Source organism: Corvus cornix, chromosome 4, assembly GCF_000738735.6.
Source record: "Corvus cornix cornix isolate S_Up_H32 chromosome 4, ASM73873v5, whole genome shotgun sequence".
Classification (NCBI taxonomy): domain Eukaryota; kingdom Metazoa; phylum Chordata; class Aves; order Passeriformes; family Corvidae; genus Corvus; species Corvus cornix.
The window spans coordinates 5931281-6003369 of NC_046334.1; the positions used below are offsets into that span (position 1 = coordinate 5931281).

General features: G+C 42.6%; 2 protein-coding genes across 2 annotated transcripts; both read left to right on the forward strand.

The window, feature by feature from the left end:
* Nucleotides 1-25660: 25660 nt before the first annotated feature.
* LOC120409889 (class E vacuolar protein-sorting machinery protein hse1-like) lies at nucleotides 25661-26717 on the forward strand. Its single transcript, XM_039550877.1, has 2 exons — nucleotides 25661-25780; nucleotides 25915-26717. Exons 1-2 carry the CDS (start codon nucleotides 25732-25734, stop codon nucleotides 26715-26717), a joined length of 852 nt encoding a protein of 283 aa, XP_039406811.1. The 5' UTR covers nucleotides 25661-25731.
* Nucleotides 26718-35226: 8509 nt separating this feature from the next.
* On the forward strand, nucleotides 35227-36385 carry LOC120409890 (serine/arginine repetitive matrix protein 1-like). The gene is made up of 2 exons (XM_039550878.1): nucleotides 35227-35448; nucleotides 35583-36385. Exons 1-2 carry the CDS (start codon nucleotides 35400-35402, stop codon nucleotides 36383-36385), a joined length of 852 nt encoding a protein of 283 aa, XP_039406812.1. The 5' UTR covers nucleotides 35227-35399.
* The last annotated feature ends 35704 nt before the right edge of the window (nucleotides 36386-72089 follow it).

A 72089-nucleotide genomic window follows, 5' to 3' on the forward strand; every position in this document is an offset into this window, starting at 1 on the left:
CAACATGTTGAAAAAGAGACAAATCAAAGACAAGAGGCTGATAATTTGTTTTGCAATATAAACAAACCAAGAGCCAATCTTTCATTTCTAGATGTGTATTTCCCCTCTCAAGCTCTGTCTACTCTTATTAAACATCAGGGCATGCTCCAAATAAACCCTTTGGCACTGTTTTTTGGACCAAAGTTCTAGATTAAAAAAAGAAATAATTTCTTCATTGTATCAAATCTAGAGGTCAACAACAGATAAGGTTTTTCAAAATCTTACCCATGTTTACTCTTTGAAGTTCTCATTTTCAGGAATCCCTCATTTAGAAAAAAGTTGAGATTAAAATGCCTTAGCAAACCAGAATGAGAACAATGGAAGTTAAAGAAGGAAAAGATCTGCGTTGAGCCATATAGCCTGCCCCTGCAGATGTAGGATTGTTCCCTACAGAGCTTTTTTAGTTAAAAGGGGAAAAACTGCAACTTTCCGGTTGAGTCCAAAAGGGAAATGTTCAACAGCTCTTTAGGAGGAGCTTGAGCCGCATCAGTTTCCAACTCTGTGTTGCAGGGAGGGTTAAAAATAAAAACAAACTGCATTTCAAATGTTGGAGGAAAACACGGGGCCCATCGGGCGACACAGCTGCCGTTGGGCCAGAAGGAGAAAGGAATGTTGAGCAAAAAGGGTGGATTTTATGCTGCTGGTGGCTAAATACGTAGCCCCACGCTGAAATTCCTACCGCTGCCTGTGTCCTGGAAGGGAGGATGGGAATGTGGCTGTAGCTGGTTCAACCCAAGGCAGTTGGCACTATACCTCTAGCACCAGCACAAGTAAAACATGACAAAAGGCAGAGAATTGAGCTGAAACACACTGAGCCTGAGCATTTCCTTCATTCCCCTTCATGGGCAAAGTCTGCTGGGATGTGATCATAATATTTACAGAGAGAGAGTAATACAGACATAGCTTTAGATGTTAAATCAATTGTGTTACCGTGCTGTGCCTCTAAGCTTCATTAACTCCTGTTATTCTCGAGGCTTCAATTAGCCTTGAAGGAAGACATAGTCAGTTCCTGAAAGATTTCTTCCCTCTGTGTGCTGTGCACAGTGGCAGGAAAAATCAAATCATGATATTTCAATAGGAAGCAGATATTATAAAAGATTATAATACATAGAGAAAAAATAGGAATAAAATCAATGTATCCACCTTGTATCTGATGTGTCCGTTGTATCTATAGAGGGAGGTTTATTATTCTTTATCTCTGTGGTAATGCCCAATGTTCTTAATGAGAAATTAGAGCTCTGCTCTGTTAGGTGCTCTACAAACACAGAGAAGGATCTGGACCCCACTGCAAAATGTTACACTTCAATTAAAACTATTCTCAAACCCCAGCGAATCCATGTCATGGTTGAAATTTGTGAACTGTGCAAAACTTCCACATAACAAAAATATATTTTTTTTTTCTTTAATCAAAAAGAAAAATATCAGAATTTTAATTCACTTAAGGGCTGATAAGTTGCTCTGTACCCAAATGACAGCTGAACTCATTGGAAAAAATCCTAAGCAGTACTCTTTCTTGAGCCACCTATACCTGTAATGCACCCACTTAGAAGAGTCATTCAGTCACTTAAAAACAGTTCAGATTTTTCTGACTCAACAGCTCAATCAAAATTATTTCAGTACAATCAATTATTTGAGCCTGCTTACCAAAGATATAAATAAACACATCTAGACCAACATGAAATGCACACTTTGAACATGAACATGAAATCAGTTCTTTATCTGCTATGCATGGAAAAGCCATTTATGTTACTTATCCATCTCTTTCAGGTTTCTTGCAAACTTCCCGTAAGTCTGTTCTCCCACTGTGCCAATCTCTTGCTATCATTCTCTGATGCTTATCCTGCACATTCCCTTAATTCTATCAGATAGCATTAAACATTCTGTACATGATTTTTAAGTGCATTTGATATATAAAATCACATATCACTGGAGTTTAAATACAGAACAGAAATAGTTTATACTTATAAATTCAGGATATGTATATAAAACACCTCCCTAAGGACTTGTGCATGTATGATGATACCAGTTCATCCCTTTGGGTAAAATAAGCAAGATAAAAGAAAAAAACAACCATAATTTAGGAAGGATAAAACTACCCTTTTGCAATCTAAGTGAAAAATTGGGATTTAAGAGATGTAAGATCATTGCACTGTAGTTGCGGAGAACTAGAGTGGCTTTTCCTGCATATTACCCTAAGAGGAAATAAGATTGAATGTTAAACAAATTATTCACTACAACAGTAAAATAAACTTTCAATATTTAATGAAAGCAATAAATAATAGATTGTAGCTGTCAACCTAAAACAATTTGAAAAGCAGAATAATACTTATCCAAACACACTCAACTAGGTTCACAAGCTAAATCAGGGTTTTTTGGTTTTAAAATACAATAAAAAACTTCAGATTTTTTTTTCTCTATTCTAGAGCCCACTGTAGGCAGACGAAACCTATCACGATTATCATTATATTCTGAACCAGTTTAGTTGAAAATAATTTTGAAGTCAAGGTCTTGAGATACTTTATGACCTCCTTTACTCTTCCTTTGAAATATTCTTGGATGGACTTAAAAGAGAGCTGCACATATGGTCTACCGGATTAAACAAGGAGGTAGGAAGGTCAGATTATTACCGGAATAATTTATATTTCCTTTTGCATCGGCTGTATATTACCCGAGCTGTAAGCAAATGAGACTCACTGAAATCTACAGTCAGCTACACTTTGGATTGAAAATCGGACTAGGAAAAGAAGTTTTACATTAACCAGAGAATAGAAATTAGGACAAAAAACTGGAGATGAGGGGATGGCAATTAGAAAGATCTTACCATGTGCCTGGAATGCAGTTCTTCCTACAGCATATTCATCACCTATTGTACTTACTTAAGTTAGTATTTCAGAATTCGAAATTTGTAATCACTTTATCAGGGAAAAGAGATCTTTTTCTTTAGCCTCTCTCTTCACAGCAGTAAAGACAACCATGCAGTGGTCATTATACTGTACTCCTGCAACTGAAGGCAACACTCCATTAAAGGAAGCTGCACTGTTCATTTGGTGACGGCCTCTTTTAAAAGTTGCTTCCTCTTTAAGAAGTTTCTCACTAAAATTTACTGGAAAGATCCTGTTACCTAGGATGGTCTGTGATATAGTGGAAACAGAAGCATTTTAAAAGGTGCATGTTCTGCAATAACCCTAGCAAAGCTGATCTTTCAGAAATAATCTATGCAGAATAAGGACATCTTTTCACAGAATTTTTAAACAAAACATACACACACACACACACACACACAAAAAAAAGAGGAACTTTCTATTCTGCATTCTCCAGTCATCTCTAAGAAATGAGGATTCATAACTAGTTGCCTGTAGGCAAGTTATTATAGAATTACCTACTAAAGGACTTCTTCACCTTGCAATAACCCAGTTCTGCCTTGAGACAAGGTGTCAGCTTGTGTTTTAGAAGGATATTTAAAAGTCCATCCAAAGTGGTCACCGTGATAAACGCAAAGAAAATCAACTGAAATTGGTTCACGGAAGGGTTTTCTTTGCATAGTAGAAAGAAAACTTCAGGAAGTGCTTTTGTCAATCCCAGTAAGACTTTGACAGTAACGTGTAACCTCAGTCCTTGACCCAGCAAGTCTGAGCTGCATTTAATTGGTCTGTCTGCAAAGCTATGAAAAATTTCTCTTTGTGTACTGTAAAATAAAATGTATATATTTCATACAGCTGGGAAACAATATCTACTATTCAGAGCTGCTGGCAGCACAACAGAGCACTTTCCTAGTTAAACTCTCTGAAACCATCCCCTTTTTTCCAGCCCTGCTTTTAGGTGCACTGAAGAAGCCAAAAATATAAAAGTCAACAAGTGTAAAGCATAATCACTGGAAAACTCAAAGGATATAAATTATTCTTAGGAGAAACACAACGTTTGGTGAAAATCCTGAGAACTTTACAGATTTGTTGTGTTGGTCTGTGGAGCTGGGGAAGGACCCATCAGAAAAAAAAACCACTGAACAACCACACTGAAAACAAATCCTCATCTCTGTCCTGTCCATTTCCTTTTTAACTTGACTTACTGGTGTTCCTCAGTATCAAGCTACTCCCCATAAATCCACAACTAGCAACCATGTGGACTTTTATGAGGTAAATCTCAGTATAACTGGGAACACAGTTTATTTTTAAAAAACTAAGCTTTTCAATACATGACCAAATAAACATTCAAAGACGAGGAATTTAAAGAGGAAGAGACAGCAGCTTTCTAATCTCTAATTCTCAGTCTGTCAGTGTGAGTCACCACGGCAGTTCTAACACACACTGAACTTGTGGCCATTCTTAAGGCTGGAAACAGGAGGGGTTGAGGTGTATCAACGTTACAGAATGAGTCAGCCAACAAATCCTTGCCAGGAGACTCCCTCGTGGAGACGCTGGAGTAGCTACACTAGTCACATAAAGATGTAAACAAAGGTAGCAACAGGACTTATTTCACTGCTGAGATGTAGCTACCCAGGGCGTTTTGCTGGCAAGAAGATCCTAGTAAGGGGGGAGGATGTGGTCTTCCCAGTTTCCATGTAATATGCCCAAAACTAGTAAAATTTATAGCCCAGGCTGAGCCTGAGCTGTATAAAAACACAGTCGCTGAAAATCTGCAAAACACGGGTTAAAAGGAGAAAAATGGTTATTTAAAGGATGTCAGTAATGATAAGAAATGTAGACTTTTCATTGATCCCATACTGATCCAACAATAAAATGTCTGTTACAAACACCAGCACCTCATAGGACTGAAAACAGTAACACAACTTCAACTTCTTCTAAGCCTTCATTTGCAATCAAATGACAAAGAGACAGGTAAATTAGGTGTGTCCTGTACAGAAAACACATGTGGAAGTGACACACATCACGTGTAAATTAGATCTATTTTTATTCTTCCAAATAGCTTCAGATGCAGCGATAACTAACAGGAGAAAAGGGTATTCCTGCATGCAAGCACTGCCAAAATGCAAGACCATTTTGAATCTTTAAAGTGGCTCACAATTTTAAAGATCCTGGCAGCAGAAAGGCAGAAAAAACCAAAAGTAGGAGTGTCTTACTGCTAAGTGACCTGGACAACATTCTGACACAAGTTTCCTTATTGCTTTTAATTTAAGCACAGGGAAATTAAATGGTAACAATAATGATCAGTAAGCATTAGGCCCATTTTTCTTTAAACCTGGGCAGGAAAAGAACATTCCCTTAAGTATTCTTTGGGTGGGCACTGAACAATTGCTAAAACCACCCACTCCTGTTTCTCCCTGGATGCTGTTTGGTGCTGCTCAGAGTTAAATGGTAAAGTACTAGCATTTATACAGACTTGTATCTTCAAGCATTGATATGAATTGAAGGGATTTTTTTTCAGCCTTTTGTAGGTGTGTGATAGCTACACAATGGAGAAATACAGGCTGCTGAACACTAATTAAAAACAAACCCTTAAAATACATATTCCATTTGCTTTAGAACATCAATTATAAAACCAGATGTCAGAGCCAGATGTCAAAGAGTTATTTTTCATGAGCTACAGCTTATAGCCATGTAGCCTCCATTCATCATCTCAGATGGGAACATTTAATTTGACAGCACACATTTTGGTTAATAGCCAGTTTCAACATTAGCACTTGTTTTTGCAATTTTATGTAAAGGGATGTGATAAAACTGGCCATAATGAAAATTCTGTTATTTCAGTAACTCAGCATTTACAAATCATGTCTATCTATGCACAAGCTGAAAATGTTTTACACACTTGTGAACGTCTGCAGCATGTCTCAAAGGCATAGTTCTTTCTACATGCCAGCTTATTTAATATACGTCTGCAGATAGAGGTTGCTGCCTAGAAGCCGTGCTCCTCCTTCAAGATATTTATCTTAAGAGAATAGAAAATAAAACATCTTTGCTCCTGTGTTTCTTGAAGATTACAAACTTTGTTGATTTCAATGTGTAATTTTGGTAAAAAAAATAAAAAGGCATTCTGTTACCTTTGGTGCATGGTCTAAACAGAAATTTGGGCCTAGAACTCTGAGGGCAGCCTATATTTAGCAACACAAATCCTGTCTTCTTGTATTCTTCTTGCATTCCTAAGTAAAATCTATGCCAGGTCTTCAGCTGCTGCCAGGCTGGCACAGATCCAGTGACTTCAGCACTGTATTGAAGTTTCTTTGACATTTGACAGAAAAAAATCTATCTGTTCTGGAGCCAGAAATACCTGACATACCTTAAAAATCTGCCAATAGATACCAATCTGCCCTGATTTTAGCCCTGAAGGTGAACAGTCGCACTGCAAGACTTCTACTGAGAAAAACTGAGTAATCATATCAAATTATGTGGCAAATTTGTGAAAAAAGCAAATTAATTTTCCTTCTGACTAAAGCCAGGATTTGACTCTCCAGATAGTGAGAAGACACAAGTACATTATTTCAAGTGTGACATTTCAGGTTTGAATTATTTTGTCCAGACTGCAAAACAGATTTTTTGGCTGCCGATCACACGCTTTCGAACCCAGACGTTAATTTTAGAATAAAATCCTCAAGAAGTAAAATCAAGATGTTTAACACAGCCCTATCAGAAAGACATACTGTATGTGCTGCCTATAGCTGTGAAAAATTAGGGAATGGGCATTTTGATTGCTCTTGTTCATAAATCAAAGAATGTAATGAACTAATACAGAAAGGTATACATACAGTATCATTTATCAAGTAACACCTACGAAAGGGAAATGGAGTTGAATCATAACACACCTTTTATTCTTCAGTAGGAGGCATGGCCAGATCACAGGCTCCAACTGCTAATAAGAAAAACAGTCTCTTAACTGCAGATTAACATAGAAATCACGGCCAACATCCTTCCTTTCATGCTGACATAGAAGAAACCATACATGCCGCCTTTACTTTGCTGCTAAAAAGGTCTTCAGAACGTTTCTAAGAGAAAAAAAAAAAAGCACAACTGAATTGGTTTTTTCTCTAGTTTTACCTTACCAGCCATAATCATTTTGTTCTAAAAAAAAAAAAAGAAGAAAGAGAGAAAGAGAGAAGGAGAGAAAAGGAGAGAAAGAGAGAGAGAGAGAAAGAGAGAGAAAGAGATAAAGAGAAAAGAGAAACAAACAAACAATAAGTGGGGGAATAAGAATAGCTCACCTGGTTGCCTGCTAGTTTCCTTAGTAAGCCAGAAACAGGAATTCCTAAGCTTCTTTCTGTTTCACAGCTCTAAGTCAGCACCACCACTCAGAGGACCTGGGAATCAAAGGGCCCTGGACTCTTGGGGTCCTCAGCCTAGGATGGCTTTGCCATACCGGCTGCATTGAGGGAGGCAGCTTCAGGTCAGAAACAGCCAGAGATCCCAAAGGCCAGGTGCACCCTAACAGGAGTGCTGAACACCTGTGTTAACCTCTCCACACAGTTCAGAGGCAGAAAGGCAGAAGCCCTGGATGTAACCATGCTCAAAGAGCCTTCCAGATTCTGAGCTGATGAGGCTAGGAATGTTAAGATTTCTCCTGTGAAATAAATGTTTTCATTGGTTTTTTTTTTTTGTTTTTCTTAATTTTTTTTCCTGTGTCAGAGATTGGCAGTTCCACCTTTTAGAACTGGTGGAATGTCTGTCTTACTCCTGCTGGGCAGTGTGGAAGCAAAACAAAAACAAATATATTATTTCAGTAAGTTAGCAGGTCAAACTTACTCTTGACTTCTCTTTCCAGTTCCTGAAGAAAACCAGTATTGAAACATCAGAGTTATTCACACACTGAAAATTCTGATTTTTCAATACCCTGTAGCAGTAAAGCCAGCTCAAGGCTTTTGAGCAAGTCTCAGCTCCTTTCACGATTCTGGATATTTGTACACAAATATAAGACAAAGAAACTGAATTCAATACTGAACTTTTGATACACACTAAATATTGTTCTGACACAGGAAAATGCCTGCATACAGTAATTGTAACTACTGGCTTCAGTTGTTATGATCTGGCAAAAGGCTTTCCGTGCCTTGTATCTGCTAATGTTACAGGAGAAGGGCATTGCAGCTTAATTAACTTGTAAACAATGCAGAGGCAATGCGAAACTAACATTCTGCCTTTTCACATAGATCGTGCATGTTCAACAGCTCCAACATTCAGATCCTTAGCCCCAAAAAAGGTTGTTTTTCCAGTCACCGACATCCATGTTTTTCTTTCAGCAGCCATAACACTCTAATGGCTAAATGGGTTTGCTTTCTCAGAGTGTCAGCTAAATGATCTTGCTAATCTTGGTTCACAAACTCATTACCAAACTGCATTCCAGCATCTTTTTCTTTTCTAGTGTCTAGCCAGAATATCAAGTTTCAGGCACCTTTCACTACTCCTTATTTATGTAATTCTTTATTAAACTTGCATTTTACAGCCTTGTTTTACAACTTGGGCATATTAAGTAACAAGGTTCTGGATAACTGGAAAAAATTCTGCTGCAGCTTGAGTGGTACCATGGATTTGGGATGGAAGTGTAAAATAATTTACAGAGCAGCAATATACACAATGCTGGCAGTGGAGCTATTTGATGTTGATGCAATTCACGTGGCTGCTGCTGCATGCTTTCCATTTTACACAAGAAGGTGCATTACATTCCTTCCCACCTCACTTTAGTCCAGGAATTTATTTCTGAGGAATAACTGTTTCAAGAGTACTATCAAATTTCCACAGCAAGATGACCGGCACCAGCAGCTAAATAATCTGCATTAATGAAGCACTGCAGATGTTTGAAACACTGTGCAGACATCGACTCACTGAACCTTCACCATCCTTTCCAAGGCAGGCCAGGCAAAAGGGAATGCAGTACAAGCACAGTCACGTGGCAGCCAAAGGAGTGCACCACATATGATGCAACAGGGACAAACTCCTCTCAGAGGACAAGGGACAAGAGCACAATCAGTACAAGAGGCAAGTGGAAAATCACTATTAGGGATCACGGAAAAAAAACCAGCTCTAACAGAAAGGGTGGTCACACAACGGAACAAGTTGCTTTGCCATGGAATCTTCACCCTTGGAGTGATTCAAGAATTGCTTGGGAAAGGCCCCAGCAACCTCAACTGACTTCTAAACTGCATTTACAACGAAGAAAGCTCTGCTGTGACTGGCTTGGACCAGACAACTTCCCCTCCCAGCCTAATTTATGCCACGAGTTGATCTCACACTCCACCCCATGTTCAGGACTCCAAAATTTGGGAACAGAAAAGGGAAGCCTGTGCTGTGGAAAGCAGAGACATCTTTTCTGCCACAGACCACAGAAGAAGGGCTTTGGGCTGAGCAAGGCAGAAACAGCTTCAGCAGCACACCCAAATTCTTTTTCCTTTTTAATGCTTGCCCTTAGAGAAAGACTGAAATCATAAACTTCATCACTCTAATTTCATCTCCTCAAACAGCATTTTTCTGGAAAGTGCTACAACATGCTCAGTTTCCCATGGACCTCCCTGCAAACTGAAGAATGTCTACAGCTGGAGGTACACTGGATTCAGGCAGCCTATCATATTCTTACCCTAAATCCATCACAGTGGAGATAGCATTTTAAAAATTTGCTAACTTTTGAAAATAGACTTTTGCCAGTTAAATGTCTGGCCTGTGCAACAGCTGTAAGCTGAAGACTTCTGCATTTTCTTTTTGGTTCTTCAGAATCTCAGTTTGATATATTCTTTTTTAAAAATTCAAGTTATCTACTGAAATAATGAAAAAATTCAAGTGTCCTAAAGAACAATCTAATTTCAATTTTACTGCTGCAGTAAAATTAATAATTCCAATCAAGCATTTTCCCTACAGTTCACAAAAAAGTTAGAATTGCATTTACACTGAACAAAAAGTTTTCGTCTTATCAACTAATCTTATTAAACTAAGTAATAAAGGTTTCCATCACATCAATGCCTATTTACATCTCACAAAAACGGAAAATACTTAAATATTTAAAAATGGAAAAAAACCATATGACTTTGCTTTCATCCTCCCCAGCTTCTACAAGAAACTACACAATTAACTTCAAGATACTTCAGCTTGATTCATTTTGGTTCTACCAGTGTTTCATGAGTTGCTGGTGTGCTTGCTCAAGTGTAAGTTTCAGAAAATTAAATCAAATACAGTAACGCAAACTGATAAGCCGCAGAGTAAAAAAAAACCACAAATTCTCACTTGCACACAGAGATGGTGTTCAGAAAGCAATTACCATTTTTAATTATCACAAGCAAACAGCTGGCATGTAAAATTGTTAGTTAGTGACCAAAAGTATACACTGATCTGTTATTTAAATTTATTTCAGCCTGGAAATGGGCTCTTGGAATGAAGCAAACCTATAACTAATTGATTTATACACTCTAATTTGTTTATTTCAGTTAGAACATAAACATTTCATACATTTCTGAAAGACCTGGCAAGGAAATTAACTGAGAAATTATGATGTTTCTTGCTTGAATATTTTATCATTGTTCATTTTATTACTGCTTTTTTTTCCTACTGGATATATGAAATATGCAAAAGTTCCTGTTACTGTAATACTGATATGTAAACAAAGGAATTTGGCTTTTCCCTGACTCCACTGCAAAGGAAAATAAAACAGAATTTCACCTAGTGTCAGAGTTATGCACGGCTGTATTTTTTCAAAACTACATTTACTGCAGACCATATATGTGGGAATTCAGGTCAAATCACATTCTGCCCATCCACTTTCCTTCTGTCACACAGACTCCCTTTATTTCCTCCGGCCATTTCCCAGGCTTTCTTGATACTTGGAGCAGCACCTCTGAGGAGCTGGGAGGGATTATCCCAACTATAACTGTATCCCAACTAGTACTCCATCACAAAAATGGGCATTGGTCTGAGAACCACTTAATGAGTAACTAACAATGTATCACCTGCAACTTGAAATAATTATTTCCCAACATTTTAAGTTGAATTTTTAAAAAAATTGTTTAGGTTTCTTAATACCAAGAGGGCTCATTTTGAATAACTACCACTCTCTTTAGTTCCACTTCATTTTAGTTTTTTTTTTTACTTTCATTTTTCCGGTATTGGAAAAAATCCGAACATTTTGAAGCTTATAAAGCAAAAGGTGATGGTATGCCAACATCATTCACAAAGCAACCCTACTGCAAGGCTGGTCTCACTGTCTGTCTAAAGGTTAGAGAGCAAATAAACATTTTAAACTGCAATCCAACTGTAAATATAAGTCTTTCGCAGTGCAGCCTCACAGCAGGTTTTTCTCTTCATGTGTATCTGCATTAACATTCATATAAAACTCAGAGGGAAAAGCACTAGAAACAGCACTGGGAAGATTCAGCAAGCCTAGAGAGAACCACATAAATCTTCTTTTAATGTCTTGAAGTTCAGAAGTCAGACAAAACTGGAAACTGTCATGTTCGATTTTTGCATAATCCTTATTTCATATTAAGAGTATAAATTAGAGTCTAATCATTAATCTGGATCTCTCAAGAATGTACTGAGCCTAAGTACAGAAATAAAATCATGCTGAGGGAATGGCCTGAAGCTGTGTCAGGGGATGTTTAGGGTGGATATTAAAAAAAGGTTCTTCCCCCAAAGGGTGGCTGGGCACTGAACAGGCTCCCCAGGGAAGTGGTCACAGCACAAGCCTGACAGAGCTCCAGATGCATTTGGACAACGCTCTCAGGCCCAGGGTGGGATTCTTGGGGTGTCCTGCACAGGGCCAGGAGTTGGACTTGATGATCCTTGTGGGTCCCTTCTAACCCTGGATATTCTGTGATTCTGTGCAGCCCTTGGGATGAAGGGCTTCAGCAAGTTCCCATATCCCTTCGTGGAGCATTGTGACTGAACACAAAATCTGAGTGCATTGCACCTATTCCACAGGCCAGAAGGGACAATCCAACCCCCTTGGATTATAAGGAGTTCAGCCTCCTTACACCACAGATCCTGATTTTCACCCAGGTACACAAACACTGAATTTTGCATCTTGTTACTAACAAAAGGGAAGGTTGGTGCTGGTGTGTGCAATGCCGGATGCTGCTGGCAACAGAAGGATGCTGATGAGCTGAATAGGGAATGAAAATCTGTATCCTTCAAGAAGAACACGATCCTGAATATTTAAAATTGGTTCAGAAGCTTCATTTGAGACTGCAGGTAATACTCTGATTTTCCTTTAAGGAGGCTGACCCAAGCAATATACCCGATGCATCATGGAACAACTTTTGATTATTTAAAAGTATATATGAATCAATTCACTGGGCTCTTAGAGCTGCCTAAAGAATGAATTAGGACCAGTTAGTACGACTTAATGCTCAATTTTTAAATGATTTTAATAAAATATATTACAACAGAGAAAGAGCAAGTAAAATTCTGCCTTTAAAAATGTATGTTTCTTATGCAGACCACAACCAAAGCAAACACCCAGATCCAGCCTCGAGTGCCCCCGGTTTTAAGAGATCAAAAGCACACCCTGAATCCTGCTGGTCCCACGACAATCCCAATTCAGACCTCCCCAAGGAGCGAAGTGAGACACTTGAAGCCCCCAGTCTCCAACAATACCTTTTACAAATTGCAGCTTCACTTTATAATGATTCTGAGCAGACATGCCACTAACCATGGCCATTTCCAAAATTTCTGAGCACCTACAGAAAACTGGACTACCTTTTCCTACAGCACTGGGCTCTCCTCATCCAGCTGCAACCCATTCCTGACTTCCACACAGAGTTTGGTTCTCTCTCCCTGCATGTGAAGAGACCCACCCGCTTTCTGATGGGGATGCATTTCAAATGCTGGCATGAAGAGTATGTTGGGAGCTGCTGGCTGAGAGGAGCTTGGAAGCAAAGATGGACAGAGCTGCAGGAAGGGAGCTGGGCTCATGCATGACTTTTCCACACATTTTGGTAAGAATTTTAGGCTATCCCAGACAGCTGGGAAATCCTGAATGACAAATGATCCATTTTTATTATCCTTACATTTCCATTGTGAATATAACTCATATTGAACTTGTTGCAAAAAAGCACCACGCTCAAAGCCAAAGAAGATGTAGCACATTTCAAAATAGTCTTTTCCACATCTCTATGGTTATTCTAGGAGAAGTTAATGTAGAAAGTAGCCAGGATGACATCTGCATTAATATATACATGCAGCACCTATGGGTTTACTCGTTAATTAAAGCAAGAGCCTTTATGTCATTTGTACAGCGTGAGGTAAAGAACATTTTTCCTGTCTGTATAAGCTTTGGTACACCACTTTCCTCCCTAAAGAGCATATAATAGCTACATTTAAGTAAATCAGGTCAACATGTCCTCCTTTATTTTATGTTAAGGTAAACTAGCCTTCCTGTCCCACTGCAGCCTAATTTTTCTTTATAGCTATTTAAAACCTATTATAGGTTAACATTAACATTCAGACTGCTTCCTGCACTGTCTGATTTTGCTAGATGATAAACTTAATAGCACTTAGTGACAGACAGCAACCGAGAAGTTGGGGGAAGGGGGAATTTCATCTCCACCAGCAGCCTACAGCATTTATAGCAGTTTAATAACAACATCAATAAAAGGGCAGATCTACTGTAAAATGCCTGCGGTGGCAATTACTCCCGTTTGTTTACTTTGGCTGCAGCCACCAGAGAGCAGGATCCATACTGCTCACCAAGCACCACCTCTTCTCTTCCAGTCAGTCATATCCCACATCTGGACAGGGAGAAGCGTAACTCGGGGTGGGGATCAGGAAAGTTTAGAGGACGGATACCATAGTGCACCTGGCACAGACCACGTTTCTCTAACACACAGACATTCATTCCGCTGTTGTGGCAGGATGCATTAGCATTCAATGGTCCGCACACAAACTGTAACCTTGGAAAAGACATTACCTCACAAGAAAAAAATCTTGCACTGTATTCATTTTTCAAGATTGAATTAAGCCCGTTTTGGTTAAATGTGAATATCAGTAGTTTCGAAACCCAAATCTGATGCATATGTCGCTCTATAATGCCTCAGAGGTTCAATCAGGGGATGTTTAAAAGCTTTCTGCTGGTAGCAGGCAGCAAAAGTCACTCAAGAGACTAGAGGAATGATTTGTCAAGAGGTTTCTGATTCCCAAAGCTGGTATTCAGGAGCAGTTTTGTTCTCAGGATCAGTGTGGCTTCCAGAGACAGCAATTCTGCACTTACGCTCTGAGGCTGCTTTGGAAATATCTTCATCAGCCAAAAGCAATATTTATAGTATGAAAGGCCATGTAAGTTACTTCTGCAGCACTCAATTTCTAAAGACATTCACACTTAGCTGATACCTTACTCTTATCTTTCAGGAAAAAAATAAAAAAAAATAGGAAAAAACCTTTGTGTTAACAATGCCAACTGAAAAACTGGCTGTTCTCTTAGAACAACAAAAATGGTGCTAAAATGATTCTAAGATGGTTGTGGGCCTTCCTGTCCTCAGGTCTACTTGGTACAGAGTAAAATGCATGGAATAAAGAGAAGAAGTTTCAACACTGTAAGAAATTATGGACTCTGGGATTTTGCTGTGGCTGACAGTTTCCATATGGTCATGGAAAAACAGAAGAATTTTTAAAAGATGTCTATGTGCCTCCTTGTACAGATTTAGCTACTTTGCTTGGGCACATAAGGAGGTGTCACAGAAGATATTGCTATCTCCTTGCCAAGGAAACCAGACAGGTATCAATCCGTACTCCCTAATGAGCAGCACGAAGCAACCAGTCCTTCCAGATCTGATCAACTTCCTCCTGGAGTTGGACTCAATTATTCTCACGGGTCCCTTCCAAATCAGGATATTCTATTGCATGATAATTCAAACAGCTACGAGTATCAACTTTCCTCCATGTGAAAAAAAAATGTTGTGCATTTGTCTTAAAGTCCCGAAAAATATCTCCAGCAAAATGAATGCCCATCACAATTCCAGATATCTGCTTATCTTTCAACATATCATGACTATTTTTTTCATCCCAAATTATGATTCCTCAAGATGGACCCATGAGATGGGACAGGAAGAAGCTGGGCAGCCCTTTAAAGAAGGAGATGCTAAGCTGTACATCCAGGAGAGTCCTCAGAGCACAGAGCAGCCACACAACACATCTGATCATGACATTTCTAGTTCACCTGCGTCCCATGACATGAGAAAAGAAGAAAACAGTGGCAGGAGAGGAGGCAGAAGTCAACTATGCAAGTTTCATTCTCGACATGTGATAGTCAAAAGTTAGAATAAAGGGTTTATCAAGGAACACCAGCAGCCATGAAAACTTACACAAGCAGCAAAGACAAGTGCTATGTGTACCCCTGTTGCGGTGGTTGAGGCCACCACAGGAGTGACCAAGGAACCACAAGGCCCTAAGACAGTTGAGGTTCTCTAGTGGGCTGGCACCGATGTCGAAAGACACCTTCGTGGTCAGGGTGAGTTCCCAAAGTCCCTTGTTCTATTATGTAGATTATGCTCCTTTGGTTGGCCCATTGGCCTAGCACGCTTTATACTCCCTATAAGTTCGTGTTCTGGAAAGTTCTCCCTTGTTCAGTACCCCATTGGTTGATGGTTCCCTTGTTCCACCCCTCACCTTCCCCACTGGTTGTTGTTTAGTCACCCCATGTTAGTTCCACCCCTTGGCCCTCAGTTGATTGGTTCCGATGCTCTGCCCGCCCCTTGTTCCGCCCTTGTATAAAATCCTGGACTCCTCTGTGTTCTCGGTCCTTTGTCTCTGGATCCCTCCTTGGAATAAACCCCTCGGAACACCACACAAAGGATGCCTCCCGCCTCTTCATCTCTGGCTGCGCTAGAAGAGCTATCCTGCATTTGTGTGAGTGTGTGGCACCCTCGAGCAGGGACGCTTTGGGGAGGGACGTGGCATCCGTTCCACCAACCACCTCTCACCGTGTCATGCCCCTTCTGCTTCCCACCCTCAGTGCACACTCAGTTCCAGGATACAGTGGCATCCCAGGAGGCTGCAAATACTCAGGAGCACCGTGGTCTCCTGCCTCTCTGATAACCCCGTGGGAAAACATATGGCTTGACATAAACAACAGAAAAAATAGGATCTAGTCTAAACCCAGATCTAGGCAAATCCCCAGCCAACCTAAAATATGGAGAGGCACAAAAGTGCTGTAAAAGCATCTTTCCACTCCACCTCCCTTGAGCTCAGCAAGAACTAAGTCCCAAACCTCACCGCTCGAGGCAAATGCGGTTGGTTGGGAAAGGAAACTAAAGTCACGTTGCAAGCCAGCCCTCCAAGCCTGAGCCCCAGGCAAGGCAATACCTGCAGCACATGTGCAGGTGGCATGAAGAGAACCCTCTGTGCCACGGCCAGCAGGACAGCAGCACAGCGCCAGCCAAAGGGAGCTGCCTGAGCATTGGCCGAGAACAGCCACAGATGGTTTCACTGTCTGCGCTGGGCAGCCAGCCCTGGCCAAGGGGAAACCTGGACGCAGGACAAGGCAGAGAGGGGGCAAATGTTCTTCTCAAAACAAGTTGCTGTTTTCATTTCAAAGCTTCAGACTCTTTGGATCTAATTAAATTTGAAGAAGGAAATGAGAAGTAAGCAAAATTCTTGGACAACGGGCTGGTTTTTTCAGCTAGCTGGGACTGCAAGCAGTGCATGAAAAGCAGTGTCAGGTGCTAAAGCAAACCTGTGTGTCCTTTAACAGCAACAAGAAAAGTGTGAACTAGAGAGAGAATATACCTATTTAAGGAATGTCATTCATGGAAAACACACTGACCCAGTGTTCTTCTAATCTTGTTTTTTAATACTCAGCACTTGTCAATTCCTTCAATCAGGGAAATCAAAGATTTCATCTGGGGGTATACATACGTGTTCCTCTCTCTCTCCCTCTCTCTCTCTCTCTCTATATATATATATATATGCGTGTATGTATATTTTTTTTTCCTTCTTTTTATATAAATATCACTTACTGAACACTGGACCCATGAAGAATTAAGGAGACAGGCCCTTAACTACCCTGTGCAGGTCATGTGCACCAAATCTCATGGCAGAGCTTCTGGAAGCTCCTGGTTTACCACCACCTCCAAAGCTTGGCAGTAACTTTCCAGAGACTCCCCATGGAGAGGCCAAACAACTAGTCTTAACATGAACAACTGATCCATGGAGCAAAAGAGAGCATGCCGTCTTGGTATCAATTACTACCAAGTCTGCTGACAATACAAAACAGTAAATAACACAGATTTCAAATCTATACCCCTTAAAGCACAGCCTAAAAATAGGAAAATCTCCTGTAACAAAGAATTCTCCGCTGAGTGCTCAAGCAAGAAATTCTTACACCTTCTTCTACACCACACAAACTAGGTGGAATCAGTTCTGAAGTCAGATTTTAATAGCTCTGAGATTTTCTTTCACAGTTGCATTATTGAAGCCATGTAAACTTCTGGCATCCATAGCATCTTCTAACCATAAACGGCAGAGTTTAAAATTCTTGCTGTGTGCAGAAATACCTAATTCAGTTTGTTTTACATCTGCTGTCTGTCAACTTCATTTGATCTTGTCAAAGGCTGTCTGGGGAGAACGTTGCCAATGGAATTTTTGTGAAACCTACATAAGAATCTGAGGAGATTACTACACAGTTTGGATGTTAGAGGGACTTCTGCAAATAAAATGGAGATTTTTCAGGTTATTTAACTGATTAAAAACTTTGCTTCAGCTGATAATAATTCAAGAATTTTATTTTCTAGCATCATTTAGTGGCCCACATGAAAAAAAATAAAAGAAAAAACCCAAAACTCCTTTTCCTTAATGCTGCAATTATGACAAAAAAATTATTACCAATTCTAAGTCAGCATTCAGAAAGAGCCCTGAGAGGAGGCTAGATGTTTTAAGTAAATGCCCTCTTTCTATTCAGCTGATTTTATTTACTAGCTTTCTGTGTCTCTAGCTGTTTATATGATCTCTGCTACTACAGTCGCTTCCAAATCTTATTAGAAGTTAGTAATTTCTCCACCTTCATGGGAGATCATGGGGGCAAAAAAAAAAAAATAACATTGTTTAGTCCAAGCAGAAACACAGAAACTCGGAAATAAATTCTGAATGTTGGCCAGCTTTAATTTTTATTTAGCACATTCCAGTAATCTCCTCCCCTCTCCTGGTGTGAGATGAGAGCAGATTATCAAATGGTCCTTCATGCAACCAGCTTAATGAAGTGCCTTGCAGTGGTGAAAGGCCACATCAGATTTTACCTCATATATACTCAGTCCCTTATTACTTCATTCTCTACTGGATTTTGGGTAAATATTTAAAGAACAGAAGGAAGTTTCCTCTTCTTTCAACAGGTTTTTTTAACCCCACAAAAAGGTGAAGAGATTCTGCAATATTCTGCACCAAATGCCTGAAGTCTGGCTAGTTCCTTTCATGCACACCACCTTCCAAACATGATTGAGCAATACACGTATGTTAGTGCTGTTCTGCACATTCTTCTGTTACAAATCACCTGAAAACAAAGAGAAATTTAAATGTGAAGTATGTCTGCTTTGGGTGAAAATAAATTGGGTTTTATATGGTATGAGAGACATAGGTAAAAGCTAACACCAATGTATTACAGAATTTAGTAGCTGAGCAATATTTTTAGTAATTCCTTTTAAAAATTGCAGGAATCTTTGCTACAATTCATCTCAAGCAATTGTCTCAGGGCACAAATACTAACACAGAATGATTTGAAGGCAACAGAAAGCAGTATGAAACATTACATATAAAAGGACATTTGGTGACCACTACTAAAGAAGTGAACTTCCATTTTCCAACTAAAAAGTTTTAAAAATTCTTCCACACCACTTTTGGTTTCTCCAGACCCAGTTGCCTAAGCCGTTTCATCTTTCTCAAGCTGCAAACCCAGCAGGAGAAAGAGAAACTATGGCAATGGCTGGGTCAGCAACTACAGGAATGTCGCTTCCCAGACTTTCCACTGCAAAGTGATGGTTTCTCTTTTGCAGTGAAGAAAGGACACTCTAATGGTTCCAAGCAAAACAGGAATCCGCTGAACTACAGCACTCAGGCTTTGCTGAGAGGATCTATTAAAAAAGCAGTGAAACATCATCCCAGCTGTAACTTGCTGTTGTTAAGAGATACTTAAAAAAAAACACGCAGAGAGCACTTCAAAGTGCTTCTTAGATGAAAAATTACCCCATTTTGGAGCAAGCTTTAGATACTATGATGATGGATTTCATAACCTATCATTTACTAGTCAAAACAAGAATTCATTATCAAGATTCCTGAACAATTACATTAGTTTACAAAATTCAAGATTCTTTATGCTTCCGTGCACCATCACTGACAACTCCAGGTAACAAAAAACCATGTTTCCAAACTCACCCAGTGGCTGGTTTTCAGGTGAACCATAAATAGAGAATATTAAAAGGAAAGAAAACACCAAAGATGACATAAGTTTGGAGAAACCTGCAGGGGTAATGGGGAAAATGTCTATTGTTTTGACTACAAAATATATTAAACTACACCTATGTACAAACATGGAAAAAGACATTAAATAGAAAGAAAGAAAAATTTAAAAAAAGAGCACAGCTTACCATTGGTTTTCTTTTTCCAAAGAAAGCTTCACTTCTTGAAAGCTGTGAGATGTGTAATTCTCACCCATTTAAAGGACTTGCTCTAAAATTTTGATGTGTTAGACAGTTGCTTTGCTTTCTATAACTTTCACACACACAGGAAAAAAAAAAAAGGGGGATTAGTTCCCCGAAACAATGGCTTCAAACAAAGTTTGCAACCACTCAAACAGTCCACACAAAGTGGTCAGACTGATTCTGACTTCCATTTCTCCACAATTTGGGCCCAAATAAGGAAGAACAGACACTGAAGTCTGACAAAAGTTTCATCTGAGTCAAAGCACGACTGCAATAGTCATGAATATGTAAAGAGATAGCAAAGTCACATACAGTACCCAGATACTTTAAAAATCCTTAGAGTAATTATTATGTGGAAAGTATTACTGAAAAACCTCTGAAATAATGAGAATTTCACTGATTTTAAAGTGTTTTAACCAAAATGTACACCATGTCCTTGGCCAACCACAACAGGCAAAAGGCACAAAGCAACAGAAAACTTTATTATGACCTATGCCCGTGAAACAAATGTGCAGGACAACATGTGGAACAAGCTGGACACTAGCTGAACCCGGGGTTTGGATAAACCCCTTATTGCAGATAAAGGCACGTGAAAACCATGGACCTAAAACCAGTCCACTTTCGGAACTTTTCCAGAACTGTGACATTGAGAGCTGCATTTCAGCCACATACACTTTTTTAAAATTCCACAATCTACAATCAAAAGATGATTTTACACAAAGAAAATCTACTCTTCATGACAAAACCGCGACAGTTTCATTCCTTAAATCGCAGACACGTATCACCGTATTCTTTGGCTGTGGCTGCCTGCCCTTTAGCTCTCCTCCTGTTTGTCCCAACCACCTTCCACAAACTCCCACCCCATCATCCTCACCACACAGAGACAGCCCAGCTGCCCACTGGCAAATAGATATTTATACATACTTAGAGACAACATGAGGAGAAAGGCCAGTCCACATGCTGGGCTCTTGTTTCCTGTCTTCCCACTTCCATGTGAAGTTTAATACGATGATGGCTTTCATTTTTAGAGGGCAATCTTCTGACCTACTATGCAGATCTGAATCGTCTGTAAATAACGATGTCTTTAGCTTGGCATCACCTATTTTCTCTGCAGCACTAAACTTTGTTCTTGCCCTAATGATTTCTCAGCCATCATTTTCTCCAGACTCTGATAACACTAGATTTAGATCACCACAGATATTATTATATTCTCTGGCATCTTTGCACTACAACCATTGCCTTACATTAGCTGCACTGAGTGCCATTCCTTTATTCCCACAGCTGTTTTTTCCAAGAGTGCTCTAATATCTAATATGTGAGCTAATACAAAAGAAAAAAAAATTTTTTTTTCAGGTGCTCATGTGTATACAGTCATATTGTTAAATAGATTTCACCTACTTTCATCCACATGTGTCTTTGAAAAGTAACTGAAAGGGGATTGTTTAGTCTTCATTTTCACACAGGATTACAAACTAAAACACAACAAATCTTTATTGTAATGGTAAAAGAAAAAAAAAAAGCCAACATGGAAATAAGAAAACAGTGGAAACCAAAAATACTCCATAGGCAAATGCAGTGATTGTCAGGAGTTTCTGACACGTATTAAATTGTTAAATATTATCAAAAATTTGATTCCATTCCTGTGCTTCCCACCAGAGCCGTGCCTGACATCACCAAGGTCCCTGTCAGCACCCCCAAGGACACCCTCCAGGGCAGTGGGCCACGCACAGATCAGTGATGGTGAGCTCACAGGCACTGCTGTGACACCATCGCCCAGGCCTAAAGTATAAAAGGTGGCTGCCATCAACACAACCCGCAGAGTCGAGGAGACGATCGCAGAGAAGGAGCTACTACCCAAGGCTACTGAAGGAGTTTTGGTGTCTCTGAGGTAGGTAGCTCATAAGCATCTCTCCTTGCCCAAGAAGAACTCGTATACTTTTCAGAGGAGAAAGGCCGGCAGAGCTGCGACACAGACCTGCCAAGAACTCTCCTTCTGTGCTCACCATGGCGCAGCGGGACGCTGCTAAGGAGTGTCCTCCTGGGAAGGCGCAAGGTGAGAGCCAAGTCTCCCTCCCCACAGCTCCCCGTGGCTGGCAGAGGCAATCCTGCAGGGACACTTCCCCAGCCCCGCAGAGGTGCTCACGCCGCTTTCTGTCACTCCCATGTGCTCGCTCTGTTGCCGGGCAGAGGCGGATGCGGAGAGCAGCAGCAGCAGCCTCTCCGCACAGCCCAGGCCGAGCCAGGCCCACGCCGTTCGTGGAGCCAGCGGGCACAAAACTCGGGCAGCCAGACAGCAAAACCAATAAGGCTGAACCGTGTGCCATTGCTGCGTGCTGAGACCAGCAGCCCCAGTGCCGCCAGCCGGGCCCCACGCCGTTCGTGGAGCCAGCGGGCACAAAACTCGGGCAGCCGGACAGGAAAACCAAGAAGGCTGAACCGTGTGCCATTGCTGCGTGCTGACACCAGCAGCCCCAGTGCCGCCAGCCAGGCCTTGTCAGGGCTGGCCCAGGGCACGGGGCCGGTCAACAGCAGCAGCGGCAGCAGCGGCAGCTTGCCCCGCCAGCAGCAGGGCGCGAAGCCAGGCTGCCCACAGGGAGCCACAGAGCCGCAGGCACCCGAGGGCCCGCCGGCAAAGCGCCGCAGGATCGGCGATGTGCCAGCCCCGAGCGCTGAGATCAGCAGCCCTGGCACTGCCACTCAGGTGGTGTCAGGGCTGCCTCAGAGCACGGTGCTGGTCAGTGGCAGCAGCAGCTTCCCCCGCTGGCAGAAGGGCACGAAGCGACGCTACCCACAGGGAGCCTCAGTGCGACGGACACCCGAGGGCCCGCCGGCAAAGCGCCGCAGGATCGGCGATGTGCCAGCCCCGAGCGCTGAGACCAGCAGCCCTGGCACCACCGGTCAAGCGGCGGCGAGGCTGTCCCAGGGTGCTCCGTCAGCCAGGAGACAAGCAGCTCCATACAGAGCACCGTGGCTCTTCCCCGGTCTGTGACCAACCGCTCCCAGCCCAGGCCCCTTCGTATGAGACACGTCTGGCGGCAAGAGCGGCGGGCAAGAAAGCCCTACAGTCGGCCTGACACCCAGAGCAGGACCAGATCCCCCTCACCCCTCAAAATAAAAGTTTTCTGTTTGTTTCAACTGGGAGATCCCACATTCCTTTCTCCAGTCATCTTGCAGCCTGCTGTGGCTGACCTCCAAATAGAGGCCCCGCTTCAGTGAGACACTCCAGCAGGTGTTTGCCCTCAGGGACTCACCCTGCCCCAGCGCTCAGTGTCAGATGAAGCACTGGCCTGGAGATGCCAGCCCTGCTTCTGCTCTCTTCTCAGCCAGGAAGAATCCAGAAGGAAAACGACTACGCAAAAGGGCCATGGAGGTGACCTAGGAAATTTGCAAGCATTCCTGGCTCAGGCAGCCTTGGTGGTCGGGCACAGCTCTGCTTGCTGCAGGTCCCCAGGAGGGAAAATCATGGATGCGGCAGGATTATTCCCCTCCCAGACCAGCCCAGGCACTGTTCCGTCTACTATTGCTGCCACTGGGGTTGCACGTACCAGCCTGGAGAGTAACTGGGATAGTCCACCTGATTCCAGGAACGCAACACTAAACTCTACCAGTAAAAATACACTTGCTGTTGTTAAGAGATACTTAAAACACGCACAGAGCACTTCGAAATGTTTCTTAGATGAAAACTTACCCCATTTTGGAGCAAGCTTTAGATACTATGATGATGGATTTCATAACCTATCATTTACTAGTCAAAACAAGAATTCATTATCAAGATTCCTGCACAATTACATTAATTTACAAAATTCAAGATTCTTTATGCTTCCGTGCACCATCACTGACAACATCCAGGTAACAAAAACCATGTTCCAAACTCCCCAGTGGCTGGTTTTTCAGGTGAACCATAAATAGAGAATATTAAAAGGAAAGAAAACAACCAAAGATGACATAAGTTTGGAGAAACCTGCAGGGTAATGGGGAAAATGTCTATTGTTTTGACTACAAAATATATTAAACTACACCTTATGTACAAACATGGAAAAAGACATTAAATAGAAAGAAAGAAAAATTTAAAAAAAGAGCACAGCTTACCATTGGTTTTCTTTTTCCAAAGAAAGCTTCACTTCTTGAAAGCTGTGAGATGTGTAATTTCTCACCCATTTATAGGACTTGCTCTAAATTTTGATGTGTTAGACAGTTGCTTTGCTTTCTATAACTTTCACACACACAGGAAAAAAAAAAAAAGGGGGATTAGTTCCCCAAAACAATGGCTTCAAACAAGTTTGCAACCACTCAAAACAGTCCACACAAAGTGGTCAGACTTGATCTGACTTCCATTTCTCCACAATTTGGGCCCAAATCAGAGAAGAACAGACACTGAAGTCTGACAAAAGTTTCATCTGAGTCAAAGCACGACTGCAATAGTCATGAAATATGTAAAGAGATAGCAAAGTCACATACAGTACACAGATACTTTAAAAATCCTTAGAGTAATTATTATGTGGAAGTATTACTGAAAAACCTCTGAAATAATGAGAATTTCACCTGATTTTAAAGTGTTTTAACCAAAATGTACACCATGTCCTTGGCCAACCACAACAGGCAAAAGGCACAAAGCAACAGAAAACTTTATTATGACCTAGCCCGTGAAACAAATGTGCAGGACAACATGTGGAACAAGCTGGACACTAGCTGAACCCGGGGTTTGGATAAACCCCTTATTGCAGATAAAGGCACGTGAAAACCATGGACCTAAAACCAGTCCACTTTCGGAACTTTTCCAGAACTGTGACATTGAGAGCTGCATTTCAGCCACATACACTTTTTTAAAATTCCACAATCTACAATCAAAAGATGATTTTACACAAAGAAAATCTACTCTTCATGACAAAACCGCGACAGTTTCATTCCTTAAATCGCAGACACGTATCACCGTATTCTTTGGCTGTGGCTGCCTGCCCTTTAGCTCTCCTCCTGTTTGTCCCAACCACCTTCCACAAACTCCCACCCCATCATCCTCACCACACAGAGACAGCCCAGCTGCCCACTGGCAAATAGATATTTATACATACTTAGAGACAACATGAGGAGAAAGGCCAGTCCACATGCTGGGGCTCTTGTTTCCTGTCTTCCCACTTCCATGTGAAGTTTAATACGATGATGGCTTTCATTTTTAGAGGGCAATCTTCTGACCTACTATGCAGATCTGAATCGTCTGTAAATAACGATGTCTTTAGCTTGGCATCACCTATTTTCTCTGCAGCACTAAACTTTGTTCTTGCCCTAATGATTTCTCAGCCATCATTTTCTCCAGACTCTGATAACACTAGATTTAGATCACCACAGATATTATTATATTCTCTGGCATCTTTGCACTACAACCATTGCCTTACATTAGCTGCACTGAGTGCCATTCCTTTATTCCCACAGCTGTTTTTTCCAAGAGTGCTCTAATATCTAATTATGTGAGCTAATACAAAAGAAAAAAAAAATTTTTTTTTCAGGTGCTCATGTGTATACAGTCATATTGTTAAATAGATTTCACCTACTTTCATCCACATGTGTCTTTGAAAAGTAACTGAAAGGGGATTGTTTAGTCTTCATTTTCACACAGGATTACAAACTAAAACACAACAAATCTTTATTGTAATGGTAAAAGAAAAAAAAAAAGCCAACATGGAAATAAGAAAACAGTGGAAACCAAAAATACTCCATAGGCAAATGCAGTGATTGTCAGGAGTTTCTGACACGTATTAAATTGTTAAATATTATCAAAAATTTGATTCCATTCCTGTGCTTCCCACCAGAGCCGTGCCTGACATCACCAAGGTCCCTGTCAGCACCCCCAAGGACACCCTCCAGGGCAGTGGGCCACGCACAGATCAGTGATGGTGAGCTCACAGGCACTGCTGTGACACCATCGCCCAGGCCTAAAGTATAAAAGGTGGCTGCCATCAACACAACCCGCAGAGTCGAGGAGACGATCGCAGAGAAGGAGCTACTACCCAAGGCTACTGAAGGAGTTTTGGTGTCTCTGAGGTAGGTAGCTCATAAGCAATCTCTCTTGCCCAAGAAGAACTCGTATACTTTTCAGAGGAGAAAGGCCGGCAGAGCTGCGACACAGACCTGCCAAGAACTCTCCTTCTGTGCTCACCATGGCGCAGCGGGACGCTGCTAAGGAGTGTCCTCCTGGGAAGGCGCAAGGTGAGAGCCAAGTCTCCCTCCCCACAGCTCCCCGTGGCTGGCAGAGGCAATCCTGCAGGGACACTTCCCCAGCCCCGCAGAGGTGCTCACGCCGCTTTCTGTCACTCCCATGTGCTCGCTCTGTTGCCGGGCAGAGGCGGATGCGGAGAGCAGCAGCAGCAGCAGCCTCTCCGCACAGCCCAGGCCGAGCCAGGCCCCACGCCGTTCGTGGAGCCAGCGGGCACAAAACTCGGGCAGCCAGACAGCAAAACCAAGAAGGCTGAACCGTGTGCCATTGCTGCGTGCTGAGACCAGCAGCCCCAGTGCCGCCAGCCGGGCCCCACGCCGTTCGTGGAGCCAGCGGGCACAAAACTCGGGCAGCCGGACAGGAAAACCAAGAAGGCTGAACCGTGTGCCATTGCTGCGTGCTGACACCAGCAGCCCCAGTGCCGCCAGCCAGGCCTTGTCAGGGCTGGCCCAGGGCACGGGGCCGGTCAACAGCAGCAGCGGCAGCAGCGGCAGCTTGCCCCGCCAGCAGCAGGGCGCGAAGCCAGGCTGCCCACAGGGAGCCACAGAGCCGCAGGCACCCGAGGGCCCGCCGGCAAAGCGCCGCAGGATCGGCGATGTGCCAGCCCCGAGCGCTGAGATCAGCAGCCCTGGCACTGCCACTCAGGTGGTGTCAGGGCTGCCTCAGAGCGCGGTGCTGGTCAGTGGCAGCAGCAGCTTCCCCCGCCGGCAGAAGGGCACGAAGCGACGCTACCCACAGGGAGCCTCAGTGCGACGGACACCCGAGGGCCCGCCGCAAAGCGCCGCAGGATCGGCGATGTGCCAGCCCCGAGCGCTGAGACCAGCAGCCCTGGCACCACCGGTCAAGCGGGCGAGGCTGTCCCAGGGTGCTCCGTCAGCCAGGAGACAAGCAGCTCCATACAGAGCACCGTGGCTCTTCCCCGGTCTGTGACCAACCGCTCCCAGCCCAGGCCCCTTCGTATGAGACACGTCTGGCGGCAAGAGCGGCGGGCAAGAAAGCCCTACAGTCGGCCTGACACCCAGAGCAGGACCAGATCCCCCTCACCCCTCAAAATAAAAGTTTTCTGTTTGTTTCAACTGGGAGATCCCACATTCCTTTCTCCAGTCATCTTGCAGCCTGCTGTGGCTGACCTCCAAATAGAGGCCCCGGTTCAGTGAGACACTCCAGCAGGTGTTTGCCCTCAGGGACTCACCCTGCCCCAGCGCTCAGTGTCAGATGAAGCACTGGCCTGGAGATGCCAGCCCTGCTTCTGCTCTCTTCTCAGCCAGGAAGAATCCAGAAGGAAAACGACTATGCAAAAGGGCCATGGAGGTGACCTAGGAAATTTGCAAGCATTCCTGGCTCAGGCAGCCTTGGTGGTCGGGCACAGCTCTGCTTGCTGCAGGTCCCCAGGAGGGAAAATCATGGATGCGGCAGGATTATTCCCCTCCCAGACCAGCCCAGGCACTGTTCCGTCTACTATTGCTGCCACTGGGGTTGCACGTACCAGCCTGGAGAGTAACTGGGATAGTCACCTGATTCCAGGAACGCAACACTAAACTCTACCAGTAAAAATACACTTGCTGTTGTTAAGAGATACTTAAAACACGCACAGAGCACTTCGAAATGTTTCTTAGATGAAAACTTACCCCATTTTGGAGCAAGCTTTAGATACTATGATGATGGATTTCATAACCTATCATTTACTAGTCAAAACAAGAATTCATTATCAAGATTCCTGCACAATTACATTAATTTACAAAATTCAAGATTCTTTATGCTTCCGTGCACCATCACTGACAACATCCAGGTAACAAAAACCATGTTCCAAACTCCCCAGTGGCTGGTTTTTCAGGTGAACCATAAATAGAGAATATTAAAAGGAAAGAAAACAACCAAAGATGACATAAGTTTGGAGAAACCTGCAGGGTAATGGGGAAAATGTCTATTGTTTTGACTACAAAATATATTAAACTACACCTTATGTACAAACATGGAAAAAGACATTAAATAGAAAGAAAGAAAAATTTAAAAAAAGAGCACAGCTTACCATTGGTTTTCTTTTTCCAAAGAAAGCTTCACTTCTTGAAAGCTGTGAGATGTGTAATTTCTCACCCATTTAAGGACTTGCTCTAAATTTTGATGTGTTAGACAGTTGCTTTGCTTTCTATAACTTTCACACACACAGGAAAAAAAAAAAAAGGGGGATTAGTTCCCCAAAACAATGGCTTCAAACAAGTTTGCAACCACTCAAAACAGTCCACACAAAGTGGTCAGACTTGATCTGACTTCCATTTTCCACAATTTGGGCCCAAATCAGAGAAGAACAGACACTGAAGTCTGACAAAAGTTTCATCTGAGTCAAAGCACGACTGCAATAGTCATGAAATATGTAAAGAGATAGCAAAGTCACATACAGTACACAGATACTTTAAAAATCCTTAGAGTAATTATTATGTGGAAGTATTACTGAAAAACCTCTGAAATAATGAGAATTTCACCTGATTTTAAAGTGTTTTAACCAAAATGTACACCATGTCCTTGGCCAACCACAACAGGCAAAAGGCACAAAGCAACAGAAAACTTTATTATGACCTATGCGCCCGTGAAACAAATGTGCAGGACAACATGTGGAACAAGCTGGACACTAGCTGAACCCGGGGTTTGGATAAACCCCTTATTGCAGATAAAGGCACGTGAAAACCATGGACCTAAAACCAGTCCACTTTCGGAACTTTTCCAGAACTGTGACATTGAGAGCTGCATTTCAGCCACATACACTTTTTTAAAATTCCACAATCTACAATCAAAAGATGATTTTACACAAAGAAAATCTACTCTTCATGACAAAAACCGCGACAGTTTCATTCCTTAAATCGCAGACACGTATCACCGTATTCTTTGGCTGTGGCTGCCTGCCCTTTAGCTCTCCTGTTTGTCCCAACCACCTTCCACAAACTCCCACCCCATCATCCTCACCACACAGAGACAGCCCAGCTGCCCACTGGCAAATAGATATTTATACATACTTAGAGACAACATGAGGAGAAAGGCCAGTCCACATGCTGGGGCTCTTGTTTCCTGTCTTCCCACTTCCATGTGAAGTTTAATACGATGATGGCTTTCATTTTTAGAGGGCAATCTTCTGACCTACTATGCAGATCTGAATCGTCTGTAAATAACGATGTCTTTAGCTTGGCATCACCTATTTTCTCTGCAGCACTAAACTTTGTTCTTGCCCTAATGATTTCTCAGCCATCATTTTCTCCAGACTCTGATAACACTAGATTTAGATCACCACAGATATTATTATATTCTCTGGCATCTTTGCACTACAACCATTGCCTTACATTAGCTGCACTGAGTGCCATTCCTTTATTCCCACAGCTGTTTTTTCCAAGAGTGCTCTAATATCTAATGATGTGAGCTAATACAAAAGAAAAAAAAATTTTTTTTTCAGGTGCTCATGTGTATACAGTCATATTGTTAAATAGATTTCACCTACTTTCATCCACGTGTGTCTTTGAAAAGTAACTGAAAGGGGATTGTTTAGTCTTCATTTTCACACAGGATTACAAACTAAAACACAACAAATCTTTATTGTAATGGTAAAAGAAAAAAAAAAAGCCAACATGGAAATAAAAACAGTGGAAACCAAAAATACTCCATAGGCAAATGCAGTGATTGTCAGGAGTTTCTGACACGTATTAAATTGTTAAATATTATCAAAAATTTGATTCCATTCCTGTGCTTCCCACCAGAGCCGTGCCTGACATCACCAAGGTCCCTGTCAGCACCCCCAAGGACACCCTCCAGGGCAGTGGGCCACGCACAGATCAGTGATGGTGAGCTCACAGGCACTGCTGTGACACCATCGCCCAGGCCTAAAGTATAAAAGGTGGCTGCCATCAACACAACCCGCAGAGTCGAGGAGACGATCGCAGAGAAGGAGCTACTACCCAAGGCTACTGAAGGAGTTTTGGTGTCTCTGAGGTAGGTAGCTCATAAGCATCTCTCCTTGCCCAAGAAGAACTCGTATACTTTTCAGAGGAGAAAGGCCGGCAGAGCTGCGACACAGACCTGCCAAGAACTCTCCTTCTGTGCTCACCATGGCGCAGCGGGACGCTGCTAAGGAGTGTCCTCCTGGGAAGGCGCAAGGTGAGAGCCAAGTCTCCCCCCCACAGCTCCCCGTGGCTGGCAGAGGCAATCCTGCAGGGACACTTCCCCAGCCCCGCAGAGGTGCTCACGCCGCTTTCTGTCACTCCCATGTGCTCGCTCTGTTGCCGGGCAGAGGCGGATGCGGAGAGCAGCAGCAGCAGCAGCCTCTCCGCACAGCCCAGGCCGAGCCACGCCCGACGCCGTTCGTGGAGCCAGCGGGCACAAAACTCGGGCAGCCAGACAGCAAAACCAAGAAGGCTGAACCGTGTGCCATTGCTGCGTGCTGACACCAGCAGCCCCAGCGCCGCCAGCCGGGCCCCACGCCGTTCGTGGAGCCAGCGGGCACAAAACTCGGGCAGCCGGACAGGAAAACCAAGAAGGCTGAACCGTGTGCCATTGCTGCGTGCTGACACCAGCAGCCCCAGTGCCGCCAGCCAGGCCTTGTCAGGGCTGGCCCAGGGCACGGGGCCGGTCAACAGCAGCAGCGGCAGCAGCGGCAGCTTGCCCGCCAGCAGCAGGGCGCGAAGCCAGGCTGCCCACAGGGAGCCACAGAGCCGCAGGCACCCGAGGGCCCGCCGGCAAAGCGCCGCAGGATCGGCGATGTGCCAGCCCGAGCGCTGAGATCAGCAGCCCTGGCACTGCCACTCAGGTGGTGTCAGGGCTGCCTCAGAGCGCGGTGCTGGTCAGTGGCAGCAGCAGCTTCCCCCGCCGGCAGAAGGGCACGAAGCGACGCTACCCACAGGGAGCCACAGAGCCGCAGACACCCGAGGGCCCGCCGGCAAAGCGCCGCAGGATCGGCGATGTGCCAGCCCAAGCGCTGAGACCAGCAGCCCTGGCACTGCCCCTCAGGTGGTGTCAGGGCTGCCTCAGAGCGCGGTGCTGGTCAGTGGCAGCAGCAGCTTCCCCCGCCGGCAGAAGGGCACGAAGCGACGCTACCCACAGGGAGCCACAGAGCCGCAGACACCCGAGGGCCCGCCGGCAAAGCGCCGCAGGATCGGCGATGTGCCAGCCCCAAGCGCTGAGACCAGCAGCCCTGGCACTGCCACTCAGGTGGTGTCAGGGCTGCCTCAGAGCGCGGTGCTGGTCAGTGGCAGCAGCAGCTTCCCCGCCGGCAGAAGGGCACGAAGCGACGCTACCCACAGGGAGCCACAGAGCCGCAGGGACCCGAGAGCCCGAGGGCCCGCCGGCAAAGCGCCGCAGGATCGGCGATGTGCCCCCCGAGCGCTGAGACCAGCAGCCCTGGCACCACCGGTCAAGCGGCGGCGAGGCTGTCCCAGGGTGCTCCGTCAGCCAGGAGACAAGCAGCTCCATACAGAGCACCGTGGCTCTTCCCCGGTCTGTGACCAACCGCTCCCAGCCCAGGCCCCTTCGTATGAGACACGTCTGGCGGCAAGAGCGGCGGGCAAGAAAGCCCTACAGTCGGCCTGACACCCAGAGCAGGACCAGATCCCCCTCACCCCTCAAAATAAAAGTTTTCTGTTTGTTTCAACTGGGAGATCCCACATTCCTTTCTCCAGTCATCTTGCAGCCTGCTGTGGCTGACCTCCAAATAGAGGCCCCGCTTCAGTGAGACACTCCAGCAGGTGTTTGCCCTCAGGGACTCACCCTGCCCCAGCGCTCAGTGTCAGATGAAGCACTGGCCTGGAGATGCCAGCCCTGCTTCTGCTCTCTTCTCAGCCAGGAAGAGTCCAGAAGGAAAAGGACTACGCAAAAGGGCCATGGAGGTGACCTAGGAAATTTGCAAGCATTCCTGGCTCAGGCAGCCTTGGTGGTCGGGCACAGCTCTGCTTGCTGCAGGTCCCCAGGAGGGAAAATCATGGATGCGGCAGGATTATTCCCCTCCCAGACCAGCCCAGGCACTGTTCCGTCTACTATTGCTGCCACTGGGGTTGCACGTACCAGCCTGGAGAGTAACTGGGATAGTCCACCTGATTCCAGGAACGCAACACTAAACTCTACCAGTAAAAATACACTTGCTGCTGTTAAGAGATACTTAAAACACGCACAGAGCACTTCGAAATGTTTCTTAGATGAAAACTTACCCCATTTTGGAGCAAGCTTTAGATACTATGATGATGGATTTCATAACCTATCATTTACTAGTCAAAACAAGAATTCATTATCAAGACTCCTGCACAATTACATTAATTTACAAAATTCAAGATTCTTTATGCTTCCGTGCACCATCACTGACAACATCCAGATGTGAGAAATAAGACAACTCTTAGTTAAGTAAAAAATTAAAATAATTTATTGAAAACAGAAAAATTGAAAAATTAGAGAAATTAGAAAAATATAAAAATTTGGGATCCAATGGCTCCATAGATGGTATGCCCCAGGAGTGCAGGGATTTGAGATCTTCTGGCTGAGACAGCACTGGACCTCAGGTAGAGAAAAAGGACTTGCAGTGCTGAGCTGGCTTTTGGCTGGTCCAAAAGTAAAAAAAATTATTAAAGGCTCCTTAATAGGGGTAAGGCTTTTTAATGCCCAGCACTGACATCCACAACAACTAGCCTGCAGAGCACTCTCTCTATCTCTGTTTTTCGAGACCGGTCTCATTGTTTTATAGTGCTTTTGCTCCGCCCCAGCCCGCCCACAGCCCGCCCCTTCGGTTTAAAGTGATTGGTGCTTTCCCTTTGACAGATCATCTCCGTCCACCAATGGCTCATCGTTGTCAGAGGGGTGGTATCAGTTGAGATAAGGGTGCTAAAATGCCTTCATTAAAATTCAGGTTGCCATGGAGCTTGCCTACAGGGTAACGGCTATGGGGATAAAAATACCTGCTGGCTGTTACAAATGGGGTTTTGAAGTTAGCCCTTGGACTAAAGTGCAAAGTAAAAACACCTGAAAAAAAAAATTAAAATACATCTAATACATCTTAGAACACTTGTAAAAGTAAACAATGAACACAGGAAAGATAACTCTTATGGTGTACAGGTGGTTTGAAGTTTGAGAAGGGGACGTAAGTTGGGGATTTTTTAAAACTGGGGATTTCTAACTGGGAAGGGTGCAACTCTCTTAATAAACTACTTTGAACAATTGAAAATGCTGATAATGGAACTTAATTTTTATACCTGGGCTGATGGGTTAATTTTAACATTCAATTTAAAAATATTTAACTCAGAATTAATTAATTAAAGCACTTAATATGCAACGACCAAGCACAATTAGGGATTTCAAGTATGACACAGATAATAAAAACCATGTTCCAAACTCCCCAGTGGCTGGTTTTTCAGGTGAACCATAAATAGAGAATATTAAAAGGAAAGAAAACAACCAAAGAGGATGCAAATTTGGAGAAACCTGCAGGGTAATGGGGAAAATGTCTATTGTTTTGACTACAAAATATATTAAACTACACATTATGTACAAACATGGAAAAAGACAATAAATAGAAAGAAAGAAAGAAAAATTTGGTTTTCTTTTTCCAAAGAAAGCTTCACTTCTTGAAAGCTGTGAGATGTGTAATTTCTCACCCATTTATAGGACTTGCTCTAAATTTTGATGTGTTAGACAGTTGCTTTGCTTTCTATAACTTTCACACACACAGGAAAAAAAAAAAAGGGGGATTAGTTCCCCAAAACAATGGCTTCAAACAAGTTTGCAACCACTCAAAACAGTCCACACAAAGTGGTCAGACTTGATCTGACTTCCATTTCTCCACAATTTGGGCCCAAATCAGAGAAGAACAGACACTGAAGTCTGACAAAAGTTTCATCTGAGTCAAAGCACGACTGCAATAGTCATGAAATATGTAAAGAGATAGCAAAGTCACATACAGTACACAGATACTTTAAAAATCCTTAGAGTAATTATTATGTGGAAGTATTACTGAAAAACCTCTGAAATAATGAGAATTTCACCTGATTTTAAAGTGTTTTAACCAAAATGTACACCATGTCCTTGGCCAACCACAACAGGCAAAAGGCACAAAGCAACAGAAAACTTTATTATGACCTATGTGCCCGTGAAACAAATGTGCAGGACAACATGTGGAACAAGCTGGACACTAGCTGAACCCGGGGTTTGGATAAACCCCTTATTGCAGATAAAGGCACGTGAAAACCATGGACCTAAAACCAGTCCACTTTCGGAACTTTTCCAGAACTGTGACATTGAGAGCTGCATTTCAGCCACATACACTTTTTAAAATTCCACAATCTACAATCAAAAGATGATTTTACACAAAGAAAATCTACTCTTCATGACAAAACCGCGACAGTTTCATTCCTTAAATCGCAGACACGTATCACCGTATTCTTTGGCTGTGGCTGCCTGCCCTTTAGCTCTCCTCCTGTTTGTCCCAACCACCTTCCACAAACTCCCACCCCATCATCCTCACCACACAGAGACAGCCCAGCTGCCCACTGGCAAATAGATATTTATACATACTTAGAGACAACATGAGGAGAAAGGCCAGTCCACATGCTGGGGCTCTTGTTTCCTGTCTTCCCACTTCCATGTGAAGTTTAATACGATGATGGCTTTCATTTTTAGAGGGCAATCTTCTGACCTACTATGCAGATCTGAATCGTCTGTAAATAACGATGTCTTTAGCTTGGCATCACCTATTTTCTCTGCAGCACTAAACTTTGTTCTTGCCCTAATGATTTCTCAGCCATCATTTTCTCCAGACTCTGATAACACTAGATTTAGATCACCACAGATATTATTATATTCTCTGGCATCTTTGCACTACAACCATTGCCTTACATTAGCTGCACTGAGTGCCATTCCTTTATTCCCACAGCTGTTTTTCCAAGAGTGGTTCTAATATCTAATTATGTGAGCTAATACAAAAGAAAAAAAAAATTTTTTTTTCAGGTGCTCATGTGTATACAGTCATATTGTTAAATAGATTTCACCTACTTTCATCCACGTGTGTCTTTGAAAAGTAACTGAAAGGGGATTGTTTAGTCTTCATTTTCACACAGGATTACAAACTAAAACACAACAAATCTTTATTGTAATGGTAAAAGAAAAAAAAAAAGCCAACATGGAAATAAGAAAACAGTGGAAACCAAAAATACTCCATAGGCAAATGCAGTGATTGTCAGGAGTTTCTGACACGTATTAAATTGTTAAATATTATCAAAAATTTGATTCCATTCCTGTGCTTCCCACCAGAGCCGTGCCTGACATCACCAAGGTCCCTGTCAGCACCCCCAAGGACACCCTCCAGGGCAGTGGGCCACGCACAGATCAGTGATGGTGAGCTCACAGGCACTGCTGTGACACCATCGCCCAGGCCTAAAGTATAAAAGGTGGCTGCCATCAACACAACCCGCAGAGTCGAGGAGACGATCGCAGAGAAGGAGCTACTACCCAAGGCTACTGAAGGAGTTTTGGTGTCTCTGAGGTAGGTAGCTCATAAGCATCTCTCCTTGCCCAAGAAGAACTCGTATACTTTTCAGAGGAGAAAGGCCGGCAGAGCTGCGACACAGACCTGCCAAGAACTCTCCTTCTGTGCTCACCATGGCGCAGCGGGACGCTGCTAAGGAGTGTCCTCCTGGGAAGGCGCAAGGTGAGAGCCAAGTCTCCCTCCCCACAGCTCCCCGTGGCTGGCAGAGGCAATCCTGCAGGGACACTTCCCCAGCCCCGCAGAGGTGCTCACGCCGCTTTCTGTCACTCCCATGTGCTCGCTCTGTTGCCGGGCAGAGGCGGATGCGGAGAGCAGCAGCAGCAGCAGCCTCTCCGCACAGCCCAGGCCGAGCCAGGCCCCACGCCGTTCGTGGAGCCAGCGGGCACAAAACTCGGGCAGCCAGACAGCAAAACCAAGAAGGCTGAACCGTGTGCCATTGCTGCGTGCTGAGACCAGCAGCCCCAGTGCCGCCAGCCGGGCCCCACGCCGTTCGTGGAGCCAGCGGGCACAAAACTCGGGCAGCCGGACAGGAAAACCAAGAAGGCTGAACCGTGTGCCATTGCTGCGTGCTGACACCAGCAGCCCCAGTGCCGCCAGCCAGGCCTTGTCAGGGCTGGCCCAGGGCACGGGGCCGGTCAACAGCAGCAGCGGCAGCAGCGGCAGCTTGCCCCGCCAGCAGCAGGGCGCGAAGCCAGGCTGCCCACAGGGAGCCACAGAGCCGCAGGCACCCGAGGGCCCGCCGGCAAAGCGCCGCAGGATCGGCGATGTGCCAGCCCCGAGCGCTGAGATCAGCAGCCCTGGCACTGCCACTCAGGTGGTGTCAGGGCTGCCTCAGAGCACGGTGCTGGTCAGTGGCAGCAGCAGCTTCCCCCGCTGGCAGAAGGGCACGAAGCGACGCTACCCACAGGGAGCCTCAGTGCGACGGACACCCGAGGGCCCGCCAGCAAAGCGCCGCAGGATCGGCGATGTGCCAGCCCCGAGCGCTGAGACCAGCAGCCCTGGCACCACCGGTCAAGCGGCGAGGCTGTCCCAGGGTGCTCCGTCAGCCAGGAGACAAGCAGCTCCATACAGAGCGCCGTGGCTCTTCCCCGGTCTGTGACCAACCGCTCCCAGCCCAGGCCCCTTCGTATGAGACACGTCTGGCGGCAAGAGCGGCGGGCAAGAAAGCCCTACAGTCGGCCTGACACCCAGAGCAGGACCAGATCCCCCTCACCCCTCAAAATAAAAGTTTTCTGTTTGTTTCAACTGGGAGATCCCACATTCCTTTCTCCAGTCATCTTGCAGCCTGCTGTGGCTGACCTCCAAATAGAGGCCCCGCTTCAGTGAGACACTCCAGCAGGTGTTTGCCCTCAGGGACTCACCCTGCCCCAGCGCTCAGTGTCAGATGAAACACTGGCCTGGAGATGCCAGCCCTGCTTCTGCTCTCTTCTCAGCCAGGAAGAATCCAGAAGGAAAAGGACTACGCAAAAGGGCCATGGAGGTGACCTAGGAAATTTGCAAGCATTCCTGGCTCAGGCAGCCTTGGTGGTCGGGCACAGCTCTGCTTGCTGCAGGTCCCCAGGAGGGAAAATCATGGATGCGGCAGGATTATTCCCCTCCCAGACCAGCCCAGGCACTGTTCCGTCTACTATTGCTGCCACTGGGGTTGCACGTACCAGCCTGGAGAGTAACTGGGATAGTGCAGCTGATTCCAGGAACGCAACACTAAACTCTACCAGTAAAAATACACTTGCTGTTGTTAAGAGATACTTAAAACACGCACAGAGCACTTCGAAATGTTTCTTAGATGAAAACTTACCCCATTTTGGAGCAAGCTTTAGATACTATGATGATGGATTTCATAACCTATCATTTACTAGTCAAAACAAGAATTCATTATCAAGATTCCTGCACAATTACATTAATTTACAAAATTCAAGATTCTTTATGCTTCCGTGCACCATCACTGACAACATCCAGGTAACAAAAACCATGTTCCAAACTCCCCAGTGGCTGGTTTTTCAGGTGAACCATAAATAGAGAATATTAAAAGGAAAGAAAACAACCAAAGATGACATAAGTTTGGAGAAACCTGCAGGGTAATGGGGAAAATGTCTATTGTTTTGACTACAAAATATATTAAACTACACCTTATGTACAAACATGGAAAAAGACATTAAATAGAAAGAAAGAAAAATTTAAAAAAAGAGCACAGCTTACCATTGGTTTTCTTTTTCCAAAGAAAGCTTCACTTCTTGAAAGCTGTGAGATGTGTAATTTCTCACCCATTTAAAGGACTTGCTCTAAATTTTGATGTGTTAGACAGTTGCTTTGCTTTCTATAACTTTCACACACACAGGAAAAAAAAAAAAAGGGGGATTAGTTCCCCGAAACAATGGCTTCAAACAAGTTTGCAACCACTCAAAACAGTCCACACAAAGTGGTCAGACTTGATCTGACTTCCATTTCTCCACAATTTGGGCCCAAATCAGAGAAGAACAGACACTGAAGTCTGACAAAAGTTTCATCTGAGTCAAAGCACGACTGCAATAGTCATGAAATATGTAAAGAGATAGCAAAGTCACATACAGTACACAGATACTTTAAAAATCCTTAGAGTAATTATTATGTGGAAGTATTACTGAAAAACCTCTGAAATAATGAGAATTTCACCTGATTTTAAAGTGTTTTAACCAAAATGTACACCATGTCCTTGGCCAACCACAACAGGCAAAAGGCACAAAGCAACAGAAAACTTTATTATGACCTATGTGCCCGTGAAACAAATGTGCAGGACAACATGTGGAACAAGCTGGACACTAGCTGAACCCGGGTTTGGATAAACCCCTTATTGCAGATAAAGGCACGTGAAAACCATGGACCTAAAACCAGTCCACTTTCGGAACTTTTCCAGAACTGTGACATTGAGAGCTGCATTTCAGCCACATACACTTTTTTAAAATTCCACAATCTACAATCAAAAGATGATTTTACACAAAGAAAATCTACTCTTCATGACAAAACCGCGACAGTTTCATTCCTTAAATCGCAGACACGTATCACCGTATTCTTTGGCTGTGGCTGCCTGCCCTTTAGCTCTCCTCCTGTTTGTCCCAACCACCTTCCACAAACTCCCACCCCATCATCCTCACCACACAGAGACAGCCCAGCTGCCCACTGGCAAATAGATATTTATACATACTTAGAGACATGAGGAGAAAGGCCAGTCCACATGCTGGGGCTCTTGTTTCCTGTTTCCCACTTCCATGTGAGTTTAATACGATGATGGCTTTCATTTTTAGAGGGCAATCTTCTGACCTACTATGCAGATCTGAATCGTCTGTAAATAACGATGTCTTTAGCTTGGCATCACCTATTTTCTCTGCAGCACTAAACTTTGTTCTTGCCCTAATGATTTCTCAGCCATCATTTTCTCCAGACTCTGATAACACTAGATTTAGATCACCACAGATATTATTATATTCTCTGGCATCTTTGCACTACAACCATTGCCTTACATTAGCTGCACTGAGTGCCATTCCTTTATTCCCACAGCTGTTTTTTCCAAGAGTGCCCTAATATCTAATTATGTGAGCTAATACAAAAGAAAAAAAAATTTTTTTTTCAGGTGCTCATGTGTATACAGTCATATTGTTAAATAGATTTCACCTACTTTCATCCACATGTGTCTTTGAAAAGTAACTGAAAGGGGATTGTTTAGTCTTCATTTTCACACAGGATTACAAACTAAAACACAACAAATCTTTATTGTAATGGTAAAAGAAAAAAAAAAGCCAACATGGAAATAAGAAAACAGTGGAAACCAAAAATACTCCATAGGCAAATGCAGTGATTGTCAGGAGTTTCTGACACGTATTAAATTGTTAAATATTATCAAAAATTTGATTCCATTCCTGTGCTTCCCACCAGAGCCGTGCCTGACATCACCAAGGTCCCTGTCAGCACCCCCAAGGACACCCTCCAGGGCAGTGGGCCACGCACAGATCAGTGATGGTGAGCTCACAGGCACTGCTGTGACACCATCGCCCAGGCCTAAAGTATAAAAGGTGGCTGCCATCAACACAACCCGCAGAGTCGAGGAGACGATCGCAGAGAAGGAGCTACTACCCAAGGCTACTGAAGGAGTTTTGGTGTCTCTGAGGTAGGTAGCTCATAAGCATCTCTCCTTGCCCAAGAAGAACTCGTATACTTTTCAGAGGAGAAAGGCCGGCAGAGCTGCGACACAGACCTGCCAAGAACTCTCCTTCTGTGCTCACCATGGCGCAGCGGGACGCTGCTAAGGAGTGTCCTCCTGGGAAGGCGCAAGGTGAGAGCCAAGTCTCCCTCCCCACAGCTCCCCGTGGCTGGCAGAGGCAATCCTGCAGGGACACTTCCCCAGCCCCGCAGAGGTGCTCACGCCGCTTTCTGTCACTCCCATGTGCTCGCTCTGTTGCCGGGCAGAGGCGGATGCGGAGAGCAGCAGCAGCAGCAGCCTCTCCGCACAGCCCAGGCCGAGCCAGGCCCCACGCCGTTCGTGGAGCCAGCGGGCACAAAACTCGGGCAGCCAGACAGCAAAACCAAGAAGGCTGAACCGTGTGCCATTGCTGCGTGCTGACACCAGCAGCCCCAGTGCCGCCAGCCGGGCCCCACGCCGTTCGTGGAGCCAGCGGGCACAAAACTCGGGCAGCCGGACAGAAAACCAAGAAGGCTGAACCGTGTGCCATTGCTGCGTGCTGACACCAGCAGCCCAGTGCCGCCAGCCAGGCCTTGTCAGGGCTGGCCCAGGGCACGGGGCCGGTCAACAGCAGCAGCGGCAGCAGCGGCAGCTTGCCCCGCCAGCAGCAGGGCGCGAAGCCAGGCTGCCCACAGGGAGCCACAGAGCCGCAGGCACCCGAGGGCCCGCCGGCAAAGCGCCGCGGGATCGGCGATGTGCCAGCCCCGAGCGCTGAGATCAGCAGCCCTGGCACTGCCACTCAGGTGGTGTCAGGGCTGCCTCAGAGCGCGGTGCTGGTCAGTGGCAGCAGCAGCTTCCCCCGCCGGCAGAAGGGCACGAAGCGACGCTACCCACAGGGAGCCTCAGTGCGACGGACACCCGAGGGCCCGCCGGCAAAGCGCCGCAGGATCGGCGATGTGCCAGCCCCGAGCGCTGAGACCAGCAGCCCTGGCACCACCGGTCAAGCGGCGGCGAGGCTGTCCCAGGGTGCTCCGTCAGCCAGGAGACAAGCAGCTCCATACAGAGCACCGTGGCTCTTCCCCGGTCTGTGACCAACCGCTCCCAGCCCAGGCCCCTTCGTATGAGACACGTCTGGCGGCAAGAGCGGCGGGCAAGAAAGCCCTACAGTCGGCCTGACACCCAGAGCAGGACCAGATCCCCCTCACCCCTCAAAATAAAAGTTTTCTGTTTGTTTCAACTGGGAGATCCCACATTCCTTTCTCCAGTCATCTTGCAGCCTGCTGTGGCTGACCTCCAAATAGAGGCCCCGTTCAGTGAGACACTCCAGCAGGTGTTTGCCCTCAGGGACTCACCCTGCCCCAGCGCTCAGTGTCAGATGAAGCACTGGCCTGGAGATGCCAGCCCTGCTTCTGCTCTCTTCTCAGCCAGGAAGAATCCAGAAGGAAAACGACTACGCAAAAGGGCCATGGAGGTGACCTAGGAAATTTGCAAGCATTCCTGGCTCAGGCAGCCTTGGTGGTCGGGCACAGCTCTGCTTGCTGCAGGTCCCCAGGAGGGAAAATCATGGATGCGGCAGGATTATTCCCCTCCCAGACCAGCCCAGGCACTGTTCCGTCTACTATTGCTGCCACTGGGGTTGCACGTACCAGCCTGGAGAGTAACTGGGATAGTGCAGCTGATTCCAGGAACGCAACACTAAACTCTACCAGTAAAAATACATTGCACGGATGGCCTGAGGCCAACTCTCGGACTGAGAAGCAGAGTTTCCTTATTTTTGGAAGATTTTACACAAGTGCCAGCTCAGCTTGGAGGAGCAATGGCAGAGAGGCTTGAGGGCAAGGCACCAGCCTCTGTCATGCTGGTAGCCCTGACTCCTGGCTCGCTGGGAACACTGGTTTACCTGACAGGCACATTGAGACATCTTTTATTTCACACCCAAACTACCATTTCCCCTTCTCTGGGGTGCATTTCCTCCAGGGTGAGTCTCAGCCACTGCACTTGCTCAAGTGCCTCGGTTCCCTGAACAGCCTTGGGAGCTCTCCCAGGGGCTGAATAAGCATGATCACAGATTTTGTTGCTAATGGAAGCGAGTACTGCTGCGTGCACTCAAAAAAAAAGGATTTTAAAAAAATCACATTCCAAGAAATGCACCCATCACGAGGCAGCAGGAGTGGGTTTCTTGGAAAATCAGGGTCTGTTCCACTTCCACCCAGGTGCTCTGCAGAAGGAATTTTAAAGGAAAAAGCTTTTTTTTTTCTCTATTAAATGACTGAGCTTTGGTGTTTTGGGCTGACTCTGTTCATCTTGTGCCATCGGGATGAAGCTCCATGTGAACAGGAGAAAGGACACCTTTACTATGGGGGTGATTGGGCACTGGCACAGGCTGCCCAGGAGCCTGTGGAGACTTCTTCCCTGGAGATGTTCAAATGCCATCTGGACCGACTGCTGAATAACATGCTCATGGGCATCATGCTGGAGCAGGCAGGTTGGATGAGGTGATCATAAAATCATACAGTGGTTTGGGTTGGGAGGGACTTCAAATCTCATTTAGTTCCAACTCCCCTTCAGGAAGCAAGGACATCTTCAACCAGTCCTGTTGTTCCAAGCCCCATCCAACCTGAAATGTTTCCAGAGATGGGGCATCCACAGCATCTCTGGGCAACCTGTGGCAGAGACCACAGCATTTTTGCCACCCTCATAAAAAATTTCTTCCTTACACCTAATGTAAAATCATCCCTGCTCCAGTTTAAAACCACCACCCCTTGTCTATTCGCAGTAGGCCCAGCTAAAAACTTTGTCCTTGTGTCCCCTTGGGCATCTCCCTGGCACCTCCCAGGATTAGGAAGCAATTCACTGAATTAAAATTAGAAATAGCATGCAACAAGGGAAAAACTTCTGGCTTTTCCGTTCCTGCATGCCAGGTGGTGCCGGCACCATGCAGCTCTTGGCCAATAGCTCCCCTCCTTCCATCCTCTTTGCTGAAAATGGGATAAAATCTGTGGATCCACCCTGGCACCAGAAGCCTGTTGGCTTATCCTTGAGGAGGAGCAGGGCTGACAGGTGAAGCTTGCTCTGGGGAGAATGGGGAACCTTCTCACTCATAGAGTAGTGTCTGTTTCCTGAAAAAAGTAGCCAGCACCCTCCTGTTCTCTGCAAGTGGAACTCAAAAAGTTTAAAAAGTATAAAAAAATTAACCAAGTTTTGGAGCAGATACAGTTCAGACTACGTGAGGCTGGAAAAGATTGCACAAGGGACAGTTTTCAGAGGAAAATTAGTAGGGAATTCCTTCTTTCTGCCATTAAAAGCTCAGGCTGTTGCCATCAGATACTCAGGCCACAAGAAAAGTGCTTCAGCACCACCATGCCACTGAGCTCCTGTTGATCCACCTCCGTGGAAAGCCATCACTTTGCAAGCAGAATTCCCACGCTGTTACACGCAACATACTTCTTTCCAACTGGAAGTGCTACTGGGTTTTGCTACCCAACATTAAATATTAAATTGTGGAAGTGTTTTAAATGAAAAGTGAACGAAAACTCATGGTATTTAAAGAAAATTGGCTGGAAAACTCTTAAGATTTGCTCCATTCTAAAGGGGAACCAAGGTATCACAAGTCCTGAAAGACTCACTTGCTCTCTAAACAAATAAGGAAGAAAGCTTAAGAGGAAAATGAGGAGACAGACTTGAATTTAATTTGGCGTTAATAAAGCTTTGCAGAGGATTAGGTTAAGTTTGCAAGACACCTTTACTTTGATTCAGAGACTTGTTTGGGTTTTCCTTCAAGCTCCAGAGAGCTGGCAGCAGATCTCTGTGCAGTGTCCACAGGCCAGTCCAGCAGCTGCAGGCAGGGCAAGAGCCAATGGCTCACAGGAAGCAGCAGAAAGAGGCACCATGGGATGATGGGCTGAAGGTGGGATGGGCACAGGATGGGTGGGGTTTAGGGAGCTCTGCTCCCACCTGAGCTGCTTGTGGGAGTAACTGTGATGAATAAACACTTTCCTGAACCCAAAAGTAATTCTGCAGCCACATCTGGAGTTCCCCAGCATAAGAAGAACATGGACCTGCTGGAGCGAGTCCAGAGGCAGTGATCCAAGGGCTGGAGCACTTCTGCTACAGGGATGGGCTGGGAGAGCTGGCATTGTTCATTGTGGAGAAGAGAAGGCTCCAGGGAGACCTTAGAGCCCCTCCCAGTGCCTACAGGGCACCAATCTTCTCAAATTCCTGCCACGGTTACCCACCCCAGTCCTGAATTTTCCTCTGCCTCAGAGACTAAACACGACTGCTATCCTGCCAAATCCTGCCGTGTTCCCATATCACTTTGCTCCTCAGGCTCTCAGTATTTTTTTTTTTTCTTTCAATACCCTTTTACCACACTGTTTTGGCCTTTAGGAAGGCCTTCAGTCAGAATTCACGGGTTTTGCGACTTTTAACCAAGGAAGAATTTGGCCCTGGAACATCTGCACACAAAAGGATCTGTTCTACAACATTATGGTTTAAGAGTTTTCTTATAACTCCCATCAAACATCCAAACCCAGAGGCGCAATCTTATTGGCTATCAAACAACTGTCTGTCTGGAATCCAGTGTTGCAACCATGAACACACATGGGGAAAAGCCTAAATTCCAGTGTTACCCAAATTACTTGTGGTTATTGATCACAGAGCAGCTTTTGAGCTACAGCCTTGCTTGACCAAGTTGTCTCTGTTTGAGACAGTTCAAAGAGGTGGGCACTCTGAAATGAGCACCCTCCCCACTGATTCCAACCAATCCCTTTCCACCAATAAGGAAGGAGATACGAGTAGATACAAGTGAAAAAAATAACAGTTTATTAACAAACAGAACGTCAACAGGCAAGGAAAAAAAATGGTAAATATCTGCTAGATACCACACTGCTAAATCTCACAATGCCATGGGAACAAAGGGAGACACAAAATGCTGGAAATACTCATTCCTGTGGCCTTGTTCATCTCTCAGCCTGAGAAGTGGCACAGTCCTCTGATGTTTTCTGCCAAGTGTCACATTAGACTGCTGAAAAACTCTACTTAAAAGTTTTATTTAGTGGTACTTTTACTACCTTAAAACTGGCACAACCTTTTATTAACCTGGTGTGATGTTTACAAGACTGTTCTGCAATTAGTCAGCTCTGTTCAGGTACATTACGGCCATATTCTCCCAAATATATCTTATTTAAACCTTAGGCTATAATTCTAGCTTTATTACTGAGAGATATTCCCCTTCAAAATAAAAACTATCAAAATTATGTATCAATCTTTAAGTTGTTCCAACACTTAAACTACAGATTTGAACTGAAAGACAAATATAATGATAATAATAAGCTCAGTCCCTCACACAGAAAAGCACAATCTACAGGATAATGTGAATTAGAAGTGATCCATTACATGGGAAAAGGAGATGTATTTTGAATGCACATTGCCCTTCAGTTTTTGCATCCTTTAAATAGTGTGAACAGGAGGCTGTTATCTGAACCACCTTCAGAGACTCAAAAGAGTTTTCTGATCTCCCAACCAAGCTCTTTCAGTGGTTACACAAAAGCAGAGCACGTACTCTAACCAGAGCACGCAGGATTTGGGTCCTGAGAACACGGGCAGAGAGCTCAGATCCACAACTCTCAGGCCCTCAGCCTGGGCAGTTACAGCAGTTTCTTGTCCAGCTGCACTTCCACTTCTACATTCCTCAGTAAATGCTTAGGAACTCAAATTTGCATCTATCCCAAACCCCCAAACTGGGCTGTAGCGTCAGATTCGGGATTCGACTAGGAACTGTACCTGAAGCCAAAAGAACTTTTCCAGTTGTAAGTTTTGTTGAAACTGGTACACTTCCATCAAAATTTCAAGTTTTGACAAACTGGCAGGTTTTGATATTAAAGTGACTTTCTCAGAAAAACTCCCAATAAACCCAAGCTCTAATCCTAAACAATACAGCCAAACTTTCCAAAAGACCAGGAGGATTCTTCTGCTTATCAACTGCTAATTGCCACTTAAAAGGAGCAATACATGCTTGAAATCATGAATTTTATGAAAGTATTAGAACAGTGTAGATGGAGCTGACATGCCTCAAAATTTTGAGATACTGACAATGCTCTCAGCTCAGGGGTAAGTAACACTGCACTAAATCACTAGAGATTGCACAGAATCACAGAACATGATGAGTTGGAAGGGACCCAGAAGGACCATTGAGTCCAACTCCTGGCCCTGCACAGGACACCCCAGCATTCCCACCATGTACCTGAGAGTGTTGTCCAAACACTTCTTGAACTCTGTCAGGATGATGCTGTGACCACTTCCCTGGGGAGCCTGTGCCAGTGCCCAACCACCCTCTGAGTGAAGAACCTTCTTCCAATATCCACCCTAAACCTCCCCTGACACAGCCTCACGCATGGACATCTGAATATTTTGTTGCTATGCTAACTCCGTGTCCACAAAAAATAAAGTCACAAATGCGTAATTATTGTTTTTAGCTCTTTTCAGATATCTCAAGAGGAGAGGAAATGGTAATATGACAAACCTGCAGCCTATAAACTAAGTTTTCATGGCCTAGAGAAAGAGGGGCATATACTAGATAATAATTTGGTTAACTGGAAGAGCTTATTATATTTTATTTTGCCATCCATAAACTCCCTGATCTCTACTAAATTATAAAGGATAGCATGTGAAATATCTGTTCTATACCATACACATCTAATGGCAGATTCTTAAGGCACCCCTACTGGACCAGACTTTTATGGGTACTGCACACCTTGTATTAGTTGCCCTGTGAGGTGAAGGCTCCCCATTACGGTAAACCTCTGTTCACCATTTTAACTACTGCATTTCCTAGGATCAAAACCTCATTTATGCAGACCTCCAGAGTCCCTCCCCAGAACATCACCAAGAATGTGTTGTATTTTCCTGTGAAAAACCTCAGGTGCCAAACACAACCTAAGCGGCAGTTTGAGCAAACTGTCTCGGAGGGGATGCTGAATGTGCACAAACACGTGCTCTGTTTTTGTAAAGGCACCAGCCAGATCCCTGCTGATGCATCAAGTGCAGGAAAGTATTTGGCACCAACCCTTAGCCCCAGAATTTATCCCCTTGTAGGTAGTGGAAAAATGTTCCATTTTTAGTTGTTCAGTTGTATCGGGTCTATACATAAGTGAAGCATTCTGTCTTGTTGTGCAAGGACAATAACCCTGTTCACTTCTCTGGTGCTTCTAGGTATGGCAAGGCCTAGAGGATTGAACCTCTCCTTATTATACTTTAGCCCCTCTAATCTGAGAGGTATTTGCTGACAAGAAGGAATCTCGGGATGGGTGGGGGTCTCTGCATTCCAAGGGCAGGCCCTGATTGCCACTGAGCAGATCTGGGACTACGACTGGACCCAGCCACACCTGGAGTCCATTAGGAATTTAGAAAGCCAAGGGGTCCTCTCATAACCTCATGACTCAGCAGAGGGCTCTCTCATACCCTTTGCATCCCTGGTCTCCATGCAAACCATTCTAAATTGGTTCTAATCAAATTTTCCTCTCTATGATTCATTTATGTACTAAGTAACAGAGTGACCCTTACCAAACTCTGTTAGGTCTTGCTTTCAAAAATTTATGTTAAAACCTGGTTTCATTAATACCTTCGATGGTGATTCTTGAAGTGGCCAAACCACTCATTTGCAATGGGCTCCCACAATGGAAACTGAAATGAAGTGGGGAAAGGATGGGAAATGCCTGAATTTTGTCTTGATGTACAAGCAGAATAAAGTCATGGGAGCTGGGAAGCACTTCAAGTTCATTAATATAAAAGATGAGTAGGAAATAGTTTATTTTAATTGGCTTGGGGGAGAGATCCCTCCAGAAATGTGTGAAACTGAAGGATGCGGGAAATAAAAAAAAATAGAAAAACCAACAAAGCCAGCCAGGAACAAAGACAGCAAAGAGCACCATGAGGGAAATAATGAAGCCCTCAAGGCAGAAAAAGAATAGAGGAGTAGGGCCTGAAAGCCTGAGCTTCCTACAAAAGAGAGAGAGGCAAGAGCACAGTTCAGTCCAAGCTAGCAGGAAAGACTAAGAGTGCTCAGACAGGATGAAGAGCCAGGGAGGTTAAAGAAAGAAATGTGCCATGGCCAGACCTCAGTGCTCAATTCCAGCTTTAACACTCTCACTGGTATCTTTGGCAGCACTGTCAATTTTATTCTAGTCAGGCTGCACAGCCCCAACCTTCTGTACTCATCCAATACGTTTTAGGAAAATGTTTCTACATATATTTTTACTTTATAACTTTAATCTAATTAGACTAAACAGGTTTAATTTAACTCATTTCCAGTAAAAACTGAAATATGTATGTCTCAACACACCATGTTTTTCCTAAGTGTCGAGAATCTTCTAGCATTTAAACATCTCTACAATAAACTTTAACAAAAGATTAAAAAGGTACTTTGTAAATGCTTGGAACAAATATAAGCAGAGGAGAGACAATTTCCTTTTTCTATTAAACAATGCAGCAAGCGTAAGACCTTCCAAATAATAAAACAAATCTTTATGGCCTCCCTTCTTCTTCCTATAACAATCTCCATGTTAAGTAGGAAAAACTTTAGCTTATCACAGGCACATTTCTTTTCAGCATCTCATGCAGTACAGCCAAAAAAGCATAGAAGTACTGACTTGATAGGGGCCTTCTGACAGAAAGGTTGAAACAGCTGTTGTACTGGATAACACAGAGAATCAAGATTTAAGGTATTTGGAAATATACTGTGATGCAAATAACCAATGAGGAAAACAGAAATTTGACCTTGCTCAGCTCCCTCCGAGTCATGCTGAAGTTGTCACTCGCACAGAATAAGTTGCTTCAGCAGACACAACCCCAAGAAGGTTTCCATCAAAAACTGGTTTAATAAATAGCAGACGAAAAAACATGGAGTGGAAGCATGTCCCAACTTTACAAACAGCATTTACACTTACAGAGCAGAGAGTGGCCACCACAGGTTCTTAGCATCAAAATAGCAGAAATCTTTTGATTTAAGATGAGAAGTCTAGGACCCACCCTTTCCTTCACCTACCCACTATGGAGCGGAGACAATCACACACAAAATCTGGGTTTTCCTGTCCCCACAACATAAGGCGGGTCAGCTGTAGCATTCAAACTAAAACAAATCAATTATGATAAAATAGGCACGATTACAAAGGAAAAAATTCTGGAATTATGTATCTCCAATCATCAATCTTAACTCTTCCTAAAAATTGAGACACACTGGCAAGCAGATTGTTATTTTGGCAAAACTATTCTAAATTATCATCCCATGCTTATTAAAGATAACTCTGGACATGCCTGAGCTACAGATAATGATTTAAGTATTCATCTAGTACTTTCCCCCCTTAAGTTAAATTGCATCCAATGAAGTTTAAAAAAAATCAATTGCCAAACAACCCCTTTTCTCACTTCCATCTGTTTGCAAGGTCTTATATCCATGTTCAAATGGAATTAGTTGGTAGCAATCTGAGGAACATCACAGTAGTATTTTCCCCTCTTTTCAACTACTGTAGCTAGCAGCTTTCTTAAGCAGTTTCTATTTTATGGATTAAAAAAAAAAGTAAAAAATATACAAGTGACATCAGGGAATGAAAATACAATATGAATAACTTTTGGCCTCTGATATATTTCAGATTTAAAACCACTAGGCATATGTCATTTCAATGCAACCAGTATTCTTGAGGTTGGAAACAAGTTTCCCTAGGAATGGCCAGTAGGAAAGGGGAAAAATGAATCCTAGCCAACAACAAAAAAAAGGCTTTCTAAAGAACTATTAATAAGAAATCTGAAGAGTAGGGCATTTGTCTGCCCAACTGGGTAAATATGAAGTATTTCCACCATTAATTTTTTTCATACAGTAAATGACTAAAACATAGACCAATATCAAGAAAATACTCTGGAATCAACACATCTCTGGTCCAAAGTTAGTTGGTAAAAATAACTCAGTGATTATTCCTCTTACAAATAGGGTTATGTCCTAGTTCAGAACAAATTTTTAAATGCTCCAGAAAGGCAAACAGCCGTACAAACAGCTTGTTGAATGACATGCCAACTGAAACAAGCTCATAGTAATGTTGTGAAATTACATTATCTGACACGTTTCAAAAGCTTATTCAGGTGCTTATTTAAGCCCATAAAACCTGTAGGGAAATACAGACAGGATGACATTTCAGTCAGCTTACCATAACATTTTTCTAGTGAAATTGCGTAGCAACATATTAATGCTGAAAAAAAGTGTCAGCAGTAAAAACAAATGCCAATAACCTACACACTTCCGTGAAAAAAAAAAAAAGCTACCAGTAACATACATCAGCACATTACAAAGGCATCACAGTCTTAACAGCAGTTTAGAGCATCAAATATATGCTCTAAAAATATCATAAAGCCTCTTAACTGCACTCTAAAATGAGAGAACAAGGCAGTTTATAGCACATGCCATGTGAAATCTGCATCTCACATCGTTCTGCCGATACGCACTATTTGGAGCAAACTATCAAACTTTTCATTATTCTATGAACAAGCAGACAGCAAGAATTGTCAGTGTCAGAGCTTTTCATAGATGGTGTAAATACTCCTCAACACAACTTAGTCATCAGTTTACGCACTGCAATGAGACACACCGTTCTGCCCAGTATGTTTCTGGTTTGAAAATCAAGCTAGAAAGTGACAGTCAGTTGCTAAAGAAGGTCCTCCTTGTATCTAACAAACTATTTCAGTGACAGAAATATCATGACAAAGTATCCCTTTCCCCACAACTCAATTCCTCTGCCAGTCAATTCAGATCAGACTATACTTGGAAAGTGCTTAAGGTGAAATCAGACAGGTGATCAGGGAGAGAAGCCTGTAGGAGAATTTAAATGAATGTCATGTGAATTGAAATGAAAAAAGATGGTACAGTTCTTAATACCACAAGTGAAACACGAAAGACAATGCCATTCAAGATGCATGAAGTACCAAATCATACAGTTTTAGTCATCTGTTTTCTATAGCTTAGTAACAGTCATCCATATATTCTTTTCACACCCAAAAAATGCCACTGAAGTTGCACCAAAAGGATTGTCAGATCAAGATCTAGATGCTCAATGATTCACATTTGGAAAAATGAAGCAGAATAAGCACTTAACCATCTGAAATTTTATTCTTCTGAGCTCTCTCAAACACGCAACTCACTTTTCCAAAGCTACTTCCCAACCCATTCTTTACCCATTATACTATTTCCCAGGAGAAGCATCTGTTGCCTTGACTAAGAAAAAGAAATATGACTGCAAGAAACCAGCCAGAGATGAAAGTTAACCACCCTTGATAGTTACTTCTCGGGACACATACAAAGAGCAATATGATCTCCTTGATGCAGTTGTTCTCTCCATGGCCTTTTTAGTCACCTTTTGTTCATTTTTAGGTCTCACTTGTATTGTTTTCTAGCAGTGTCTGATCCTTACACTCAGCACAAATGGATTAACACCACTTAGGGCAAACTCACAGCAGTACTGATACCTTAGGTTGCAAGCTGCCTAGCTCTGAAGGAAATTCTTTACCTGAAAAACATAGCACATTTCTGAATCCATAATCATTCTTTCAAGTGATGCAACCAAACCAGTGAAAAACAGTTTCACATATTCCAATAAACACCTGTTTGTTCTTAATCAAGAGTTTTGAATATTTTCCATTTAGAGCAAAAGGGGACTTTACATGTTAACAGCAAAGGAAACACAGCATGAACAGAACACCATTCAGCAACAAACAAAAACAGCAAAGGCTTGAAGGCCCACAAGCCAGTTTGAATCCTGTCTGGATATAAACCTGTCCCCATGAAAGGCGGTGGGCAACAGACTGACCCAAGACAGTCTTGACATCAAAACACCAGAGTCTGTGAGTCCCCAGCCAACATCGTTTTCTTCCCTTAGCCATGATACAGCAGAGATTACTTGAGATAGAAATGAGGAGAAGAGAGGAAAGAGAATATCTGAACAAAGAACATCAGGGGAAAAAAGAACTTCCTGCTCTAGAGGGATATAGAGAAAATTTTGCCTTTGGATATCAATGGTAGTGATCAAATAGGTAATTGTGATAATTATATTCTTAGGCAAAACCACAGATGCTTCATACAGATAGCAGAGCTAAGCCCCAAATATTCTGCCTATAACATTTCTAAGGACCTAAACATCTTAATTTACAATACACCTGAAATGATACGCAGCCCCTAGAGAAAAAGTCACACCTCTTAGTGGAAAAAAAATCATCACTTTCTGCCAGCATTCATGACATCAGTGCTAAAGTGAACAAGCGCCAGCCTGTGCCACCTCTCCTTGGCTGCCACTTGTGTTCTCACACTCCCTCAGATAGAAGTGATGACATGAAGACTAAATCTGAGTTACAGGGCAATTCAGCAAGAATACCAGGTTCTTTGAAAAGAGCATGTAATGTGGCAAGTAGATCTGGATTTTCTTCAAGCTCCCATCTCAAGCTGACTAACCTTGGTTAATTTGGTTTAATTCCAATAAATAAGAATTCTGAAAATGGAGAAATACGGTAAAAGCTCCAAAGGTTTCTCATTTAATATTAGTTTTCTACAGCAGATATTCAACATGCCTTCAAAAGGAAAACAGAGATTTAAATTCTATATAAAAATCATACTTTGTGAACATAGTTAATACTCAATAGAGATCACTTACTCTTGTACCTTTCAAAAGATATCAATAATGAATGAATGCCATAAATCTCAAAATACTCTCTGACTACTAATAAATCTCTACGCAGCCATGATCATTCCTTAGTCAAGTGAACTTTAGCAAATAGATTTCTATATGGAATTCTGTAAAAACTGGAATATTAATTGCAAGTGTAGGAAGATCTTTAGTTAAAGAAGAACAGATGTACAGCTAAATAGAATTACAGATCTAATACTGACAGAAATTCCTTAGCTCTCATCCACTCCTCTACCCACATAAAAATGTATCATGTTTACAAAGAAAAAAAAAGAAAGACAGATATTATCAGATCTCTTTTGTTACTTTTTTTTTAAGTTGGAAGGAAGGATTCCAGCCTGCATCTGTACTACTAATTTGGCGTGCAGCCGTGTCATGGGTTCATTTCTCACAGCACTTTAATGCAGACATGGCTGGACTCCCCCATGTCTGTGGAGAGCTAGCGAGGCTGTGAGGCTTCCCAGCTTCTGATGGTAGATCCCACAAACAGAAAAAGAGTTGTCAGATCTGCTGTCAGTTTATCTGAGCTTTTAACAGAGGATGAGAGGGAGTTAGCAGAGGAAAAGAAAGGAAAACAAAACAACCAAACAGCCAGAAAATGGTTGTACCAATTTAACTGAATGCACGATGGGGTGTTGCAAATTAAAGTTCTACCTCTGTCTCAGAAAAGTGTCTAGTCAGGACACAGGAAGCACAAGAAAAGGTTTGATTTCTACCCACTTACTGTTCCGCACGGCTTCTTTGGGAAATGATTTAGCATAGTTTAGAGATTGACTAAATCCCCACTGGAGCAGTAAGGCAGTTTCAAGGTGCAAAGAACATTTCTTTCCTAGCAAAGTGAAAATAAAATATGTACATACATACTTAACTTTCACGTACTTTGGCTGTTCTGAAGCTTCATGACAGTTGCAGACCACATGAACCGTGTCAAATCTTGGTCCTTAGCAGAATATATTGCACTGAAAATAGAAACTTATTTTCTTTTCCTCTAATCATACAGCCAACATTTATCCTCTTACAAAAGTAACCCGTTTTAATTGCTAAATTCCATTTTCAAGAGTTATTTCAGTAGTTGAGAGTTGATGTGATAGTACAAAGAACGTCAGTTGGAGTTTCCCACAAGGGATTCAAGCGCAATTTACCCTTAGGAAACCAAAGTGGGGAAACAGTAATTAAATATCAAGCACCAGAAATAAATATTTGCTGAAGCCTAGGAAAAGCAATTCCATGGCAACAAAATTTATTACATAAAAATTCAATGAAGGCTTCAATGACACCCTTGTTCAAAAGAATAAAAATTCTCCTAACAAAAGCCACCAGATTAAGAAGACTTCTCTCAAAATAATTCATTGCTCAAACTACACTGGGATCCAAGTCTGATAAATGTAACATGGAGATTTACATTAGTGCTTGGTCTTGCACTGGTGAAACACAAAGCAGACTGCAAGTCACATTCCTTTTCCTCAGCATAATCCCTCTTTTCATCCCTACTCTTTCCCTAGCAAGGTGCAATAATCACAGAACCATAGAATGGTTTGCGTTGGAAGGGACCTTCCAGATCATTACATTCCAACCCTCCTGTAATGAGCAGGGATACATTCTGCTAGACCAGGTTGCTCAGAGCCCCATCTAATCTAGCCTTGAACACTGCCAGGGATGGGGCATCCACAGCTTCTCTGGGCAACCTGTGCCAGGGCCTCACCACCCTCACAGCAAAGTCAGGATTACTGGATTGTAGCTAAAAGTTGGAAATACAAAATCATGGAAATAAACTTCAAAGGTTTTGTAAGAACACACCCCTAGTATTTCAATTATAAGAAAAAATTAAAAAGGCAAAAACTGACATCTCCATTACCCTCTTAATTCCATAGACCTGTCAAAGTATCCAAGCAAAACATGCCCATGTAAAGCTTTAAGCATCAGTAAAATTCTTAGTAGAATTCACATTAATTTCTAGACCATATAAGCATCCCATTTACAAGCTCAATTTTCTCATTTAACAAATTCATTTCCTTTCTACAGATACCAAGACTATCTAAAATGAGCTTAGTTAAAGCATTCCAGTGGTAGACATATTAAAACCTTCAAAACTTCAGCCAAAAGCCAACTGGCAGGAAAACTTTAAATGAAAACATTTACCTCACTTCATAATCTGAAGTGCACTCTTTGAAGCATTATTTTTAGATCAAATCTATGGTAAAGTAGGACTTAAGGAGATTTGTTCATAGCATGCTAATGTATAATGTCCTAATCTTATTTATTCCAGAACTTGGAGCTTCCAGTAAAATTCCCGTTTTTCCCCAGTAGTACTTTCTTTGGTTTTCTTCTGAAGATTCTTGCTGCTGCATATCTGTTGTCTATTACCTTTCAGACATGAACACATTTGTCATGATTTAAGGGCGATTCCCCATCTCTTTTTCCCCTTCCCCCCACCTAAAGTTTCAGGTTAAAGTTTTGGCTACTCCACCCTCTCACCACTGAGTGCACATTTACTGAGACCCAGATGCTTTAGAGACAACTGGATCATTTGTGCACTGGCAGAAAAACATAAAGAAACCAAGGCCAGCCTTCATAGTCTTTGAATTGTATATTCTAAAAAGCCAGTGTTTTTAACAACAGAACCTATCACTCAAAAAACCCTCAAAAACCAGAAAAATATCACAGACCTTTAAATTCCAATACTACTATGTAGAGGAAAATTTCAGTGTTTTCTTATTATATTTCCAGTCGTAGAAAACCTAAGTTTTAATTCCAAGCTAAGAACCCAAAACAAACTCAGACTGGCAATAAGCCTTTTTCTCTTAGCCAACAATATCTTAACCAAACTTTCCATTTCCTTTGTTTACAAAGTTCCTTCTAGCTCCCATGTTGCATTCAGCACAGATCCTGAGAGCACCATTCATCTAGGAAATTGCTGCTAAATGGGGTAGAAAAATGTTATGTGCAACGGCACTGTCACTTCCTGCGGGTCCCCAGGCTTTCTTCTGCATCGTCTGTACACAAGTGACAGAACTAAGTTTTGAAGACATCAAACCCACCTCATTTTGACCTTGTCTTTGTTGCTTTTCTCTGCAAATACCTCTATTTTCTCCTCCTTGAGGCATGCTAGAAAACAGTCTTTAAAAAAAATAATGGAAAAACACATTTGTGGAAAGTGCAAGAATGGTGAAAAAGCCAAAAGACAGTAAGAGTATTTTCAGAGGAGGTTCTGCAGTAAAGCCTCAACTGCCAATAAATCTCAGTCCTTATCTGAAGGAGCTGCCTTAAAGGCACAAGTGGATAGTTGTCTCCTTGCTCATTCATTCCTTGTTGAAGCTGCCAATTCTGCCTCTATGTATAAAGGACCACAAATCCAGTATTTGCTTTTCCTTTTGAAATTCAGCTATGCGGCTCAGCTATGCAAAGCAGCAGAAAAAGTCAACGTGCATTCCAGATTAAGAACGCAAAACCAAAACTTAAATCCAAACCAGTTTCTTTTTGTGGAGTGCAGGATACGTGTGGTGCGTGTTCGTTCTTTCCACTCCAAATACACACTGCAAGGTATTTAATGGCGTTCACTGGGTGTGCTGGGGAGGTTCCTAGTTGGGGAGGATGAAAGTTTGGTAAGAAAGTTTCACAGCTATGTAGGCTTGGCAGAAAGATCTCTGAATGTAGAAACTGGGGATGAGATAGAAATGAAAGCAAGTTTTGATATAGAGTAAAAGATGTTTTGCTGAAACACTGACCACTGAATAACTGAGAAGGCAAAGGTTGGAGATGATTTGGAAGGAGATTTTTAGGAGCAGTACAAAGGTATGTGACTACAAACAAAGACATGTTTTTCACCAAGTAAGTAAGTCTCAAGAAGAGCATAAGTAAATAGAAAACATGTCTTTACCAAAAAGAGAGATATGGCAGGCAAACAAGAAATGTTGATGTAGGAAGAAGAGGAGAGGTCTGAGAATTTTCCACTGAAAGCTTAAATTGTAACTTACTTACTCTCGTGATTGGATAATAATGACTATAACATGGTGATGGTAGTAGCTATGATAGGCTATAGGCAAATGTAAAGGTATTGTGTATGGTGCCTATTGGTTGTTATGTGTTAAGATACTCAGCAAAGAAAATTATAGAATGCTTTGTAACTTGAACAGAAAGCGGCTCCCGGTATGCCTACGAGCTGTAGCTGACACTGTAGGGCTGGCTCTGCATACCCACTCCCTGAAACGCTGTAACTTCGCCTATGCAAGAAAGAGCTTTCAAGAGAGCCGCCTCAAGTGCAGCCAGCCTTCGTGAGCCTTTCTCCTATAGTTCCTGCTCTCTCCCAGCCTGCTACCAGGGAACACCATTACCTCCACTATTAAACCTGTTCTTATCAAGTGCTAGGAAAGTACAGAAGTAAATCATGCAGCCTGGATCTGCTAGCACAGCTTTTACATAAATGTCAAATCTGCCCATTTGTAACGGGCACAAGACATTAAGTGAAATAAATGCCACAGAGCAATTTGGCTTCTTGTGCGCTGCAACAGACATGACAGATTTCAAATACAAAACTTGCTGATTGGAAGACTTTTTCTAATTGCCAAAATGCTGCCATCTGTTCTTCTAGGTTTACTGAGGAATACAGGAAGGGTTACTGCAGCCAGTGTTTGATAAATCCGTGGTAAATGACAGGTAATGGCTTTAAACTGACAGAAGGCAGGTTTACATTAAATATTAGGAAGAAATTCTTCAATATGAGGGTGATGAGACACTGGCACAGGTTGTTCAGAGAAGCTGTGGCTGCCCCATCCCTGGAAGTGTTCAAGGCCAGATAAGATGGGGCCCTGAGCAACCTGATCTGTTGAGTGGCATCACTGCCCAGAGCAGGGGGGTTGGAACAAAATGGCCTTTAGGGCCCCTTCCAACCCAAACCATTCTATGACAATTTCAGCTGTACATCTGAGGCCTTCCCCACCTGCCCTAGCTTTGTCCCCCTGTTCTGTATGTCAGATCATTGGTGCCATATCCACGGATGACACTCTGTGTGAAACTTTGTCTCAAGTTTCTTCTCAGTGCAAGGAAGCACCACTTCTCACATGATCTACAGGGCTTCTTGCAGGTTTAATACCTGGTGCAAGAAATTTGGGGGTTGTTAGAAATCATTAGAAACTGAAAGCTGGAAGGAAAAAAAATTGCCCCACATCCCTGACCTGGTCACACAGCTGTAAGTCCTAAAAATATTAAGGAAAACCAAGGTCATGACAGGGATCATTTTCAGAGAGGCTAGCAGCAAATCCAGCCTATTCTTGAAACACTCCAGCCTGCCTTACTAAAGACAGAACTGAAGTTAATCCGTTTCATGTGAAAGAGAAACAGGAAAAGCCATGGGTGTCCTGGGAGGAATGCCTCTTCAAGCTCAGAAACACTTCTTTGACACAATTTGACCTGCTGTATCCTGTTTTGGAGCCGTGGCACAAGGTACAATCTAGTCCTCAGTGGGGGAAGTAGAAATATAGTTATAAAAATCAGACAGGAAGAGACCTAAGCAAGGAGATAGCTGAATAAAGCTGAATTCTGGCACTTTGAATAGCTGAGGCTGGTAGTTGTCAAGAATGAGATACCGAACTAGATGGAATTAGCCTGCCATCATGGCAGTCCTAACTTTCTTATGTTTCTAAAAGGAAAGGCATGCTGTATTTCTTTCTATAAATCCTACACACGATTCAAATGCTAGACTGTAGATAAGAGAATAAGTGTTAAAAAGTGTAGCTGTCTCCTAAACAAAAAGCTAAAAATTGAAGGAAATATCTTTGCCAAAATATAATAGCCATCTCTGAACTCTCTTTAATTCCATATCTGGCTTCTGTTTAATCAAAGCAATCTCTTCCCCCCATTAAAAGCCACTTTGGCTTAGATCTCTAGAAAACCCAAAGTGCAAGGTCGGAGCTGGAGCTGTTACTTGAAAGAAGTGCCATTTCATGAGTAGAGGCTACGCTGTCACCACAGCATGGCAGTCGTCATATTCAATTTCATTAATCTGTGAGGTAATAAAACTCTGCATGCTGCCTTTTGCTCAAGGGTCCTCGTGCCAAACCATGGAGCTTTTTCCATCTTTCAAAAAGCAGTAACCCAGCAGCACAACTGTCTCTTTGCTATGAGCAGCAAACTAATAGGGGTAATGGCTCTAACTGCAGCCTATTTTCAAAGGTTTTTTACGGGTATCAGTTAGTGACGCTTGAGAGTGAGATTGTCAAGAAATCTCACAACAAAAGCAAAATGTAAGGCATTGTTTTAATTCCTTCTTCATGGGCAATACACCCCAAAATTATAGATTCAATTAGCACTGCTTGGTGTTCCTACAGTTTCAGGGCTTCTCACCTGAATTAAACAGTGAGACCTGCAGTTTTCTTATAAGAGCCTAGAAGAAAAACCAAAACATATTATTAAAATATATCATTTAATCTTCAGAAAAACGACAGATTTTTATTCCTTTTTCATACCAGATTTTCACACTTTCGTTTAAGGTTAGGGTGAATTAACATTTCTGACTTTGGAGATGAACAAAGTTCCCCATATTTTTAAAGGATATAGTTAAGAAATGTCTTGGGAGCTACGCTGTACAAGCAAGAAGCTTCAATTTAGCTTCACTAAAATTCAGATGTTTTAGTGAAGCTCCCTAAAGCTGCTGAAGTCTGGTCCTGCTTTGTATGTTGAAAGACCTATCATTTATACTTGAAAAAAATTCATTCCTTATGGGTGTATTCACTGTAGAATATCAAAATACATATTTTTTAAGAGAATTCCAACAGTAGAGCACTGAGCTGAGTTACACAGCGGCTTAAGGCTACAATAATCTTTTGCTTCGATAGGATCAGTAACCAAAACGAAGTATTAAACACTGTGCTTGAAAAATAAGTGTCCATTTCAGGAGTCATTTTTACAGCCCAAGGCAATATTTCAGCATATTTGTATTCTGCTATAGATTTTCTGTTTCAGCTCTGCTTTCTTTTGTTTCATTCACGGAGCAAAATTCCATGTGGATGTACTCTGCTCTTTCTTGAGGGAAGGAAATACATTTTTAATTAATTTAACAAATTAGTCATTGCTGAAGCATAAATAACCTCTGTACTAATACCAAGTTCAGTAGCCCTTTCACAGCAGCTGTTAACATCTCTTCTCACTGCCAGAAACTTCCGGATGGCAACTTGGAACAGAGTCTTTCCATTTCACAGCAAGATAAGCCATTCTAATTCTTTCTCTGTTGGAGCAGGACGACAGTATTTTAGCACTTTAGTGTTTAGAGAAAAAAAAAACAAAAAAAAGAAAAAATACCAAGATCAAAATTATGAAGTGAAAAACACATAACTGAAAACCAATACGTTCCTTTTCTAAAACCAAGGAAGAGAATTAAGTTGAATGAGAGCCCACAGAGTAAAAGGAAACAGGCAAAACCATGGAAGGGAGATCAGGGTGGAGAAGAAGCAAGAGTGTGAGTAAGCACCAGGAGCTGAGGTAGTCAATAAGAAGGTTGGGACACAGGGGGAGAGATACAAATCTACACAAATCATATGCCATAATTCAACTCTGGCTCCAGATGGGCAGAAATGAAAGACAGGAAAATACCAAAGCGGAAAGAGGAGGAGGGGAGAGAGAAAGAGAGAACCACAGAGATTATTTTACTTTAAATATCATATGGTTTATTAGAAAAACTCAGCGATAGGCTGCAGTTAAAGAATTCTCAGCTGCAAACTTCATCTGCAACGGCTCAGCTTTGCCCTTGTGTATTTAGCAATTTTAATTAAAATCTCACATATTTCTAAGTAATTTTTGCTAATATGTTTCTGTTCCAATTTCAGGCAGTGAAACAGGGTCTGAAACTCAGACCTCTAAAACAATCAGTAAGTTCCATACAGTGTGTGCTGTCAAAAGGCCAAAGCCATGAAACTCATGATTCTCTTACACAATGTAACCAAGCATTAGAAAACATCCTGTAGGGAATATCCTGTGCTGGCAAGGAGATAGACAGGATGGTTTAACGAGCCTTTTCTATCAATTTCTATGATGTTATCAGTGTAGTACTTGGCCTTATCATTAGGGCAGTTTAAAGAAATTGCCATCTTTTTAAATATCCAAGGAGGTTAAATCTTGGGGATCATTAGACCATCTGACCTTAATTCTTGCTGCAGGACATAAAGAATCTCCTCCCATTCCTTCCATGCTTCTGAAAGTAAAATTAAAAATTATTCATGGACTTTCTAAATCTCCATGCTCAAGCATGACTCCGCTCTACAAAGAAGCAGGAAGAAACTGGGGAAAAAATCATTTCTCTATCCCAGTCAGCACTGCTGACCACAGAGTGAGCACATAAACTGATTTACTCCTGATGGAATTTTCTCAGGTGGAAGCATTTCACTGTTGAGATCATGTTCACCTGTCCATAGTAGCACACAGCTGGAATAAATCAATCGGAACGAAGCGCACATCTCTCTTCACTGTGATCGTACAAATGGAGCAAAGAAGAAAATTTGTCAAATTATCATCTTTGATAGTTCACCTAGAGCCATAACCACTCACTTCTCCATTCTGTTTGGAACTGTTTCCTTTCATTAAGATAAATTTTCCAAAACAGCCTCTATCATGGAATTATTTTGCCCTCACACTCAATGATTCAACTCCCCCACATCCTGAAAGGAAAACAGCTGTCTACACCCAAACTGCTTTACTGATCTAGCAGAACTACTGTAAGCAAGTCTGAAATTCTTGTTGTTGTTTTATTTGGAGACCTAGGGAAGATTATGGAGTAAAGCATCCTCAGCTTGAGCCTCCTGGGGCACAATATTGATTCCTTCTAACCACAGAGAGTCACAAAACATCTGATTTGTGCAGTTCTTGGTGGATGAGCTGCCTTGCCAAGTAAGCAAGAAGATTAAATTAAATAATAAAACTCCAAGTATGAAATATCCTCCACTGTTCCAGAATCTTTTTCCTCACTGGTTGCAAGTGAAGGCAGAAAGATGATCCCACCACAGACTGCACTTTGAGGGCTGGGTGTGCAGCTGGCAGGTACTCAAGCCTATATTTAAAAGTATAGTGGGGATGAGGGAGAACTGAGATGAGGGGGAAAGGGAGGGCTGCTGAGAAGGACGGGCTATTTTGGGCTCATAAAAGAATTTTGTCATCAAATCAGTTTTTTTTCCTGAGGAAATAGGAGGTGGGGGAAGAGAGAAGGAGGAAGAGAAAGGTTTTACAGTTTCTTCAAAGTCATAAAACAAAACAAAACAAAACAAAACCCTTCCAAACTTAAAATATGTGAAATCTAAATACAAGAAGTCTTTTAAAAAAACTAAGTACTGATAATTTCTCCCTCAGCAGTGCATGGAGAAGCTCTGTCACTGTGAAGATAAACACTAGGTGTACAGAAAGAACATGAGTAAAATGGATTTTCCCCCCTTGGAAACTGTATCTGCTCAATATGCATTTTTAGCACATCCACAACAGACTTACTGAGGGTCTACCAGTGGTCTGACAGATAACTAATTAGAATAAAAACTGTTCTACATAAATGAGCACCACATCAAACTTCTAAGACCTGATAAATCGGTAGCAAATATGTTAATTTAAAAGGACTAGGCCAACTGAAACTGAGAATATTTCACTTTTCAATATATTGCTAAGGTAGGAATATTTTCTTTGTAACTAAAGTTCACCAGAGATGCCTTCTTATTTATGTAATATATTAAAAAATACACTTTATTTCCTGACTAGCAGACCATACTGCTTTTATTAAAGATTATTCCTCTGACAATACCTTTTTTTTTTTTTTCACTTGTTTAACTTCTTTTTTGGAAAGTTACTTAAAGCCCATAGAGATTACTTAAAATACGGTTCAACAGATATTGCTCTTACAACAGTTACTGTACTGCCCCAAGAGACAGACGAGGGGAATGGTAACGTAGTATAAACTGCATGGCAAAATGAACAGCATAATTAAAAGAGCCTTTACATTGTGAGAGAATCTTAAAGTGGTTTCAAAAGGACTGAAAGAATGCCAGAAAACCTTCTAGTGAACAAGGTTGTCTCTAATAAAAAGATGCCTAAAATTTGGTAAATTAGTCATAGGCCCATCCTGCTTTCTTTTCAACCAAATGAGTGAGAATTAAAAACTGGAAAAGAAATACTACATTTAGGAGCAGATTATGAGAATAACTTTTGAGCATCAGAAATACACTACAGTTACCTAAGTGCCAGGCAGTGGTGCATATACCAGTGGCCTCTATTCCCAGCTGTACTGTTTTTCTAACCCATTTCCTTCGATTTCTCATCCATAAATAACATCACTGAATTATTTTACCTCCTCGACACGGTGTATTAGAAAATAGTGGAAAGTATTAGAAAAATAAAAAGCATTATAAAAGCACCAGCTAGCATCTGAGAGCTACACACAAGCAAGAAACCCTTGCTATCATCAAACCAAGAGTCAGAACAGTAATAATGTAAAAAACAACATGTTGGAATTTCAAGGAGAAGAATGATCAAGAACAGAGGAGGGAGACCCTGCAAAAGATCGATTTGTAGTTTACAGAGACTCCGGGCATTGGCTTGTGTTCTCATTAAAGCCAGAAAAATCAGAAGGTCTGCCAGATACATAATGTAATATAGAAACTATTTTAAAATAGAAGCCTTCCTACCCACAAAATGCATTTTCCAAACCTCTTATTGTGCTCTTCTCACTTACTCATTACAGCTCTCTGTCCTGCTTGCTTATAAAAATATACTCTCACTGGTTTTCTTTTTACCTCGCTTCTCTATCCGTCCATCACGATTCATCCTTGTCTATCTCTTGTAATACAATGTCCTGCATCAAGATTAAACCCAGATGAGAGTTCCTGACAACCTGACAAAACAGAAATTAATTCCTTCATGGATTGGACCCATCTGCCAACAGATGTAGTGGAATTGAAAACAATAATCCTCTAATTTCACTACAGCTCTGTAGAATATACTCCTTTCTTTCAAGAAGTTCTTTTTTCATTTTCAAACTGGAGTTCAAAGAATAGGAAATTCACACATCAGCTTTATTCACCACAACCACATCATTTGAAGGGGAGATAATCTCAAAGATAAAGACTGAGGGGGAGTTTCAGGTTACAAATTAAGTGGGAGACCCGGATCCAGTTACAGGACTATACCACCACCATAATAGGGCTGGTGCTCCAGGGGCTCTGTCTTTCAGTGATCTGATGGCAGATGTACCAGCACAGTCACATAACATTGCAAATTTTGCAAGATCATTGCTAGTCTTGCAGCTTGTGGGGTTTTCCTTACTTCTCCAATAGGTTTATTGCACACTCAGATACATGTACATGTGCTCAAACCAACACTCGGGCAAAGGGGACTTCCTTTTTTCCCCAAGTACCTCTGAGTGAAAGAAGAGAACAGTCAAGAAACATCATCATCTACTTTTTCACTGCAGCCTCGGTCTAATATAACGAAACAGAAATGCTGGATACTCTCAGATTGCATATCCTTTTAGTAATTAGTAGGCAGAAAGATGCATTTCAGGGAAATGTAGGAAAAGAGGGATAGAAATCTATCCCATAACAATCAGCCAGGGTATCTGGATGTTTTGCCACCTCATCAAGGAGGAAGGGTTGTGGGTGTTTCATGTAGAGAAATGAAAAAGCAGTAGGAAAATTCTGGGAAATTTGTCCCAGAAATACTCAACAAGCATATTGGTTTGTTAGGGTTTTTTTTACTAATGCCATAAGGAGAAAACATCTGCCCTTCGTGGCTATATACTCAGGTTTCCAACAGTAAATAGGCACTGGTAAATGAAAAGCATCTTTTGCACAACTTGACTGTTTAACACTTTCAAGGGGTATCCTTTGATTTTTCCCACTAGTGTAAGAGTACCAGAAGAAATAAAGTCAGTACTCCTGTCTGCACTTAGATATAAGAATTTTTCTCAAGGACACTTTAAATCCACTTAAAATATACAGCATTTACTTTATACTGGTGATTAATGAAACAAAAATTTGTGTATTGCTAAATTCCAGACTTTATCAACATCTACATGTATTATAAGAATAGGGTACTGTTGCCAGCAGAATATACACTGTGACCAAAAGTGGAGTTATTTAAAAAGATTTCATTTCCTTGAGCTTGTTGGCACCAGCATATTCCAGAATATAGCTCTTCTCCTTCAGAAAAGATGAGTAATTCCATCTCCTAAGCAAACCAACAGTGCTCACCAGGAGTCCCTTCAGCCCGAGCTTTAGAGCAAATCAGTGCACTGAGTGTACAGCACAAAGAAACATCTTCTGGGGCAAGTATGTGCTCTCTTGCACAGAGAGAGGTACTAGAGGTAGCTACAGGGATGTTCTGGTGTTTTCCCACCGGCGTGTCTATGGTAGAAGTAAAGAAGGAGCTGTGATCTTCAAGTAGAATGCAGCAAGTACAACCAAGGGACAGCCTTCCAGCACTAGCTCCAGGGGCACAATTAACCCAAAGGAGAAAAATCTGGAATTCATAAAAGACATTGGCTACCAAATATGTGACCACAGAAATTGCCAACACCAACTATGTGACCGCAGAGTCCAGGATATTTTAATCACAGCCTTTCCCAGTTTAAAGCCAGGAGCACTAATGTAATATATCTAAAACAGTCCAATATATCACATGGCAAATCCCAGCAAGGAAAGGAGCACTTTGCCTGCCTTCCCCCACCTGGCAGTGGGAGGGCTGGGCAAGGTGCTGGCTGCCAGCACGTTCCTGGGTTCTGGCAGTGTGGGCTGTCTCGCTGGGGCTGAGCTCTGGCCAGCTGGCACGAGCTGGGGCCACTTTCTGCTTCCCTCTCTGACGAGTTCCTTCAGCTTTTTAGGAAATTATTCTACAGTTCTTCCCTTTGCCCAGATTAGTCGTTGGCAGTCAGGAAAATAAATACAGCAGAAGGAATACAGAAGGAGTGCTTTTATGACATGGCATTTTTAGACATTTATAGCAACAGATTGAGAAATCTGCTTTCACAGAACAATCAAGCATCAGATGTCAATATCTATTGCTTCTTAGGTAATGGTTGAGGTAATGGGACAAAACCATATCTTTTTTAATTCCACAGAATAGCGTATTTTGGTCACCTATCTTGCTGTTCTTAAACATACATGTATTTTTTAATAAAATCAAAAAGAAGCTGCCTGGCACTAGCCACCTTTAACTACAGGCAACCATGTAAGAGTCCAGAAAAGACTGATCACCTCCTCCTCTGGCTTCCTCCCCTCACCACACACCAGGAGCCAGAGACAGGAGCTCACAGCATGCCAACACAAACATGGGAATTACCAACATCAAACATCATGGGAGGATAAAAATATGAGGAACAGGAAAGCCCTCCAGGGGTGGGCCAGTCTGGGTGCAAAATTCAGCTGTGTCTGGCTTTCAAAGGGTACCTGCCAGAGTTGCTGACCCATCTTATTAATCAGGGAATAACCCATGCCAAGGAATTGCCACTAGGCTGTCAGAACAGTCCCAGCACTTCTGTTCCTGCAAGGTCTTTATGCTACCAACCTGGGCATAGCACTCCCACATTTTTTCTGATCTCCAACATTAGCATGCATTAGTTGAAGCAAACAAAACACACAATGAGTACTATCAGTATGACCCAACTTTAATCCCAAGTTAAAATTAATGAATCCTGGAATATCAATTTTTATACTTTAGTACAGACAAAAAAGATTTATTTTTGTTTAGCAAAGCAAGTTTCCCTGCACAGCAGCTGATGATAAATTATTCCAGCTGAGAAGTCTAAGAGGCTTTATAGATCACAGTTCAATACCTGTGCATAATGCCAGCCTTGTCTTCACCACCTTGTGGCAATTTAATTTTCTGAAAGTGCCTATGTGCCCATACAGTTTAGCTGTGTGTGTAAGAACATCTGCAAAAGTAACACTCACTGGCTCCCAATGCATTTGATGCTCTGCTATTTTCCAGCTATGCAGTGAATTAGTTGCTGTTCCTGTCTTGGCGGCAAAACAGATTCCTTTTTAAGATGTGTTAGTTCAATTAAGTTAATATAAAATACCTGAAAAACCCTGTTAGGATGCTGACATGTGAGAACCTCCCTGTACTGGCTGGTGCCATTAAAATAAATGAGCAAGCAACTTTTTTTTAATGTGGTCCTGTTGAAAACTGAAAATATGGAATCACTTTTCATGCTGTTTTTTTTTATATGGAGTGGAGGGATGAGATGAAAACTTATCCTTAAGCCCCATATCAGTAGTGAAAGAATTTTTATCTTTTTTCTCTCCAGCAGCCTCTTGTCAGTGGCCTCCTCTGAAAGGAGCATCACAAGACCCTGTCAGAAGGTACCTGACAGGAGCATTTATTGAAGCACTTGAAATGTGGGGGAGGTTTAAGTTCATTCAGGCAGAGGAAGCTGACTATGAAATGGCAGCACAGGGATCCGAGTGGAAATGCACTCCATGCAAGAAAAGTGAGAGGCAAAAGACAGACTTCTGAGAGTCCTGTAAGAAGGCAATAACACAGAAGTGTGCTGCCAGTGTAAGCCTGCAGAGATGAGCACAGATAATCTGACTCTGGTGACAGACCAGGCATCACAACTGGGGTCAAAACATTCTAGTAGACACTATTAAATGACACAGAGCTAGCTCTTGACAAGGCACACGGATCTTGCCAAGCATAATGAGCTGGTTTTTAAAAGAGGGATGGTCCTCAGCCATTACAGACATAATTAAAAATCAAAAATTGTCTGCTGAAATATAACGAGGCAAAAAAGAACTACGGATTTCAAAGTCAGAATTACAAAAAAAAAAAAAAAACAAACCCAAAACAACACTGTATTCAGCTTCATCAACTGCAAAAGTGCTCAGAATTTGGAGACAAAGATGCAAGAACAATGAAGAGTTCTACCCGTGGCTACAGAGTTACTGAGGGCCAGCTTAACACACATGGAGTTTACAAGTGTGCCACTACCCATTATCTCAAAATAATTATTCAGAGAAGAGAATATCTCAGAGAAAGATTAATGAACGATCACTTATAAAACAATAGAGGCCATTTTTCCTCTTTATTTTGGAAAGAAATATAGAAGCTAACATGATAGTACATGAAAAATGCTCTTACCTCTCTAAGAATATTCACAGTCAGTAGATGTAGACTTGGCAATCCTGTAAAAGAAAGAGTATGTGTATCAGTCAAAAAGAAATTGAAAAAATTCAATACTGAAGGAACAACTGCTGCACTGAATTTGCTCTTATCAACAGGAAGAACTTACTGGAAAAGGACAGCAAAGCAATTCAGGAAAAAGCTGGCTACTTTTGCAAGCACTGAGAAAATCCTTGAAATGAAAACTACAGATCAGAAAATCTTCCCTGTTTGTATCAGAGTGATCCCAATCTTAAGAAAAAGGCATATTATTTGGAGAATCCCATACTGAGCAGAGGTTTTAACAAAATGGGTAATTTATCAACAGGTCACTGCCACAGAAAAACAGGCATTTTGTTTCTCAAAAGATACAGAAGGGTCAAATAAAAATGCAAAGGGGTTTATGTTTTCTAATAGAGAAGAATCTCCACGATAAGGCTGATGCAGAATTATTCCACAAAATTAACATGCCTGTGTCTATTGCAAAAATCAAAACTTGTCACCAGTGTCCTTAGGAGGACCTCTTTCCCACTCTACCACTTGGGATCTGCCCAGCTTCTACATAGCTTCACCAGGAAATACAATTTGCAAAGGGAAATAATTGCTACACAGAACACATTTATAATTTGAGAGAAGATAATGCAAAGGCACAAGTAAAAATTGTATCAACACTGAGTTCCTGATTCTTCTTCCAGCATCATCCTCCTTCAAGCTCCTCTACTAATTTCTTACCACTGCAACATAATAGTAAGGAAACTTTTTGCCCAAGACTAAAAAAAACACCCATCACCAGGATTACTCAAAAGTGAGTGATGAAAGTGAATGCAGCAAGGAGAAACAGGCAGGTGATAGCAAACCTGAGGAGATGATGAGTACAGCTGCTCCTGAAAGTCTAGGGAAAGACAGAGATGTTCCTTGAAGCAGCAAACTGCATAGGGACTTCTTTTTTCTCCCAACCCAGGCCCAAATCTAGCAAGAGTGTCAGATTTGCAGTTGGAGGAAAAGACTTGTTCTGGTAGACTGTACTAGCACTAGTCACACAGTAAAATTTTCTACAATGCAAATAAAGGTATCACAGTTTGTCTTTAAATTCTGCTCTCTGCTAAATGCTTGCAGCCAGAGCTGAGCATGCTTTTTGTTTAAATACTACCAAAAAAATATATATAGCTCAGCCATTGTAAAAGAAGAGTTGGAGGAGGTGAAATTCCCTGCTACCTCTGAAACACAGCAGTTGTTCTAGCTAACAAAGGTTAATAAAAGCAAAATGCTTTTAAATATAAAAGCTTTAGATTTATTGTCTTCATTCTATGTGCCAGCTAATTTTATCCCACAGTTGTGTAAGTATAAAATAATGATTTGCAATTTCACCTTCTCAGATGATGAGGCAAAGGACCATGGCAAGGAACACAGGCAACTTTTGGTGAAAGCAGAGACTCTACCTGATTGGCATAGGATGAGCAAAGCCTCTGTAATGGCGTCATCCAAACAAAAGCTCTCACCATGAAAACAATATGGCAATGTATTAGTCTTTCTTCTCACAGAATTCCTATAAAATACATCTTTTTTTTTTAAATCCACCTTGATTACTGAATAATTGATCCCAGACTCACATCTGATGAGAGTGCCAAAACTGCTTGAGTTTTTCCTATCCAAAAATTATTTGCAGACAAGCAAATAACAAGCAGTGCTGAAGTCCAGTTGTCCAGAATTTTTTTTTTTTTTTAATACTGTGTTGTTTAGTTCTTCCACTTTTTGAATAGTGGACTGAGGCAATGGAAATCCTTTGTCATGTTTATCTATTCCTGGATCCCTGTTATTAGTCCTTGTAAATGCACACCAGCATTATCACATTCTAAACACCTTAGCACACTGTCAGTGTCCCAGGAAAACAACATGTATGCTACAGTCTACTGTGAAAAAACAATCAAAATACAAAAGACAGGCACCTCTGGGTTTTCAGTATTTATTTATTTATTTGCAGACATTCACTCTTAACAAAGAATACTATGGAAAAGCCATTTTTGGATCTCAATTAGGAAATAAAAAAACACTGCTGAGTGGACATTTGGTTTAGCCACAGCTGGAGAGAGGAAAACATTCACCTGTGCACAATCAAAAAATAAAGAACACATGTGTTTTGTAATTTTTATGTTTGGAAGGGGAGTTCAAGGAGAAGGGGTCTTAGAAAGAGAACATCTAAAGAATGAAAGCAAGGAAGAGCAGTGGGTTTGAACAGGAAAATTTCTCTTTTCTTAGGAAAAAGAGACAACTCCCCATGAGTGCATATTAAACATATTCAGGCTAAGTTTGTTCTGGAAGGTGTTAAGTGTTCTGGCGTGGTTCCAACAAAGCACTTAATCACGTACTTAACTTTAACTACACCCACAGTCCTGGAGGACATCAATTAAGCTGATTTTAAAAAGACTACTTGAAAAAATTTGAAGTCACATACTTGGAAGTCCTGTTGGATTGGAGTTACAGACTCCAAAGCCTCCTATTCTTTGACAGGTAAAGTCAAAAGCTGTTATAGCCAGAGCTGGGGGAAATTCAGCTTGAAAATGGTCTGCCTTCAAAACCAGGTTTCATGAAAGTTGTGTATTTCTCATTAAGATTAAAAATTTCCAAAACATTCATCCTCCCTGTTCTGTTACTAAGCACAACAGGAAGAAATAATAACTCTCCCTCTCTCCTCCCCCTATCCCCATTCCCCAATTCTCCATTTTCATTTTTTTTCTTTTTTTAATTCAATAATTTTGGGGTTTATTCCTTAATTTGGAGAAGTTACAAAGTATTTTTCCCAGAAGGAAAAAGAGAAAATGAGCAAGGCATTAAAATGTCTACACTTTTTATTGAAAGGTCTGAAGTGTAACAACGAAAAGAAATATTTTTGCTTTAGGTGCGAGCATGTGTAGGATTGTAATTTTCTGATTTTTGAATTAGAAAGTTTTAAAGTCTTTGTAATCAAAATTGGCACTAGTTTACAATAAAATAGCACTCTGAAAGACTAGATGTCCAGAATAAACATCAGTAGCACAAGAACTGCAAACGTAAGTACAATGAGGGAGCCAAGTTTATCTGACCCTCGGCCCAGGGAATCCTGCTTCCCTCTAACCAGTGCCACTTTCTCCTACAACTGTGCTTTATATTGCTGCAAGACAGCTGGCACAGAAACTAATCCCTAAAAGTCAATATGCTGCCTTGCCAACTTCTGCTGCTACACATAGAATGAGCGGGGGGCTGCATAGCTGTGATCCCACCTCACTGTCTGTGCACACACCCCATGCCAGCCAAGACTCCAGGGGCAACTGAGTCCTCAGAGCCTCCTAAATGTGTTCCCCACGCCAGAAAAAAAGAAAAAAAGAGGTCTGCTCGGTCTGTGGGTGGATTTTGAACTGTGTGTTATTAACAGCAAAAAGACAGAGAATGAGTAGAGCTGGAGCTCAATCATATGAATCATTTGAGGTATTTACCTAGGAGAAGTAGAACAGGAGAAGAAAAATTTCTTTCACTGCATCCTGCTTCTCAGTTTCCACTTCCAGGTATTTCTCCTCTTCAGGAGTTGTGTGCTTTATTTACATAAGCTAAAATAATTTGAGGACAGTGTTAAATAATGTAGCTCTCTGCACTGGGGATATTTGAATCTTCTTCGCCCAGACTTGGCTTTCTGGCATATACAAACAAGTGTTGTGTAAACTTCCCTGTAAAACCAGAAAAACTGAGCCACTTATTTCCAGAAGAAATTCTGTGTCAGATGCAAAGAAACAAGTTTCAGGGCCCCAGGTAAGGCAAAAGCATTTTGTACCTACTATCAGCATATTGACTGCAAATGCCTTCCAGTTGACACATTCTGTCAAGAAAGGTTTTGAACAGACAGACTAAGCCATGTAACAAGACAGAAGATGTTTGAAGATTTCAGATATTTATATTAGTTATATTTACTTTCCATTATTTTGAAACCTATAGTTAATTATAGCCACCCTGTTTCCTCATATAGGTACCAAGTTTAAAGATGAAAACTTCAAATTACTACAACCCTGGGCTTCCTTTTCTTCCTTTCTCTTTCTAGTATCAATCCTGATGTAAAATTTTACCTCTTCTTACTATTAATAAAAAAGCAATTAAAAATCCAAGCATACTAATGGCCGATGAAACCTTAAAAATATAATGTGATTGACACAAAACGTTCTGATTCCAGTGGTAAAAGTCAACAGTTCTGTCTCATTTATGACATATAAACCTCAGCTATTCCTTAGTATAACAGTTAAATATTGGTGCAAAGACCTAGATCATCACACTGCTTTTTTGGACAACCATTTAGAAATGTCATCCCTTCTCTCACTCCTTGGTTGTTAATCGATGTTAAGAAATGCAAGGCTAGAAAAGAAAAGCAAGGCTAGGATATCTTCTGGAATATTGCCTTTTTTTCAAACTGGGTTACATCATTTACGTGCTTAATCTCTTCCAGGCTGGAAGAAAGAGTTTATAGCTCACTCTCAAGCCATTAATGTGCAACAGAACTGCAACGCTACAGCTCACCAAAACCAAAATCCTTGACCTGGGGGACGTTGTGAGCAACAGACCAAGGAGGGGGCTGGGAGGAACAAGCCCCCTCATTCCCCAGCCTGTGGGCTGATCACAACGCAGCACTGCAGCAGCCAGCACCAACCATAGTGCTGCTTCCCACTGTGCTGTGGGGCAGCCAGAAAACACACATTGGCAGGGGGCTGCTGCACAGGCCTGGCTCCTCCCTCACCGACACCTCCTCCGGCCCCCACAGACGTCTGGAACGATTTAGTATAGGTAAACCCTTCAGA

What these genes read in the sequence shown, in the direction of transcription:
- LOC120409890 (XM_039550878.1), top strand. Translation starts at nt 35,400, where the DNA reads ATGGCGCAGCGGGACGCTGCTAAGGAGTGTCCTCCTGGGAAGGCGCAA. An exon ending in TCCTCCTGGGAAGGCGCAAG is followed by an intron (nt 35,449 to 35,582) that starts GTGAGAGCCAAG and finishes GTTGCCGGGCAG; the next exon opens with AGGCGGATGCGGAGAGCAGC.
- LOC120409889 (XM_039550877.1), top strand. Translation starts at nt 25,732, where the DNA reads ATGGCGCAGCGGGACGCTGCTAAGGAGTGTCCTCCTGGGAAGGCGCAA. An exon ending in TCCTCCTGGGAAGGCGCAAG is followed by an intron (nt 25,781 to 25,914) that starts GTGAGAGCCAAG and finishes GTTGCCGGGCAG; the next exon opens with AGGCGGATGCGGAGAGCAGC.